The following is a 72,089-nucleotide window of genomic DNA, read 5'->3' on the forward strand; positions in this document are numbered from 1 at the left end:
TTTCATAACTTTTCTCATTTCTTAACCTTCATAGTTTAGCAAAGTACCTGGCCTGTGATAAGTCAAGTGAATAAGCCAGGTGAATAAATATTGTCTCTGCTTCCAAGATACTCTTTGGCAGGCTAATTTTCAAAACTTAGCACTTTTTAAAGGTAGGCTAGGTTGTACTTGTTTATCGAATGGATAGTTATAGTCTTAAGTTGACTCTGTTATCATATCAAAATGGTTTGAAACATTAAGCAAATAATGGTTTTCTGGAAATGCAGCACTGAAATCTTCTCCAGGAGTTTTAGCCCTGAAAAACAAGTGGGAACATTCAAGTTCTGTCCTGGTAAGGTAATGGGACGATGTATTTAAATACAATTCAGGATTGCATCCCCAAGCAGAGTTTCTCCAGCTTCTGAGCTTATGAATCACCTGCCTCCAGTTCTTCTAATTGCTTTGATAAAAGGAGGTTTAGACAAGCTCTCTTTGGGAGGTAACAAAACCAGCATGTGGCAAGAAACTGGCATTAATTTCCACCAGCCCTTGCTAACCACAGAACTCTAAGGGGTTCAGAAATGCTCACAGGCTTGCCAGGAGAGTTGGACAGATGTGGTAATGCAATGGGAAATCTGTGAAGGGTGAAAGTCACATTCTTTTAAAAAGTGGGAAAGGCTTTCAGACTTCCTAAAAGACAGTAGACTTAAAGCATAGATGAATACGAAATGAGTGCCAACCTGCCCAGGATAGGCCATCAGGAGGCATAATATGGGGTCCTTTAGGTTGACACCTATGTAGAATAAAAATGCTGTGGCCTAGAAGACAAAGGATGTGACCTTTCCTAAGGCTCTTCCCATCTCAAGACCTTGGTTTATTTGTTGTAAAGGGAAGAAACTGGAGCATATGATCTCCTCACCCTTTTCATCCTCAAATATTCTAACCGATTTGAGTACTGTCTGAGTGACAATATCCAAATGAGGTATTGGATTGTATTTGTTAGTTTTAGGGATAAAAGCTGAAAATATCAACTTTGTAATATGGGGTTTTTTGTTTTCTGTTTTTAAGAAAAACCTAAGTAATACATTTTGCTTGTATTTTAACAATAGAATTGAGAAGAAACAGTCAAATCCTAGTGAAGGCCCGTAGAATTATTTATGATGCCAGAGCTCCAATTCCAACTATAGCCATTACCTCAGCTTGACCCAGTGGGGTCTGCATCTCTCTGACTTAAGATGTATATTTGACTCACCTTTGTGTGTGTCCCTCACTGTACCTTGGGCAGTGCTTGACATAAGATGTGTGCTTAATAGCTGAATATGGAATTGCACTGGATTTAATTGAAATCTGCTTAGAAACACTCTTTCTTATCAGACAATCCAATGCATTTGAGATTGGCCCAAAATATCTGTAATATATAAGTTGACTCTCAATCATGAGGTGCATTTGATGGAAAAAGATGGGGGAGGGCTCTGTTTTCCCAGAAATATAAGGAGAAACAGGGCATTAAGACTGTTTAGCCAGTAAGTGGTAGAATGACATTTGTTAAAGTTCTGCCAGACTCTAAAACCTGTGGGTTTTCTACTATACGAAGGGAGACACTCTTGAATAGGCATAGATATTCCAGTGTTCTAAGTGTAAATAAAGTTTACAGAAGCAATTTGAAGATGCCCGATGCTTGAGTGACTGTAAATGGGTTCTCCATTAAAATGTAGAAGGGCATTTGGCAATACCAAACTGATCATGGGGAACAGAGCCTAGAGTTCCAAATAATTTTCTTGGCATCCTCCAGGGTGAATAAAAAGGTCCATCCATCTTCCCTACACATGTTCTACTCTTTCTCTGGTCTCCCTTGTGATACAGAAAGGGAGGCCAGATGAACAGCTTTCCCAATAGGTGTTTATCAGTTACGATGTCAATATAATGGACTGTGGACTCTTTTTATTTTCTATGTAGGATAAAGCTCATCAGGTAACAAGGCTATTGGTGGGTGCAGATGAAAGCTGTGTTAGGAAATGATGGCCAGTGCTGGCTGTGATAAGCAAATATACGGCATTGAGTAAATGCAGCCTGAGGACCCTAAAGCAACAAGGTCTGAACATCCTCATTAGCACAGACATTTGACCTAGTCGTCCAAACCTTTTTGGAACAATGGTTTCCAATATGTTTAAAAGTCATGGTGCCCCTTTTCAAACAAAATCTTAATAGATCCCCAACATACAAAACAAATACAAGCAGAGGTCACTGAAACTAGGATGGGGAACCTGTGGCTGCACCCCTTCCTTCATTCTCTCCCTTGGAAACAGTCTCAAGGCATTTCTCTGAAAATCTAGGGCTTCATAGAACACAGTAAAAATTCCTGGCCAAAATACCACAGCTCTCTAATAGTGATTTCTTTGCTTTTTTTTTTTTTTTTTTTTTTTTTTTGAGATGGAGTCTCTCTCTCTCTTCATGTTGGAGTGCAGTGGCATGATCTTGACCCACTGCAACCTCCACCTCCCAGGTTCAAGTGATTCTCCTGCCTCAGTCTCCAGAGTAGCTGGGATCACAGGTGTGCACCACCATGCCTGGCTAATTTTTGTATTTTTAATTAAATTTTTGTATTTTAAATTAAATAGTTAAAAATTATTTAATTTTTAGAGATGGTGTTTCACCATGTTGGCCAGGCTGGTCTTGAACTCCGGACATCAGGTGATCCACCCACCTCAGCCTCCCAAAGTGCTGGGATTACAGGCGTGAGCCACCATGCCTAACCTGTGATTTCTTTTGTTATCAAGATTTAATTTCTTCTTGACCATTATTATAAAATTAGAGATGTGTTCTTTGGTAAACAAATTGACACAAATATGGAAAAACAACACTTTTCAAGAATGGACCAAGCCTTTTCTGCTTACATATTAAAAGGGGAAAATGTGAAATAAAAAAAGTAATTATTGCATTAAAAATATGGAAAATGTTCTTGTGGCCAACAGTTTAAAGGTCTAAGGGAGACAGGATAATGCCAGCTTAGCTGAAGCATCCACTCTGGACAGGAGTCCCTTGGTATCTAACCATCTCTCTGCCCAATATTCAACAGGAGGGCAGTGTAAAATGCAATCTAGTAAAGTGTTGACAGAATTAATCAGGCTCCATTTTCAAGCTTTCTTTTGCTCCCTGGGCTAAGAAATTAGACGGCTCTGGCTAAATCAGATACACTTTGAGGTTTCCCCAGAAACACAGTTTTCCTGGAGAAATAAAGCTAATGAAAGGAGAGGTTAACTATGTTTGATTTCCTGAAAGCCCAGTGCCTAATTTTATGTGAACTGCCTGATTTTTTTTAGACCTTAAGCACATGGCTCAGTGACACTGCAGTGTTCGGAGGGGACAGAGGAAAAACATTTGTGAATAAGTCACAAAGCCAAAGTACTGATGCCTTGTGCATAAATGGCACTCACCTGATTTCAAAGCTCTTTCACAGACTATTTCAGTAAGTAGTGAAAAATATCTACCATTCATTAAATTTTATCTCTCTAATCCTCATCATGATAGGTGAGTTAGAATTTAGTCCTCAATTTTACTGAAGAAGAAATTGAGGCAGAACAAGAATAGGTGACTTGCTCATAAATAGCAGACTTCGATTTTGAATCCAGAGCTCATTGACATCAAATCCCTGAGTCTGACTGCCTCTCTAGGCTGCTTTGCAAATCTCAGTCCTTTCCAGGCGTAATGCAACATTATAAAATTACCTCAAGAGCCATGGGTCTGGACCTAGCCAAAACAAGTTCTCTTCAAACAAGAGACTGCAGAAGCATGTTGATCTTTGGAACCCACACTTGGCAGCTGGTGTGATTTCTTCTCAGGGAAGAAGAAACTAGCAAGTTTAAGATGACGGGGGGTTTGGGCAGGTTGGAGTGGGGCAGTAGTCTGCCCAAGCAGATTTCAATTTTAGGTAATGATTCTGGTAACAATGTTAAGGGCATATTAGACGGGAGAGAAATTAGAATCAGAGAAACCAATAAGGAGGAAGCTGTTGCAATAGTTCAGAAATAATACATGTTGTGATTAAGACAAAGGAAGAGGGGTTCAGGAGAAGAAGGAAGATTCTGGAACTTGGTGAAGGTAGGAGCAGCAAGCGAAGACACAATTTCCTCCAAGGAACTCCAACCTAATTGTAGAGGTAAGTGGGGAAATAGTTCATTGCAGCAAAGGGTAACTTGGACTCTAACGAGGTCGACAAAAGTGCAGAAAAGCACAAAGGAGGGTCCCCTTAGTTGTTCTAGGGCCAGGGAAGAGCAAGTCAAGAAAGGTGTTCTATCCGAGGTGATGACTGAGCAAAGGATTGAAAGAGAATGCAAAGACCTGGCCCTGTGAGAGGAAGTGAGAGACCATGGCTCCGGTAGCATGTGTCCTACCCAGAGCTCTGAAAAGCTGCAATGAGGTATGAGGCAAAGGGGAGGTGAGGATGGGAGGCCAGGTAGGGCCTGGATCTCAGGGTGCTCATCTAAAGAACCTGCTCGATAAAAGGCCATAGGAAGAAACCAAATCTTCTACGATATGTTAAAGGGGTGGAAATCTAAGGTCCAGAAAGGTTGAACAGCTAGTCCAGGATCTCTGCTGTTGACGTTGGCTTCAATATGTGGTCCACAGGCCTGCAATGCGAGCCTGGGCTGGTCAGAAATGCAGAATCTCAGGTTGGCCTCAGAATCACGGATCAGGAACTGGTTTGAACAAGGTCTCCTGGTGGTGATGTGTAGGTGCACTAAGTTTGAGAATCACTGCTCTACAGTACGCACAGTTTCCAGGATGCTAGCCCCTGCCTGCAGCCAAATATCTGGCAGTAGATGGGGCTTCTTGCAAGTCAAAGAGGCACACGGGTGCTGGTCGGGAATACTGAGTCTCATTAGACGCCCTCTGCTGCAGGCTCCACCCACATCAGCCAAATCATAATCAGTGCCCAGGCAGGTGGAGCGGGAGCCCCCAGATTGCTCCACTTGTGGTACAACGCGCGTATGATTAATCACTGTTTCCAGAGGCGCCTCATCAATCATCACTTCAGAGGGCCCAGGACAAAGGGGTCGTGGTAGATGAGCACTGGGCGCTGAGAAGCACCAAGTCTCCCGTCTCTGATAAAATGGGCACGTGGAGTTGGGATGGAGGAGGTCGGGACTAAGGAGCATTAGGCATTCACCCCGGCTGCTCTGATTGGTAATTAAGTGACTCGTCTACTGGCGGACAGTCCTGCATGTTCCCCCAGGCATCTGTTAGTTCTTCGAAAACCACTACTGACAAAATGAGGTTTGCCCTTGGTACACAGATAATGAGACTGAGCTTGACAGGTATGGCGCGATTAGAAAATTTCTACATGAAGCTCATTCTGCTAGCCACTCCACAGTAAACAGACTCATTAGAACTTGCAGGTCCCTGGAGGCAAAGCATGTTTGACATTATTAATTGGCTTTTCTGTATAAGGAGTCAAATAGATGAAAAGGTTTATCAAGCTGAAATAATTAATTTTGCCTGAATTCGCTGACAGTTCATTTCTCCTGTAAAAGACCATTTTAAGGTCCTTTTTTTTTTCGAATTTCAAAGTTCAAAAGACATAATAGTGGCAAAAGTGAAGCTTTTTAGTAAATGATAATTAAAGGGAATTTAATTAACTTAGACCTGGGGAAGGGGAAAAAAAGGAATTGCTATCTGTGTCTATACAGAGGTCTAGATGGTTGAACATATCATGACTTAATAATGCATTAATTTTAATCTAATCAAAGTATAATAAAAGAGGTAATTATATGTTTAAAAATTACCAGGCTCCAATAGTGGGGCTTTTAAACACTTAATACTTACCCAGCTTCTCGTTAGCAAAGTTATAATTGTTGTTCTCAGATCCTGCTTATTTCAAGATGGGGGCTTACAGGCAAGAGGTTAATTGAATAAATCATTGTAAGAACCCATGTTGAAACTATGATGAACTACAAAGTTTGCATTCCCTGGCTGCAAAAGATTTTTCTTTTCTTTTTCTTTATGTCTTTCTGTCTCTAAAAATAGCAAATTATTTCCAGCATTCCTTTATCATGCTCCTGAATGCTCCCACGCCCACTCTTTGTCACACAAAGCCAAAATCCAGTTCACATGAGATTCTGCAAAGTTCTTCCTCATTTTCCAAAATTTGCCACTTTCATCTCCAACAAGGAGTTTTGTAGTTCCACTGTGAGCCTTCCCAATCTAAAACAATTAGCAACAGATAAACAGGATTTCTCTCCTCACTGAGATCGGGCTTGGTGAAAAGAACCATGAAAAGTCGTAAAACAATGGGATTTCGATTTGCATATAGGCCAATTACTCTGGACATTTCATTAATAAAAGACTGAGACTTCTTAGAAATGTTCTAAAAGATATAGCTGTTTTGTAGCAAAGAATTATCTTGCCACATAGGAAACATAATAATTTTGTAGTTCAAAGATGATCCACTATTTCCCAAGTTTCTTTGACCCTGATAAAATACAATCTGGTGGGGCAGGAAAAGGAAGGGTTAGAGTAATCACGGAGAGCGGTTCTTCCATACCCAGTAGTATGTCTTGAACCAGCTCCTCAAGGCCTTTCACCCACATCACAGGCTTGGCTCAGGCAGTGGGAACACCACCCTGCAATTACTGGTCTCCCGAAAACCTAATGATGATGATGGTTCTTTTCGGTTCTTCATAGATACTTTTCTAATCCAGAAATGTGTCTTGATTACACTCAAGTAAACAGCAGGGGTGGTTATTTTGTTATTCCCCATCCTCAGTTGGAGGCAGGGCTTGGTTCCTTGAGACTTGCTTTTTCATCATTCCTTGAAATAGGATCTTAAAAAAGTGAAATGATTCAAGTAAAAATCCACACAGAGACTGAGCATGGTGGCTCATGCCTGTAATCGCAGCATTTTGGGAGGCCGAGGCAGGAGAATCACTTGAGCTCAGGAGTTCAAGACCAGCCAGGGCAATATAGTGAGACTCCTTGTCTACAAAAAAATTTTAAAAATTAGCCTAGCATGGGGGTGCATGCCTGTGGTCCCAACTACTTGGGAGGCTGAGGTGGGAGGATCACTTGAGCCCTAAAGATTAAGGCTGCAGTGAGTTACGATGGTCCACTGCACTCCAGCCTAGGAGGCAGAGTGAGACCCCAACTCAAAATAAATACATAAATAAAATTTTTTAAAAATCAACACATAAAAATTCACACCCTCATTGCATTATTTTGAAAAAAACAAGGTCACTTCTGCCTTTTGCCAAAACATTCTCAGGTCCACACTTCTGAGTGAAGAAGGAGAGGTAGGGCATATACAGTGACCACTCAGTGTACAGCATCTCAATTCCCAGCACAACTAAATGAAGTTATCCCATGTTAAAGATGAAAACACTGAGGCTCAGAGGTGGGGAGAAAGTTATATCAGGCCACTCACTTCAGCAGCAAAGCTGGACTGCCTAAACTTAAAGCCCATGTCATTTCCATCAGAAAAGAATAACCCCAAAAAGTAACACATATCGAATTCCCAAACCATAAATACTTGTAACATTTACCAGAGAGTTAACATTTGGGGTAAGAAATGTCATAACCCAAAAAGCAAATATCTACTTCCTTGCAGCGAGGAATACTCGGAAAGATATATATTTTTTCAATCCTGGGAAACTTGAGACCTTCCGGTCCAGCACTCACAAACTTATTGTTCATCATATTTCCCACTCCTGTTTCTTCATATTAGTTTCTTAATTAACTATATTTAAGGTCCAGGGACCATTATGTTTAAATAAAGGGTAAGATGTGACTGGGGCTAGAAGGGGGAGGAGGTTACTTGTGCCAAGGTTCAGGGCTGGAGCTGTCATCACTCACCAGCATGTTTTCTTCTGAAGTCAATACGTTGTTCCATTTCAAACATGCTTAAAGAAAACACAAATTGATTTCTTTGCAATTCTGAACTACTTATCAAATGGTAACGATCACTGTGTGGTAAATCTCAGACTGAAAATATGCCATGCAATGCTTAGTCATTCTGTTGATGGAACTAATAATTCTCCCCTATTCTCTCATTCTACTCTCTCTCTCTCTATCTGTCTCTCTCTGTCTCTTTTTATGTCTTTCTATAATTCTGCCTGATAAGACTTAGCAACCCAGAAGGGCTCAGTGTTAGTGTGGTCAGTTCTGAAGACTCCAAAGAAAGCACACATCTACCCAGCACCTCCCTTTCATTCATTAACCCACCAGGGGCCAAGACTAATTAGATCAGCCTGCTCATTTTGAGCTGATAATTGATTTAAATAGATTGCTCATTTAAAAGAGAAGAAAACCCTGCTAAACATTTGGTGCTTGACTTTTTTTTCTTCTTTCCCCGCAACTTTCAATTGCTTGTGCAATGTAGCATAAAATGTAGAGGTCTCCCTTTTCTTTTCTCTCTCTTTTTTAAAGGGGCCATAAAATTAATTACAATAAGTAGGCAATGGGCAGGGGCAGGGGGTTAACTGATGGCTCTAATGAGCAGCCCAGCTTTGGGAAAGCTGAGCCACTCATGCTGTTTGTTGGCTGCAAGGGGGCTGTGACTTCCAAGAGGAGCACAGCCTGAAACCCTGAAACAGTCCATCGTACTGATTCTGTCTTCAGAGCAACCGAAGTAGCTTTGCTAAGCTTCAAACAAAAGGAGGCTTCCTTTCCTAATGTGGGGACATTTTGGAATTGTCACCTTCCCATTAAACAAGACAAGAGGCCATTCCTTGGTGCTCGCCTCACCCCATAGTCCCTGTTTTTTATACAGTTTGGGAGGGAGAAAGTTAGGGAAAGACTTGGATCCATTCTGTATTCTAAAGACCTTTCCCTTCTCAAAGGGTCTTTCACGATCCATCCTGCACCATATTGATTTATTTCAAGTGTGGATCAAAAAAGTTTAGACTAGGCTCCTCTTTGGAAACTAAATCGTCCTGCTAGTTTATACTGTTCGCCTGACCGTATCCCTTTGACACAATGAAAAGAGCTTTTGTCTGCAGCCTGGAGGGCAAGAAGTGGAAGCAACACTTGTAATTTGCTCTGGAAAATTTTCTTGCAGTGTTTCCTGTTGCTGAGAGAAGAGATTGCAGGACCTGGTAAAGGAAGCTGAGGAATGTTGCAAAATCTTTGAAGGTAAATACAATTATTGGAAATAGAAAGTTACCCACCAAAACTGCATATGCTGTTTTAGAAGTTCATAGTTTCCAACCCTACAAAATAGCATGATCCCCATGGGAAAAACATGGGCTCTGGAGTTAGGCAAACCTTAACACCCTGATTCAGTCACTTCCTACTTCTGTGTAAGTCATTTGCTTTCTCTATAACTCAATTTCTTTGCCTGTATTATGGAGACACTAATGTCTGTTTGGAGGCATAAGGGAGGCATCGGGGTTAGAGACAATGTAATAGCCTAGCCTTGGCTCTAATAAGTGCTCAGGAAATAGCACCTATAATGCAAAATTTGGTTCCCTAATAGCCAAGAGAGGTCATTCATCCCTGTTTTGTCACCTGTTTGAGGCTGGGCAGTTAGGGAGAAGGTAACAGTGTATTGCATTCAGGGCCAGCTTCAACCTAACCTGTGCAGTAGCACAGAGCTCCACATTCAGACAGAAAGGCCCTGCTGTTGCTGTCTTGAAATACTTAATTTTTGAACAGGGGGTACTGAGAGGTGCTCTACATTTCCACATTTTGATTTTGCACTGGCCCTGCACATTCCGTAGCCCCTCCTGATCACATATTCCCTTCTGCAAATGCCTGGGCCATTCCTGGCATCTTGAAGAGCCACTTATGTGGGGTCATGTCTGAGTTGGTGGCACAATACTTTCACACTTACAAATCACATTCTTTCTGCCTCTTCAACAAATTAGAACCAGAAGTCTAGCCTCTCAGTTCCTGTGGGCCCAGGGCCCGATTGCCATGAAAAGCTATTCAAGAGCACATGCTAGTGGCCAAAGGTCAGAATCGCACCTCTGCAGTTCCATCCACGGGCCCACTGAGAAAATCCATGCCTTTTGAGTAGATGATGGGCCCCTACCCAAGAGATGACAAACAAGCACGAAGCATCCCTCTGTTAATTCAGCGTTCATGTGGCAGATTGTTTGCACCATTAATGACATATGAATTTAGTCGCAGGTAATTTTTTTTCAAAGCAACCAGTTGTGAAATATATTGAGAAAACACTGCCAATTTCCAATCCTAATGACAGACACACTGAAGGTAAATAAGATGAATATTTATGGGATACCTGATTGCCTAAATGAGTTCCCTACAGTATGAATAATTGAATGTGCATATGCTAATTAATTGGGAAAAGCCAGTAGGTAACTCCTTTTTATTTACATTAGCCTCATTTTATTTCATTTCTTACAACTATTACCGTTCCCAGTTATTTTCTATGCTTCAGTTAAATTGAGTGTCATTGACAGAATTTTTAACAGATCTCATGATTCTTCATTTCAATGGATGCATAAGCCAAGGTAGAATATGTAGTGGTTTCTCAGAGCAGAGTTACTCGGTTTTGCCTAACGATAAAAGTGATTGTTCATTCATGCCTACTGATCACCAATCTTTTTACATACATTTACTCTATTTAATAATCGTCACACCAAACCTTTTGAAGTTTGATCTTGCAGAAATTATGCCCATTTTACAGATGACAAAACTGAGACTCACAACAGTTGTGTGAGCTGCTCATGCTCATGTAACTATAAGGATTAGGGCCCAGATTCAAATTTAGCCTACCCAAAAGTCATCTTTCCAGAAACGGAATGCAATCTTTTACCTCGACTAAAGTGTTTTAAAACACTGTCCTTTGCTAGTCATGTCCCAAACACGGTCCACTAGAATTTCAACAAAGTGTCTAATCATTCTCACATAGACACCCAAGTCAAAACCTAGTCAGAACAACCACCTATACTTTTTTGCGTCTATTTTTTAAATCAGTTTTGTCAGAGCAGTTTTAAGTTTACAGAAAAATTACACAGAAAGTAGAGTTTTCATATGCTCCCTCTTCCTCCACACTCAATCTCCCCTATTATTAACATCTTGCATTAGTGTGATACATTGTTTTCTAATTGATGAACCAATATTGATACATTATTATTAACTAAAATCCATAGTTTACATTAGAGTTCACTCTTTGCATTACGTAGTTCCCTGGGTTTTGACAAATGTATAATATGTATCCATTATTATCATATCATACAGAATGGTTTCACCGCTCAGAAAATGCCCTGTGCCAAACCTTTTTATCACTCCATCCGCCTGCCTTTACTATCCAAAACCCTGACAACCACTGATCTTTTTTACTACCTTTTCCAGAATGTTATATAGTTAGAATCATACAGTATACAGCCTTTTTAGGTTGGCTTCTTTCACTTAGCAGTATGCATTTAAATTTCCTCCTTTTTTGTGTGTGTGTGACTCCTGTCTTTTTATTGCTGAATAATATTCCATTATATGGATGTACCAGAGTTTGTTTATCCATTCATCTACTGAAGGGCATCTTGGCTGCTTCCAAGCTTTGCCAATTATGAATAAAGTTACTATAAATATCCATGTTCTGAATTTTTGTGTGAACACAAGTTTTCACTTTGCTTAAATACTAAAAAACATGATTGCTAGATGAAATGGTAAGAATATGTTTAGCTTTGTGAGAAACTACCAGATCTCTTTCAAAGTGGCTGTATCTATTTTGTATTCCATCAGCAACGAATGAGAGTTCCTTGCTCTACCTTTTCACCAGCATTTGGTGGTGCTGGTATTTTAGATTTTCACCATTCTAATAGCTCTACAGTGGTATCTTATTGTTGTTTTAATTGACTGTGTTTCATGTACAACTGAGAGTGAGCAGTGGTCTCCAAAGTAAGACAGGTAAATCCCACAGTGTGGACAAGGCAGCCCACTGAAATACACAAAGAAAAACTAGCAACCACTACTTTTATTTATTCATTACATTATAATTTTAATTTTATTCTTTATGTATATTCTTTTGTTTTGGATGCTTTCTGGGTTTTACCACATATTTCAATGTTAAAAGTTAAATTATTTTTTGCATGCAAGTAGTGTGAATAATTTTTCCCACATGGGAACACTGATTAGAAAAAGATGACATCCCACATGGACTAAGTGTCTTTTTTAATTGAAAAGCTAACCAATTGTCCAGTTACGTTTATCCCAAAAAACCACAAACTGGGTAGTAACTGAGTCTCTAGGCAATATATTTAAAGCTAAGAGGATTAAAAATGAAATTAACAAAAAAGAAAACAAGTCCTCAGGTGTGATGAAGGGAGCCCTACTACATACAGGCTAATCAATACAGTGGTACTCCTTGACTGCAGGAGGCTGGAGGATATCCAAGTAACCCCATTCAGAACATTTACTTCAAGAATACTTTTTTCCAGTTTCCAATTCATGAATAAAGATCATATTTTGTTAATTCTATTCCAGAAAACTTTTTTGCAAGTTGTTTTATTTACAATGCCAACTTTTAAAAAGTCACTAAAGTTAACTGGACAATAAGCTAGGCAGACATTGTTTTACAAAAACAATATACTTAATGTAGGAATTCCTATTCTTAGTGTATATTCTTAATGTACATATTATTATCATAGAAAGGGTGTATATTTTATAAATAAAAATATTTTGTGGAGATTCATACACCCTGCCATTTTTTTGATTAAAGGAAGCATTCAATCAAAAGAAGGCTGACTACCATAGAGAACCCTATGTCTGTCAAGACACCAAAACCAGAGACCCATTTCCTCCAAAAATTAAAGCTTGATTTTCATTCAATACTGAGTTTAAGTTTCAAAATGTCTGAATTATGTTTAAGCTGATGTCTAAGTACACTATTTTGAACTGAATATATCTACTAGTGTGATGAAGTCACTATTCCTGAGAGCAACAGTTATCTGAATTCATCTACATACATGTGGTGTGTTTAGAATATTGTCGGAGTAGTCTTAGCTTTTCAAAACACCTTCACTTGCACCATTTAACTTCACACAATAACACAATGACTACTGCTGTTTTAGATTCAATTTCAAAGCCAATTTTTGGCGATGGCAGTCAGGCCCAATGTCCATCTGACACCCCTATGAAGTTGTCTATTTGTATCTTCGATTTACAGATAAGAAAACTGAAGCTTAGAAATTTCCGATAATTTACCCAATGGTCTTTCAGTTAATAATTGGCAGAACCATGATTCACACAGGTTCAGATGCCAGAGCCTGAGTCTTACCCCTTAGAGTATCCTGCATAAGTACCCTTGTGCTTTACGAGGAGTCCTACGTGGCTTACAGAAAAAAACTGGCCAGGTTAGCAAAAGGAAAACCAAACTGTGGGGAGCAGCATTAATGTACACCTGAGCTTTACAATGCAAATGTATTTATTTTTTCCAAAGCAATTGATCTACATGACAGACACTGGCAAAAATTCCAATTGGCACATATTCTCTACATTTGATGGGAGATGCTAAATAGTCTCTTATACACAGAGAAGACCCTAACCAAAAAGATCATGTCTATAAAAATACCACTTTTCATGTCATGGAGGCAGTGTGAAAGCCTGTTTAAAAAAAAAAAAAAATCAGATAACAAGTTGATACAACTGGTAGGAGAAGAAATGTCATTTTGGAGACTATTAATGGGCCTGATTCTTTAAAATGAAATCTTGGAAAATACTGCCTTCAGTGTGACAACTGGCACTCCAGAACACTTTAACAACAAGATTAAACACCTTGGGATTTTTCCCTCCCCTTTTTCTTACTTTCCACCCACTTTTTCTCTTTCTCTCTACTTCCCTTTTTTTTTTTTCTAAAATAAGAGAGGTTGTTAAGGGTTGTATCAATAAGATAGCCAATTCTAGAAACATTGACCAAGAATAACAGCTCTGAAGAAAGTCAAGGAGAAAGGTACTTTAACGAATTATAAGAGAACCTTTTTCCTGAGATATGTAGTTAATACCTGAGCTGGTCAGAATTTTAGATTTGAACCTACTCTAGAAAATTTGGTGAAGTATGATGATGTATCCGTCAGCTTTCCAGATGACCTCCAGTGGTCCTCATCTTCTAGTATGTTCTCTATTGTGAAGTCATCTTGAAGGCCTGCCAAGTGTCCAATAGAATATAGGGGAAGTGATGGAGGAAGCTTGATTGCCCAGGCTAGATCACAACAAGTATTGCAGTTTCTTCCTTGATCTCTTAGATCTGTTGCTCTGAGAGAAGCCAATTACCACGCTGTCAAGAGACTCAGTAAACTTTATGGAAAGACTCACATGGAGGGCATCTGAGATCTTCCACCAACAATTAGCACTAAATGGTCAGTCATGTGAGTGAGCCATCTTGGAAATGGATTCTGCAGCCTGGTCAAACCTTCAGATGACTGCAGCCCCAGCTGACATCTCACTGTAACCTCATGAGAGATCCCAAGTCAGAACAGCCTAGCCATGCTGTTCCAAATTTCTAGCCCACAGAAACTATGACAGATAATAAATGACTGTTGTTGTTTCAAATTACTAAGTATTAGGGTGATTTATTTTGCAGCATTAGATAATTAAGTAAGCTTGGAAGTTTGGTTGAAAAATACAAAGGATCTAAAGCCAACACTGAGCTCACAGTGTCCAGGTTACTTAGCAAAGGGCTATTTGGTGGGGGATTTAAGATATGTGGAACTCTGACCTTACAGCAAATAAATGAAGTTAAAGTAGTTCCGAAGACTGTAGATGAAACCTTCTATGTTAAAATCACATTGCCAGGCATAGTGGTTCACGCCTATAATCTCAGCATTTTGGGTCAAGGTGGGTGGATCACTTGAGGCCAGGAGTTTGAGACCAACCTGGCCAACATGGTGAAACCCATCTGTACTAAAATACAAAAATTAGCCAGGCATGGTGGCACATGCCCGTAGTCCCAGCTACCTGGGTGGCTGAGGCCTGAGAATCACTTGAAACCAGGAGGCGGAGGTTGCAGTGAGATGAAATTGCACCACTGCACTCCAGTCTGGGTGATAGAGTGAGACCCTGTCAAAAAAAAAAAAAAAAAGTACGTCACCACAAACTGACCACTTGAAATATGTACTAAGAAACAACTAAATTAATATAAAGCAAACTGGAAAATAGGTTGTTTTTTAGATACTCCTTGGAACATGGCAAGTTATCAGGTTAGTGAAAAGAGAAAAAAAAAGGAAGAAAGGTAAGAAACATGGAACATCTCTAGGAGCATTTTAGTTCTAACAATCAAGTATTTCTTCAAGTCTACGTTGTTCAGACAATAATAATAAAGCCATTCTATTGCTCCAAAGAGCAAAATTTTCTGAGATAGTGGGGAGTCGTGGTTCACCGATGGGGTCAGAATGAAATAAATACATCTATTGAGTGTAGGATACAGACTTGTGATGTTACTACTTCCTCTGTGGGAGAGAGATGGGTCCCAAAGATAGTTTACCAGCATGAAGGCACCAGGACCTAAAACAAGGCCTGATGGCTCCTGGGTGTGACCAGAGGGATGCTAGATGAAATCAATTGACCAAATAATAATAGCAGCAACAACAATAACAATAATAATTATACTCATTTAATTATTATTATGTAGATATGCACTGCTCCAATTCCTTTACAAGTTTAAACCCATGTTATCATTGAATTAATTAACTAAACACCTATCAGATTGCCATTTTAGCCTCCTTTCTTTGAGCTCTGAGAAAATATCAATATCTAAGAGACTTCTCTTAGAAGGGGATTCCTCTAATTACCACCATTTGCATGCCTACTCTGTGCTAGGAATTGTGCTTCATGTTTTCCATATGGACCAAATATCACACTGTAATATCCTTCATCTTCCCCAAAATCTATGTCAGAATTATTATCTTCATTTCACAGAACAGCAAACCTTGGCTCAGAAAGGTGAAGTCACTTACCTGGGCCTCTAGCTTATAAAAAACAGATAATTTAATACCCAGACTTGTGTATACCCAAATGTATGCTATTTCCTCCCTAGCGTGTAGAAGTTAATGAAAGAAAGACATGGTATCTAAGGAGTCTCGTTTTAAACAGGGGCTAATTTGTCAGTTACACAGAAGAAAATTGCTTGTAACCTAAATTACTGATTAAAATCAATTAAATACTTGTCTCAGATAAGTAGTGTGGCTATGCTATATAACCGCTTCCTCCCCCTCCCCCACAAAAAAACATCATAATGACTTAAAACAACAACAGCAACAATAATTTTGTTTGCTTATGATTCCACAATTTGGTCAGGGCACAGCAGAAGGCTACTATCTGGTGTTAGCTGGGCTCAGCTGGGTGGCTCTTTGCTCACCCAGGATAGTGAGTGTTATGCATGTGACTGCATTTAGCTGAGGCTCAGCTGGGGTGTCTTGGTGCTCCTGTATACAGTGTGTGTCTCCAGGCAGTCTATCACAATCCAGTGACTTACCCTAAGATTTTTTTCATGATGACTGAATTAGAGGCTAAAAGTGGAAGTTGTAAGACCTTCTAAGACCTTTGCGTAGTAGTCCAAGATAATCATTTGAACAGCACTCTATTTGTCCAAGTAAATTATAAGGCCATCTTAGATCAATGGAAGGGGAAATACACTCTGTCTCTCAATGGAAGAAGGGGTACGCATGCACAAGAGAGAGAATTTCTTGTTGGTCATCTTTGAAAATAGTCTACCATAAGATATCCCCTGGCAGCAACATTTCATATCTCTCCCACTTGCAAAATACATGCACTCCTCAAGTCTCATTTCATTGTGGCAACAGCTCAAAATTCAAATCTCATCATCTGTATCAAGTTTGAAAGTATATGAGACTCCTTGATGCAACATTTTTAATGTAGTTATCTGTAAACTAAAAAGACAAGTTTTTTTCCCCTAAAACACCACATACAGTGGTGTGACATGGATTGGATAACTTCATTAGATGCTCTCATTTAAAAAGCGGTAAAATGTAGTGATGGCAGCAAAATGGTATATAGAAAAGTTCTGAGTCTCTGTTCCCCCATGGAAACTTCAGAAAACAACTAGAAACTAGCTGAACTAATCTTATAGGAGGTCTGGAATAAAGGAAAAGTCTAAAGCAACCAAGCAAATACTCAATACAAAAAAAAAAAAAAAAAAAGCCACATTCAAATTTGTAGGACATTTCATGGCATTTTTATTCACTTCTGCCCCAGCCCCTCTCTGGTATGGTATGGTCTTGGTCACGAGGAGTCTATAGTTGCACCAGAGAGCAGAGCAGACCATCCTTTCCAAGCTCTAACCTTTCTGGGGACTGCCTGAAGAACCAGTCTGTGTCTGGCCTAACTTAGATCTCAGGTGGGAAAAAGCAGCAGCCACTGCTTGTGAAAGCCACAGGATGACTATTAACCCACAGATACCTGAGGCAAGAGATTATGGGTGGAGACAAACAATAGACCATCTAAGGCCCCAAGGAGAATGAAAGGTGAAACTCTTTGGGAAATTAAGATATTCAAAAGCAGCCGTGTTTATAGGGAAATTGAGAAAGCCAGACATAAACCCAGGCAAAACACATTCTCAGAAAAGACCTGAGAAGACTCCAAGGTCTCACCTTAGGCTGATCCCTAGGCTCAGAGCATAATGACTTCTTCTGTCTGCAGAGATTACAAGGAGTGGCTGTTTTTTCAAATGCCTAATTTCCATCAAAAATATCACAAGGTATATACAAAAAATAAATAAATAACTAAAATATGGCATATGTAAAGGAACAAAACTCTCAGAAAGAGAAGGTAGAAAGGGGCAGAGAGATTATTTGAAGAAGTAATGGCCAAAAATTCCTAAATTTGATTAACTGTGTTAATCTATGAATCCAAGAAATTCAACAAGCTGCAAGTAAGATAAATTCAAATTGGCAGAAACAATTTCATTTCAAGCACAACACTGAACTTTAAACCAGTTCAATGTCTTAAATATGCTCAAAGAGCTGATGGAAAATACAGACAAATAACTAAATAAAATTAGTAAAAGAATATGAGAAATAAGAACATCAACAAGAGACACAGATTATTAAAAGAAAAATATCTGGAGCTGAAAAAAGCAATAACTACATTGTAGTAACCACTACAGGAATTCAGCAGATTTAGCAGGCAGAAAAATCGGTGAACATATAGACAGGAAAATTGAAATAATCTAATCTGAGAGGCTAAAAGGAAAAAGAATAGGGAAAAGTGAACAGACCTTAAGAGATATGTGAGGCTGGCCGGGCGTGGTGGCTCACGCCTGTAATCCCAGCACTTTGGGAGGCCGAGGCGGGCGGATCACAAGGTCAGGAGATCGAGACCACGGTGAAACCCCGTCTCTACTAAAAATACAAAAAAATTAGCCGGGCGCGGTTGTGGGCGCCTGTAGTCCCAGCTACTCGGGAGGCTGAGGCAGGAGAATGGCGTGAACCTGGGAGGCGGAGCTTGCAGTGAGCCGAGATCGCACCACTGCACTCCAGCCTGGGCGACAGAGCCAGACTCCGTCTCAAAAAAAAAAAAAAAAAAAAAAAGAGATATGTGAGGCACTATCAAGCAGATCAATATACACATTATAGGAGTCTCGGAAGGATAAGACAGAAAGAAGCAGAGAGATTATTTGAAGACACAATCGTGAAAAACTTTCTAAATTTGCATATGTATTCATCTACAAGTCCAAGAAGCTCAACAAGCTGCAAGCAGGGTAAATTCAAAATAACCTATACTGAGACACCTTATAATAAAACTGCTGGAAAACAAAGAGAGACAAAGAAAGAATCTTAAAAGCAGCAAGAGAGAATCGGTTTGTCAGATACAAGGGATCCTCTAATACTATCAGCCAATTTGTCAACAGAAACCTTGCTGGCCAGAAGGCAGTGGGATGATGTATTTAAAGTGCTGAAAGAAAAAAATTGTTAATCAAAAATTTTACATCTAACAAAACTGTTCCTCAAAAATGATGAAGAAATTAAGACATTTCTAGATACACAAAAGCTGAATGTGTTCATTACCACTCAATCTGTCCTATAAGAAATGCTAAAGGAAGTCCATTTTGAAATAAAAGGATACTAGGCAGTAACTCAAAGTCACATGAAGATATGAGGAAGATCTTTACTTGAGGTAAATACATGGGCAAATATAAAAACCAATATTATTGTAATTTTAGTTCTAACATCACTTTTTATATTCTACAGAATTTAAAAGACAAATGCAAAAAAAGAAAAAGGTAAGTCTCTGTTAGTGGATACACAATATATGAAGTATGTTAGCTGGTTTGCGTTCCCATAAAGGCATATCTAGGCTGGATAATTTATAAAGAAAAGAACTTGGCTAACAGTTCTGCAGGTTGTGCAAGCACGGCACAACATCTGCTCAGCTTTTGGTGAGGCCTCAGGAAGCTTTTACTCATGGTAGAATGTGGAGGGGGAGCAGACATGTCACATGGCAAGAGAGGGGGCGAGAGAGATGCCAGGCTCTTTTAAACAACCAGCTCTTGTATGAACTAATGGAGCAAGAACTCACTTATTACCATGGGGAGGGCACCAAGCCATTCGTGAGGGATCCATCTCCATGACCCAAACACTTTCCACTAGGCCCTACCTCCAGCATTGGGATCAAATTTCAACCTGAGATTTGAAGGGGACAAAAATCCAAACTGTATTATAGAGTTACAATTTGTGATATCAATTATATAATGGAGAGAGGAGCTTCACAGAAGTAGAGGTTTCATATGCAACTGAAGTTAAGTTGGTATCAATTTAAATTAGGTTGTTATAATTTTAGAATGTTATATGTGATCACTGTCATAACTACAAAGATAATATCTATAGGATATATACAAGTGAAAATGAGAAGATAATCAAAATGTGAAACTACAAAAATGAACTAAACACAAAAGAATGCAGTATTGGAGGGAATGGGAGATGAAAAAGCTATAAAACACCAAAACAAATAATAAAAGGACAAAAGTAAATACTTCATTCTCAGTAATTACTCCAAACACAAATGGATTAAACTCTCAAATTAAAATAATATATTGGCAGAATGAATTTTAAAAACATGATCCAACTAGATAACCTCTATAAGAGATTCACTTTAATTCTAAAGACATAAATAGATTGAAAGTGAAAGGATGGAAAAAGATATTCTATGCATACAGTAACAAAAAGAGAGCTGGGGTGGCTATACTAATATTAGATAATTAAACTTCAAGTCAAAAAATGTTAAATAGACAAAAAGCATGTTATATATTGAGAAAAAGGTCAACACACCACAAAATAACAATTATAAACATATATGCAGCAAGCATCAGAGCTTCAAAATATATGAAGCAGACATTGGCAGAAATGAAAGGAGAAAAAGATGGTTCTATGATAATAGTTGGAGTCTTCAATATTACACTTTCTATAATGGATAGAATAACCGAAGATCAATAAGAAAATGGAGGATGCAATAACACTATCAGTCAATTGGATCTATCAGATATGTATGGAACACTCCACTCAACAACAGCAGAATATACATTTCCTCAAGTGTACATTGAATGTTTTCCAGGATAGACAGTATATTATACCACAAAGCAAGTCTTACTAAAGTTTAAAAGGTTTTAACAATACAAAGTACTTATGATCACATTAGAATAAAACTAGAAATGAATGAGGGGAAAATTTACAAATATGTGGACATTAAGCAACACACTCTTTTTTTTTTTTTTTTTTTGAGATGGAGTCTCATTTTATCGCCCAGGATGGAGTGCAGTGGCACAATCTCAGCTCACTGCAACCTCCGCCTACAGGGTTCAAGCAATTCTGCCGCAACCGCCTGAGTACCTGGCGTTACAGGCGCGTGCCACCACGTCCAGCTACTTTTTGTATTTTTAGTAGAGATGGGGTTTCACCATGTTGGTCAGGCTAGTCTCAAAATCCTGACCTCGTGATCTGCCCACCTCGGCCTCCCAAAGTGCTAGGATTACAGGCGTGAGCCACTGTGCCTGGCCAAGCAACACACTCTTAAACGGCCAGTGGATACAAGAAGAAATAGCAAGAAAAATTAGAAAATATCTAAGATAAATGAAAACAAAACCCAAACATAAGAGAACTTACGGAATGCAGCAAAAGCCATGCTAAAGGGAAAATTTATAGCTCTAAATACATTAAAATGAAGAAAGATCTGAAATCAACGACTCAAATTTACACATTAAGGGAAGAGAAAATGAAGAGTGAGCAAAACGGAAAACTAGCAGATGAAGGAAATAATAAAGATTAGAGCAAAGGTTAAAAAAACAAAGAATAGAAGAAGAATAAAGAACATCAGCAAACAAACTATAGTTTCTTTGAAAAGATCACCAAAATTGACAAAATCTTAGCTAGGTTGACCAAAATAAAAAGGAGAGGCCGGGCGCGGTGGCTCAAGCCTGTAATCCCAGCACTTCGAGAGGCTGAGGCGGGTGGATCACCTGAGGTCAGGAGATCGAGACCAGCCCAACCAATATGGTGAAACCCTGTCTCTACTAAAAATACCAAAAATTAGCGGGGTGTGGTGGTGCGCACCTGTAGTCCCAGCTACTCAGGAGGCTGAGATAGGAGAATTACTTAAACCCAGGAGGTGGAGGTTGCAACGAGCTGAGATCATGCCACTGCACTCCAGCCTGTGTGACAGAGCAAGACTCCATTTCAAAAAAAAAAAAAAATGAAAAGGAGAGAACACTTTCTAACTTATTTTATGAGGCCAGCCTTACCCTGATACCCAAAGTCAAACAAAGAATTGAGTTCAGCAGCATAGTAAAAGTGTTATATACCGTGACTAAGTGGGATTTATTCCTTGATTGTAAGCATGGTTCAACATATAAAAACCAATGAATATAATACACCACATTAGCAGAATAAAGAAAAAAAATACGTGATCTTCTCAATTGATGCAAAAAAAGTATTTGACAAGATTCAACACCCTCTCAGAATAAAAACACTGCACAAACTAGGAGAAAACTACCTTAACCTAACAAAGGCTGTATATGAAAAGTACATAGCAAATATATGCAATGGTGAAAGGCTGAAAGCTTTTCCCAGAAGATTAGGAACACAATAAGGATGCCCACACTCACCACTTTTATTCAATATCATATTGGAAATTATAGTCAGAGCAAGAAGGCAAGAGAAATAAATAAAAGACACCCAAATTAGAAAGGAAAAATTAAAATTATCTCTTTTTGCAGATGACATGATCTTATATGTAGGAAACTCAAACAGTCCACACAAAATTTCTCAGAATGAATAAATTCATCAAAGTTGCAGGATATAAAATTAATACACAAAATCAATTGTGTACACTAATATAAAACAATGCAAAAGAGGAAATTTGGAAACCAATTCCATTTACAGTAGCATCAAAAAGAATAAAATACTTAGGTATGAACTTAACTAAGGAGATGAAATACCTGTACACTGAATACTGAAAAAAGAATGTCTGAAAGAAATAAAAGAAGACCTAACTAAATGGAAAAGTATCCTATGTTTTACAGTGCAATCTTGAAAAAGAACAAAGTTGGCTCCAACTCACACTTCCTCATTTCAAAACTTAATACAAAGTTACAATAATCAAAACAATGTGGTACTGGCAGAAAGACAGACATATAAACTAATAAGATAGAAAAGAAAGACAAGATATAAATTCTTCCATATATACTCAAATGATTTTTGACAAGGGTGCCATTACCATCCAATGGGGAAAGACAGGTTTTTTGTGGGTTTTTTTGGTTATTTTTTCAAGAAATTATGTTGAGAAAACTGAATATCCACATGAATAACAATAAAGTTGTAGCCTTACTTTATACCACATATAAAAATTAACTCAAAATGGATCAAAGATGGAAATGTAAGAGTCAAAACTATAAAACACTTAGAAGAAAATGTAGGGGAAAAAATTCTTAGCTTTGCATTTGACAATAACTTTTTGGACATGATACCAAAAGCATAGGTAATAAAAGAAAAAAGAGATAAATTTGACACATAAAAATACACTATCCACAGAGTGAAAGAGAACCCACAGAGCCAGAAAAACACATTTTTAAATTATATATCTAATAAAAGATTAATATTCAAACTATATAAAGAACTATTACAATTCAACAACAACAAAAACAACAACCCAGCCAATTAAAAATGGGCAAAGGACTTCAATAAACAGTTTTCCAAAGAAGATCTACAAATAACCATTAAGCATATAAGAAGATCTTCAGCATCACTCATCATTAGGGAAACGCCAACCAAAAGCACAATGAGATACTACTTCATTAGGATGGCTATTATTAAAACAAAAACAGACATAGAAAACAAGTGTTGGTGAGAAAGTAGAGAAATTGAAATCTTTGTGCGTTGCTGGTGGGAATGTAAAATTTTGCAGCTGCTGTGGAAAATAGTACGGCAGTTTCTCAACAAACTTAACTTGAAATTAACATATGATTCACCAATTCCACTTCTAGATATATAACCAAAATAATTGTAAAACAAGAACTCAAACAAATATGTGTACACCAATGGTTATAAAATCATTATTCAACATCCAGAAGTGGAAATAACCAAAATGCCCAATAATAGACCAAAGAATAAACAAAACACAATATGTACATACAATGGAATAATATCCAACATTAAAAAGGAATAAATTCTGTTACATGTAGCAAGACGAATGGACCTTCACAACATCACACTAAGACACAAAAGGACAAATATAGTATGATTCCAGTTATATGAGGTACCTAGAACAGTCAAGTTCATAGAGACAGAAAGTAGAATCATGGTTATGAGGGGTTGGGGGAAAGGGTACATGGAGAGTTATCATTAAGTGGGTGCAGAGTTTCAACTTTGGGGTAAGAAAGCTCTGGAGATGAATAGTGATGATGGTTGCACAACAATGTGAACATACTTAATGCCACTGAACTGTACAGTTAAAAATTGCTAAATGGTAAATTTTATATGTATTTTACCACAATTATATACATGAAGGGCACATAGCAGTTTCTGCCTACTAATTTTGAAATTCACTGGGAATATGTCAGTTCCCCAACTCAAAGCAGGGTATATCCTTTGATTAGTACCAGTTCTGTTCCCTGTGATCAGTTCCCTAATTACTCTGGGCTTAGCTGGCTCCTTACAAGAAATGGCCCAGGCCGGGCGCGGTGGCTGAAGCCTGTAATCCCAGCACTTTGGGAGGCCGAGATGGGCGGATCACGAGGACAGGAGATCGAGACCATCCTGGCTAACCCGGTGAAACCCGGTCTCTACTAAAAAATACAAAAAACTAGCCGGGCGAGGTGGCGGGCGCCTGTAGTCCCAGCTACTCCGGAGGCTGAGGCAGGAGAATGGCGTAAACCCGGGAGGCGGAGCTTGCAGTGAGCTGAGATCCGGCCACTGCACTCCAGCCTGGGCGACAGAGCGAGACTCCATCTCAAAAAAAAAGAAAAAGAAAAAAAAAAGAAATGGCCCATATTTAATAGCTCTTTTAGCCTGCTTCTTTTTATTATAAATTTCTCTGTCCCCTTGAGCCTATGCTGGTGATATTTTTACTAATACGATCCTCTTAGAGACTCTGTGGATTCTCTATGAATCTGATTGAGTTTATCCCATGCCTCAAAGCCACTTCCAAATTCATTATGACACTTATGTTTCTACTGAGAGAATTTACCTTAAGATTCTTAAAAGCTTTTTTTGTTTAGATGAACGGTCCACCAAGTACCACTTTAAATCTTTCTGAGGTCTAAACAATGAGTCTTTCAGCCACACTCATTTCATTTTAACCCTGAGGCTACTTTTACTGACATTACTGTAGATGTTATTTTCCATGAGATTATTTATTCTTAGGATTTTTTTTTTTCTGCCATCTGGAAAAACTGGGCTGAATTCTCTATATTTCTTCTGAATTCTGCTTAAAAACTAAACGGTTCATTTTAAGCTCAATTTTCTCTTGCAACACTTCATTATATGCTTCTAAAAGAAGCTTGATAATATTTTTAGCAGTTTGCTTGGAAGTATTCTTAGCCAGATCCACAAGTTTACTGGGTAATTTTTCTTTTTCCCAGTTACCCCAGATGGCAGTCTTGCTAATTATTCTGACACTACATAACACTGTCCACTCTTTTTTCCAGTGCTCAATAGCAGTCCCCGCACTAAATGTTCACCATTTTTTCTAGCATTTATAAACTGCTTTTTTTTTGCTCTTTTTCCACCATCTCCTTGCTGCCTTCGTAGCCCCCTCCTGACATTCAGTCCCAAAGCCAATACCACAGGTTTGAGATTTTTGTGATGACAACACATCCTTTTAGGACAAATCCCTGTTTTAATTATGTATTGTTGCACAAAGTACCTTTAAAATTTAGTTTCTTGAAACAATAATGTTTTAGCATTGCTCATAATTCTGTGGGTTGGCTAGGCTCACCTGGGTGGTTCTGCTCTACCTGGTGTGAGCTGAGGTTACCCTTACAGCTGCATTCAACTTGGCTCAACAACAAATTAGGCCTCTCTCTCATGTCTGGCATTTGATGCTGGCAATCACCTGGGTGCCTCATTCCTCTCCTATGTGGCCTCTCTTTTCCAGTAGTCTAAATTAGCATTTTTATAACATGGTATCTGCATTCCAAAAGAGAAAAAGAAAGAAGCTTCCAGATTTGTTTTTGTTTTTTTTGTTTGTTTGTTTCTTTTTATTTTGAGATGGAGTCTCGCTCTGTGGCCCAGTCTGGAGTGCAATGGGGCGATCTCGGCTCACTGCAACCTCCACCTCCCAGGTTCAAGTGATTCTCCTGTCTCAGCCTCCTGAGGAGCTGGGATTACAGGCATGTGCCACCATGCCTGGCTAATTTTTTGTATTTTTAGTAGAGGTGTGGTTTCACCATGTTTGTCAGGCTGGTCTTGAACTCCTGACCTTGTGATCTGCCCACCTCAGCCTCCCAAAGTGCTGGGATTACAGGTGTGAGCCACCGTGCCTGGCTGCTTCTAGGTCTTTAAGAACTAGAACTGAAATCAGCATTTCTTCCACATTCTATCTGTCAAAGCTAGTCCCAAAGCCAGTCAAGTTTCAGTGAAAGGATAAACCACAACCTAATAAAAACAATCATGTCTATTACATCAAATATAGGATATAACTTTATTTATATACAATGATGACACAATTTTTATCACTTATTGTTGTTTATTTTATAAGCTTATTGGAAGAGATCTTTTAGACATAACTAGCCAGATTTGTTATCAACTATCACTATTTTACAAACAGAAAAAAGTGTAATAAATTATTCAAGGCATTTTCAAAGTTTCTTCATAGTCACAGTCTGATTTCAGAGTCAACATTTATGTTTATCTCACAATATCATCCTCTGTACCATCAAGTGCATTGATGAGGCAGCATTTTTTTTTTTAGACGGAGTTTTGCTCCTGTTGCCCAGGCTGGAGTGTAATGGCGTGATCTTGGCTCACTGCAACCTCTGCCTCCCAGGTTCAAGAGATTCTCCTGCTTCAGCCTCCCAAGTAGCTGGTATTACAGGCACCCAACACCACACCCGGCTAATTTTTGTATTTTCAGTAGAGACCGGTTTCACCACATTGGCCAGGTTGGTCTTGAACTCCTGACCTCAGATGATCCACCTGCCTTGGCCTCCCAAAGTGCTGGGATTACAGACATGAGCCACCACACCCGGCAGCATTTCTTAAAAGAGAATTCCACTATTTTATCTGGAATTTTTCTTCATGCTGCTAACACACGTTCTTCAAGTTTTCATGCTGATATTTTCTTGGTTGAATGAGAGGCAGCTTGAACCAGTCGCATCATTCCTTTGTTGCATTAAATTCCCTTTGGAGAGACGTGGCAATCCCTCTTACCTTGGGTTGCACTGCTTGGCCTATTTTTGACAATCTTTTTGCAAATATCTCAGAGGCAGAATTTTCCACAATTTCATGTTTGGGGATCCCTTCCTTTCTGAGGACCGAGTAGTTGGTCTTTATTTCGCAAGAAAGTGTGGAATTATGGCAATTTCACAGTTATGAATATTTGCTCTACAGATAACAATTTTGTGCCACTACTTTGTTTCTGTGCCTTCTGCCTTTACTGTAACTTTTTGCATCAATGTCAAGTCAGAGTGTAATTTTTAAAAATATATTCAAAATGACAATTAAACTCAACGAATATATGAGTAGTAATAACGAAGTTCATGCCTGCGCAGTCAATGGCAACTATGCCTTGAATGTTGCCTGGCTCTCAGTGTTAAATACCATAGATTGTAATTTGAATCTCAATTTTAGAGATGTTAAAATGTAAAAATATATATGTAATATTCACTGAGTTTCTTCTGGGTATCCAGTGGTGAGCTAGGGGCTGTCTGATGGATATATTTTAAAGATCTAAAGTAGTGCTTGTTCTCAGGGGATGTAACAAGAAAAGTTCCCCAAATGAAATAGACAACCATGATAAATGGCACAGAATACATTTTAAAGTAAATGACACAATTAGTAACACCTTAGAAATGACAGGCAATGTCAGAACTGAAAGGGATGTGAATGGCAGAGTCCATTCATAATGACTTTATATTGTGTTGACTCTTTATATCTTTTCCTGATTTTCTATTTTTTGCACTTTTCTTATTCATATATAAAAACTTTCATATATTCAAGATACTGATACTTTGTGGGTTATAAGTCCTTGAAATACCTTGTTCTTGTTGGTAGCATGTTTTAAAAATTTGTTTAGAAGTCTTTGACCATATAGCAGTTTGAATCTACATGGTAATAAAAATGTATCCATGCTTCCCTCTATGATGTATAGTTTTTATTTTTGAAATACTTTACTGCTGGATATTTTTTCATATCTTCTAATTTTTAAATTGTGGCTTTTCATATTTATCTTTTTGATATACCTGGGATTTATTTTTGTGTATGGTGTGAGATAGGAATTTAATTTTTTCTTATGAAATGATCTCAGGATAGTTTACCAAAAAGTCTACCCTTCCTCACAACATCCCTGATTTGTAGGTGCCTTCGGTTAGAGTACTTAAAACTCTGACTTCTTGGAAAATAGAATTCTCCCTTGAGAACATAAAATAGTAATCAAATTATATTATGCAAGGGCTGAAATAGAAGAGAGATATACTTTGATATGTACTTTCTTTACCTTTTGATGTTAGAGATAAATTCTGATTAAAGCTATGGGCCTCTCTCTAAAAGGGAAAAAAAAAAGGCACAAATACATTAAAAATGTCGCATGGCATTTCAAGCTTTCCCAGATCACTTGAAGCCTATACATAAACCCCTCCTCAATTTAGAGTGGGGAAAGTGGGAGGATGGTGGCATATTACCCCAAAACTCAGATACTGTATGACAGAGCCTGAAGGAAAATCCAGGAATCCTATGTCTCTTCCCTGTATCATTCCACATGTATATGTACAGTAGATCGTTAATGCAGAATGGAGAAATATCACAAATTTGTGATCATGCACTGAAAAGAATCAAATAATTGATGCCAAAATATCCAAAATAGCAGCATGAGTTTCATTTTTGATCTGAATCTAACGATTAATTGTAGATAAAAGATGGAATTCTGTAGTTGTAAAGAAAAGGTTGAATTTGAGAGAAGGAATTTAATTTGTTAAGTTCTGTTCCCCACTTAGCCAGAAGGCCTCTTACAGCAGATTATTTCTCAGTTGATTTATGGCTTTGGCACCCTATAAATAATCATTGGAAGACCTAATTTGTTTGTTATATGCAAATTACCTAGGTGAGCTTATTAAAGATAACGTAGGACTGGTATCAAATGTAATTCAAGACAAGAAGGATTAAGGTGTTTTGTGATTGATTGAGCAGGAAGTTGAAAGTCAGCAACAAGATAGATTGATGTGTTCAGCAGGACATTTTGAATCAAGAGTTATAACACATAATATAGAAAACTCAGTTAATAAACTAACCAAGAAAAGAATGATTTCACTTTGGAGGGACAAAATAATAGGAACTTGGTCAAGGAAATTAGAGAAATTTGGGATTAACGGTAATTTTCCTTTCAAAATAGTAAAAGTTAAAGGCTAAGGAAATGAACCCAGTTAGTCAGTGATTAAAGTTCAATGATTATGACAAACTTGCTGGTGGTTTTGGTGATAGTGATGCAGATATTTCTTTAGCCTTATCACTCTGGGGAAAAAACTCAAAACTCTCAGTTCTTGACTGAGCCCAAGTTGTCAAACCTGTGAAGCTCTAGCTCCCATCCAAGCTGGTTTGCTGTGAGACTGTATTCTAAGAAAGCTCTTGGCCTCCATGACCCTGAAGCAGTTCCTAATTGCTCCAGTGAACCTGAGTAACTGAAAACAATGATGCTACATCTCCAGGGAGGTAGTTTTGTGGAGCTGACAACCTGGCTTCTCTGAACTAGTCATGAGGCTTGCTCTTGGGCAAGCAGCCTCTGCATATTTTATAAAACTGGTAGGCTTACATGACTTTTCCTCTCATGGAAATAAACTACATTACACCATCTTTGTGGTTTGTTGTCCTGTTTAATTTGTTTGTTATTCCTAGCATTCTACGCAACCAGGAAGTGAATTTCAGTCCCACTTTCTTCTCCTCCCTCTATCTTCTTTCCCCTCCAACTGTACGCCTTTCACTTTTCTCCTGCCTTTTCAGAAATTCTTTCCTCTACCTACTTTTCCCACCATCACTTTAAAGTCTTCTTGCTCCACAGACTCACTGAAAAATTCTGCTCCATTGTTTTACCTTGAGGCCTTCATTACACATTGGTGGTCATAGCAATACTACTAATGGCAGTAGTAAAAGTGGCCATGGTGATGTAGTAATAATAGCCGTAGTAGTTGTTATTTTTGTAGAGGCGCAGCAGAAATAACATCATGCTCTTATGTCAAGTTTTTAGCAAACCTTCCCATTGCTATCTCTTCCATCCTCCCAAAAATTAGTCTCACAAATCTTTGGAATTTTGGCCATCAATTAACAAAGTACCATTTATTGAGAACTAAGTCACAGAAATGTAAACTATGGCTGCCAACCTTAAAGATCTTGCAGAGCTAATTGAAAAGTCACTTGACTATAAGCCAAATAAGTGAACAGACTTTAGTGCTGTAAAATTTTAGAGAAAATAGAGACATTGCCCTGGGGTGGTCAGGGGAGGCTTCTAGAAGGTGACAGAGCTTGGCTAGGCATTGGAAATGGGAGTGGGCATTCCTGATAAGAGGGACGCAGAGAAAGGGCATGAATGTGGGGAAAGGGGCCAGAGAAAATGAAGCAGAAAAATAAAATGAAGATCCAGTCCCATCATCAGAGGAAATTATAAAAGGTATGATATGAAAGTGAATTCTTTTATAATGAAGCCAGTATCTTACACAAAGAAAAAACTATATATGTATACACATATGTCACTTTAGTCAACAACTCACTTGTGCAGGAAATGCTATTTGAGACTCAGAATAATTTTTCAACTCAGGGACTCAAGTGTTTCTATATTTCTGGAAAAATTACACAACTCACTGCAATCACTTTGTTTTATCTTCCTAGAATTCCGATTGTATCTTTTAACTTCTCTTTTCTACTTTGCATCATTTTAGTTCTTTGTGCTGTTCCTTAAGTAATTTGTTGGATCTGGCTTCAAATTCACACAGAGAGAGAGAGAGAAAGAGAGTGTGTGTGTGTAAAAATATATATGTATACATACATATAGAGTCTATTCTTCATCCATTGAGACTTTTTAAATTTAAATTATTTTTTATTTCTAGAATTTCTATCTAGTTTTTTGTTCAACTATGCCTGTTTTTTTTTTCATGAAATCCCATTATGAATGCTACTAATTTAATCCTTTCTTTATCTTTTTCAATATTTTAAACATATTAATTTCAAAGGCCCTTTCTTCTTTCTCTATTGCCTATTAGTTTGGGTTATGTTCTTTTTTTTTTTTTTTTTTTCTCATTCACCAAATGTACAAGAAGTCATACACTGGCTTTCCCTGTGGGCATTGTAATTCTCACCCATCAGTTCATCTTCAACAGGAATTATCTTCTAGGAGAACCCAGGCTCATGCTGACAGATTACAGGATTATTTCAATTTTGGTTTTCTCAGATAACTAAAGATTTACCACTTGGCCAGTTTTTATGTTTGTTTCTCAGTTCAGGGGCTTTTGAAACATTCAGTTAAGCTGAAAATTAGATCCCCATATTCCTATGAATGTATGCATGAGACTTGAAGTTTTTAAGAGTGACTGTGGCTAAACAGAGCCCAGAATTGGGGAATAAATTTCAGGCAATGTTCACAAGGCCAATGGGTAGAATTATTCTAACGAGATTGCCTTTTCCATCTTTCCTTCTTCATTCTATCCCTGCATGGTTCTTATTTTCAGTCATCATATTGGTGTGCCTTAAAACGACCACCACTATGAATCACCTTTCATGAATCTGTGGGTTGACTGGGCTTAGCTGGGTGGTTTTTCTGTTCTAACTAGTATCAGTTAGGGCTGCAGTCATCTGGAGACTTGATGGGTTAGTACTTCTGTAAGGACTCACTCATCTGATGCTTTGGGTGGTATCATCTGGAAGTCTGGGCTCAGCTATGTGATTCTTTGGTTTGATGTGGTATTGGCAAGGGCTGCAGTTATCTGGAGGATTGACTGGGTTGGAACATTCTAGAAGGTTCACTTATTTGGCTGAAAGTCAGTGCTGTCTATCAGCTGAGAGTATAGTTGAATCTGTGGATCGGAGTGTCTCAGTTTTTCTCTGTGTGATCTCACCCTGTGGTTTGGACTTCTCACAACATGGCAGTTGGGTTCCAAGAAGAGGTGCTATCAGTGGCAAAGGTGGAAACTGCAGACCCCTTAAAGCCCAGATCCAGAAGATGCACTGTAGAACTGTTATCACATTCTTTTGGTCCAAACAGGCCAGAAGACTAGCCCAGATTTAAAGATAAGGGAAACAAATTCTACCTCTCTATGGCAAAAGTGGAAAAGAATTTGTAGTCATCTTTAAGATACCTCAGTCAACATAATAAAGACTCTCAAAATAGTTTCTTAAAGAAGATAGGTTTGTTTTTCACTCTTAAATGATAAGTCCAAGGATGTGTTATCCAGATCTTGATTGCAGCTTTATAATGTAATTAGCAACTCAGACACCTTTTTAATGTCATTAGCAACCCAGCCACAGGGTGGCTGCAAAAACTCCAGCCATTACAACCAAGTTTCAGGCAGAAACACATGGATAGAACAGACAAGCAAAAGGGATCTACCAACTAAGTCAGTCCTTGGAAGAACTTTTCTTGAAGCTTCCCATGGCTACTGTTTACATCTCATTGGCCTCTCCTTCTACAAGAGAACCAACGATAGTAACACCAAAAAGAAAGCATACCATCACGTCGGAGATGTTTTTAAATGTTTCCTTGTTTAACAGGTGGTGGATATGAGCTCAATGAATCACTCAATGAGCAGTGAATCCCAAACAAATCTATTTCATTCCCTTTCCTTTCCATCCCCACCATCTTGTTTGCACTTGGCAAGGACTCTCACTGTGGCACTGTGAGAGTGTTTTTGTGGTAGACTAATTTCGGTATTCTATTGAGACAGATGCATACAGCATCATGAGAATAAGGGACATGCTTTAGCCTGCAGGCTGCTGACACAATGGTTGCAGGGTACTATTTAGAGAAGAATTTTAGTGCTCCTTATTAATAAAGGTCCATTTGTAAGCCTAATTACACCCTTGCCAAATAATAGAGTCGACTTTTGCGGCACTTCCTCTTCTGTTTAAACTGGAGATGTTCTTTATCAGCAGGTTTCAGTTGTCAGCCAAGTTTGTGCTCAGGGCCCCTGCTGCACACTTTTATAGAGTCCCTTCTTTTTAGATCTGTTCTCCTGTCTCACCTCCTTGTCCTAGGTTCAGTGACTACAGAGAATTAAGAATCCCTCTGAATAGAGAAACTCTTTCCCATATAGGTAGTGCTCACTAATAACAGCTTTATCTTCCAGCCCTCTTGTAGGAATGTGCTCTTTAGAAGAGGACTGGTCAAAGCCATGCTTCACATCCCTGAAGGTCATTCTTCCCTGGTAATATTGGAGGCACAACACCTAGCCTGTGATGCAGAGGGCATCTTAGGGGCCCTTCTCACAGTCTATATGTTCACAAAGTCCCCTCTACCTATATGCAAGGCCAGCCCCAGGCCCGTAGGACACAGTGACTGTGTGGCATATTTAAAGAGGGGACTCCACACCTGCTCACTCTGCATTTTCTCTGTAGCAGGAGTCAGCAAACTACAGCCTAGGGGCCACCCTGTTTTTGTAAATGAAGTTTTAACAGAATGTGGTAGTGCTCACTTGTTTATATATTGTCTATGACTTCTTTCATGCTTTACAGTGGCAGAGTTGTATTGTTTCAATGGGGACCAAGTAGCCCACAAAGTCTATTTGCTATTGACTATGTAAAAAATTTGCTGTTTACGGATTGCTGCTCTATGGTGTCCAAGACAGAATTGATTCTCTCTGAGGCTGTGGTTCTTAGCAGAGGGTAGGGCAATGACTGGAGACATATGGCAATGACTGGAACATTTTCGGTTGCCATGATTGTGGGGAGGAGGGTTCTGCTACTGGCATCTAGTAGGTAGCGGTCAGGGATGCTGTTAAATATCCTATAATGCATAAGCCAGATGCTAACAACAAAAAATTACCCAGTCCAAAATGCCAAAGTTGAGAAACCTTGCTACATGGAAATGGATGTCCTATAAGACTATTATTGTTTTTCATTCATTTATTCTACAAAAACATATTGAATGTGTATTATGTACCAGTCATAGTTATGAGATGGGCAGATTGTACGCAGATAGATAGATGATAGATAGATAGGTAGGTAGGTAGGTAGGTAGATAGATAGATAGATAGATAGATAGATAGATAGATAGATACCAGATAGATATATAGAGTCATTTAACACACACAACAGATTACAAACTTAGTACTATTATTATTTCTATTTTACAGGTGAAAAATCTGAAGCTCAAGGAGGTTAATTCACCTAAAATCATCGAATCAGTAGTAAAATGGGATTTTTACCTACTGCTTGCCAAGTACTCTTTACTTTAAAAAACAAGGGTTTTAATGGAGGAAAAAGTTGCATTCTGAAGCTAGACAGATCTGCATTCAAATGCCAGTTTTCCACTTACATGCATGTGAAATGGAGACAGTAAAACCTACTCTGAAGGAGGCAAGCTTGAATGAGACAGTGTGCTGAAAGCACTCTGTGACAGAGCTTGTAATAGTGGGTGCAACAAAAATGCTAGTTTCTATTATTTTATTTTCGGTCCTTAATACAAATGTCCTCAGACATCTGGAAACCAACTCATCCAGCCACATTCTAGAATTATGAGTGCCAAAATAGTACAGAAAACATATGCCATTTTCTCTACCAAAACATGAACTGATTTTCTCCGTTATTTCAGCCTCACAGAGAAGGTGGCAGCTTCCACAAATGGCAGGACCCGTTCTTTAATACAGGCTCTGGAGAGAGAGCGTTTCCCATTCTGTCCAGCTCAGTTTCTCCCTGCAGAGCTGCTGGAGCTGGGATGACCCCCGGGAGTGACAGTCTGTCAGCTAGCAACGCAGGGCCTAATCGCCACGCCTGCACAGCCCTGCTGCAAACACTCCTGTGGAGCACTTGCAACTGTCAGGAAGGTTTCTCCTGACGGGAGAACACAATTTCCCGTTTTCAGAGTTAAGGAATAAACACATAAGGCAGCTGGAGATGGGGAGCCAACTGCACTCAGAGTGGACTTCACAGCCCATCAACAAACAGGACCCTCTCTGTCTTTAACCAGCGGGCTTTGTCTTTTTTATTTCTCCTTTTGCCCAAAGGCTTGACACTTTACAAAGTTAAGTCTATTGCATTGGCCATGTCATTTCTAGACAAATAAAATAGTTTTAGCTCTGAGGTAATTAGAGAATTATAGTATCACAACCTGGGCCTCAAGGAAGAACTCACCAGGTTCTTCTCCATTCAGCTCAGCATTGCACCCAAGTCTTCTCTCTCCTCCTCCGGTCCCTTCTTTCCTCAGCCACTCCATAATTGTCCAGTCTTCTTGTACCCTCCCTCCTGGTACACTTCCTGAAATTCAGTTTGGCATCAGCATCATTGGCAGACAGAAATAAAGATGAAAATGTTAGTCTCTAACCTTGGGAGATCCAGGTCCAAAGGGAGAGTCCAGGCTGTGGAGAGACCATACAGTACTCTTTCTCTGTGCACACAGATGTTAAAAGATAACTAATCATATTGCCTCCAGTTCTGTTGTTTTCTGACTACAGCTGAGAGCAAAGGTATAAAGCTCCCCACCTTGTAAAGAGAGAAGCCACACTACCTGTGAAGAACTTGCTGAAGGGCGGTCCCCCAAAATGTCCATCAAGTCCTGCCTCACAATTCATCCCTAGGGAAGGTACAGCATTGATGAGGGAAAACTGGACAGAAGGATTTCTTAGTGAAATCAGAGTGATTCCCACACATTCTATACACAACTATGCGTAAGGCATAGTTTTTTATCCACATCCCAATGGGCAGAGACACTGGCATCGGTAGAATTTACTCCCTACATAAACTGAAGCGCCTTCTAGACATGGAAACATACCTGAGCCAAGCCAGAACCTCAAGGGTGGATGTTGGCATTGCAAATAAGGCTATCTTATTTTGGCATTTCAAAAGGGGCAAGATCTGCTCCCATCCCAAGAGCCCCAATGTAAAGCCTGCTATGGACCAGCCACCCATATACCAAAGCTTCCAAGTAGCCATCTCATTTGGAAGTGAACAAAGCATCTCAGAGAAACAGACCTGCATGACAGCAGAGGAAATGCATACCAACCATTCATACAACACGCCTTGTGCTTAATTCACAAATCCAAAAGACAACGAAGGATAAGGAGATGTGTAAGGAAATCAGCAGTTCAGAAGAAAATGTCTGTTTTGTGTTGCTCTGAAGGAACACCTGAGGCTGATTAGTTTATAAAGGAAAAGAGTTCACAATTTTGATGGCTGGAAAGTTCAAGATTGGGCATCTGCATCTGATGAGGGTCTCAGGCTGCTTCCACTCATGGTGGAAAGCAAAGGGAAGCCAGCTGTGGAAAGATCACATGGCAAGAGAGGAAGGCAAAAAGAGAGCAGGGGAGTTTCCAGGCTATTTTTAATAACTAACTCTCCTGGGATCTAATAGAGTGAGTACTCACTCAGCCCTGAGGAAGGCCATCAATCCATTCAAGAGGGATCTGCTTCCATGACACAAATACCTTCCATTAGGTCCCACCTCCCACACTGGAGTTCAAATTTCAACATGAGGTTTGGAGGAAGCAATCATCCAAGCTATAACAGAGAAGAGCCAGACAATACTTGACTTCAGAGGAAAGGGAGATTTTAAGATCAATAATGAAAATACGCTCAGAGAAATTTAAGACAATATATATAAAAAACAAGAATAAGTTACCACCAAAACAAGAATAATAAGTTGATTTTAAAAATAAGTATTAGGGCCAGGTGTGGTGGCTCATGCATATAATCCCAGCACCTTGGAAGGCCAAGGTGGAGGATCACTTGAAGCCAGGTTAGAGATCTGCCTGGGCAACATAGCAAGACTCTATCCCTATTTTTAAAAAGGTATGCATTAGAAATTAAAAATATAATAGTCTAAATTAAAACAAATCCAATGTGTTAAAAAGAACTTATTAGGGAAATCTTCTAAAATGTTCAGCAAAATAACAAAGAATTAGAAATACGAGATTTTTTTTAAAAGGAAGTAAGAAATATAGAGGATAAACCAGCAGATCAATAACTAGCTAATAGAAGGTCCAGGTAAAAAGGAAAAGCAAACATGAAGAGGAGAAAATAGTCAATGAAAAATGGAAGAAATTTTTCCAGAGCTTGGCAGATTGACAGGGCTTAACCACAACCTAGCAGGATATGTAAAACTTTTTTAAAGGCCTTAATTGAATGCTCGTGAATTTAAGAACACCAATGATAAAAATAATATCTTAGAAACTGTCAGAGAAAAACGAAAAGCAGGTCACCTACCAAAGAAAATTTCAGATCCAATTGGCAGCAGTCTTCTCAGCAACAACACTGGATGCTGGAAGGCAATGGTGCAATGCCTTCGAAGTTCTGAAGGAAAATGATACAGAAACTTGAATTTTATACTTAGAAAAGCTACAGAGAGTGAAAATAAATATTCTCATTATATACAAACAAGGCCATAATATATATATGCAAGGTCATAAAGTTTACCTAACACACTATGAAAAAAATTATTAAAGGATGTAGTACTTCTGTAAATAAAAATGGAATCTAGAAATAAGAAGTCGACCAGGCATGGCGGCTCACACCTATAATCCTAGTACTTTGGGAAGCTGAGGCAGGAGGATCACCTGAGGTCAGGAGTTCGAGACCAGTCAGGCCAACATGGCAAAACCTTGTTTCTACTAAAAAAAAAAAAAAAAAAAAAAAAAACAAAATTTAGCCAGGCATGGTGGCACATGCTCATAATCCCAGCTATTTGGGAGACTGAGGCAGGAGAATCCCTTGAACCAAGGAGGCAGAGGTTGCAGGGAGACGAGATTGTGCCACTGCCCTCCAGTCTTGGTGACAGAGGGAGACTCTGTCTCAAAAAAAAAAAAAAAGAAAGAAGAAAATAAGAAGTCATGGACTCTTAAGAAACAAGGAGACTACTACAGAATGCAATAAAGAAAAATACCAACTTGACATAAATTAGAACCAGCAGCTGCAGTGTTCCGAAGAAAGTTTCTTCAAAGCAAATACATCTTATTCAACAACTACTATGATCTAAGGAAAAGTTGAAAGATCTAAGTACTTTGCTAAAAATGGTACAACTTCTTTTCTCAAAAAGAAAACTAAGAAATGGAATTATAAGTCCCCTTAACAAGAAAGTCGTGAATCAAAAGCAAAGCACACTAAAATATGCAGCAATTTAAGTAATTTATGGCATATTAAAAAACCAAAATCCCATTGGCATTGGCACTTGGCACATTCTCTTACAAGCAGCACAAGTTTAATAACATAAAATTATATGTATTTTCTCCATAGGCTTAATCACACTATTTAGTTCTGTTGTAAATAATATTTATATATTGTAATGATATAACTTGTATTTATTAATTTCTAGTATTTTGAATAAGCCTATGGACAACACACTTATATAATTACATTACTTAATATCAGTGTCAAAACTTGGATAATATAAAAATAAAAATAATTATAAAGCTGATGCCAAATTTACGAATCAGAGAAGTGAGAAAAAAAAATGTCAAGTAATATAGAGGTTTAAATTTATTTCTAAATAATGATGAATTAAGAGATGATCTCTAAAACAGATAGAACCAAAAGTAGAGGTTTCGGCATATTATTTAAAGTTATAAAAATCATCCATAAATCCCAAAATAATAATTTAGCCAGTAAGTTCAAGGGAGACATAGATAGAAAGGTAAAATTAGTATGCGTGGGTGAGTTAAATGGAAATTTCCCAAACAAGGGTGTCTATAAGAGCTATTATTTAGAATTAGGTGGTAACCAAAGGAAAACTAAAAAACTTGTAAGAAATGAGAGTGGGGATAAGAGGACTTTTTTGTTGTTTTTTGTTTTTGTTTTTTGAGATGGAGTCTTGCTCTATTGCCCATGCTGGAGTGCAGTGGTGTGATCTCGGTTCACTGCAACCTCCTCCTTTCACGTTCAAGCGATTCTCCTACCTCAGCCTCCCAAGTAGCTGGGACTTCAGGCACCTACCACCACGCCCAGCTTATTTTTGTATTTTTAGTAGAGATGGGGTTTCACCATATTGGCCAGGCTGATCCCGAACCCCTGACCACAGGTGATCTGCCCGCCTCGGCCTCCCAAAGTGCTGAGATTACAGGCATGAGCCACTGTGCCTGACCCAAGAGGACTGTTATTTTTTAAACCATTGTACCCTGTAGTATTTCAATTACTCTTTTTCCTAGATGTATTATTTTTATAATTTATAAAATAGGGAGTGACAACAAAACAGGTATACTTCCTAAGAAACAAATTTGGAGACATTATGGATTAGTGCAAGAGTCAGGTTGCCTAGCATAGCTTTTACCCACATATTTAACATTCAATACATATTTAACTGAAATTGTATTAATTTGGTAACAAAATAAAATTAAAATTCTGCTGAGCCAAGACTAGGATCTCAAGTAGGTACAATGGCATAGCAAGAAACACCACCATAATTTGCAAAGTTATATAAAGGCTTTGTTCTCATTCTATAAGTAGGTTATAAAACATTGGCAGATAAGAAATTATGAACTCCAGTGTTAGATTCAGATGACATAACTTAAGTACACAGTGTGCATCAGACTAAACGTTATTCTTTGTTGCTGTCAGTAGCAAGCACCTTAGTCCCACCAACCTTTAATTGTTCTCTTTCACTGATCAGCTAACATCCAGATTTATAATAGACATTTCATGTCTTCTACCATCTGACAGTACTCAACCCCTCTAAACTCATCCCCTATTACTCACATTTCCAGCTAAAGGTAAAACTAAACCAAAACAGCTGCCTCCAGAAACTTGGGCAATAAAAAGACATAAATGGGACTTTTTTTTTTTTTTTTTTGGTATTCTCTAGTGCCCAAATTGTGGTTTTTAAATACCACGTCCCATTAAGAGGAACCAGAGCTGCTTGGAGAAATGGTCAATTTCAGGTTTAGGGTCAATTATGTAATATGGAGGCAAGCACATCTTATCATACACATTTCTTTTCTCTTCTATGTAAAATCTTGCTTCCTGATAATATTGGCATAATTTATTTGCTTTACCTCATATGAAAATTAAATAGTTTTCAAAATTACAATACCAGTGTTGCTTCTAATATAAAAATACTAAAGAGTCAATTCTACTTGTTCTTAGAATATGCAAGGTCAGTTAGAGAATTGTGTTCAATGGTCACTTGAAGTTAATTCTTCTCTTTAATTTTATAAACAATTTGATTAATTCGTTCCAATTTATTTTTGGCTTTAAAGTTTGCCTTTCTTTCAGTACAATAAGACATTTACAAAGTTCAAATGTCAAAACTATATGTAGGAGTGACATCAGCAAAGTGGAATAGGAGATTCCAGACCTTTCTCCACACCCTCCCCTCAACAGAGACATCAACCAGCAACAATCTACGGACAAAAACATCTTAGTGAAAATGCCAAAATGTGGAAATAAGTCTGAGTCACCTGTGTGTTCCATGGAACTAAATACTTATGAAAGAGTATTAAGAAACAGTCTTGCTTGGACTGTATTGCCTTTCCTGGTCCCACAAATCAGCACAGTACCACACGGAGAGGATTCTCCAATCCCTCAGTCTCTACAGTTGGAAAAGAGAATCAGGAAGGTGAACATCCAGTTTTCCCAACATTCCAAGATGCTTCCCAGAAAGCCCACTCCACCTCTTAAGGAATGTAAGTGAAACTGCATGACTAGACCAAGTGGGATCTGGTGAAAACAAAGCAAGGAGGTGAAATCTGCAGAGATCAGCACTCAGGTTTTGGTGAAAGCTCAGTGTACCTGTCAGTAATGGCACTCAATTAGAGATACCAGCTAAGAGCAAAGCTAACCCTCAAAGCCAAGCTGGTTGCTCCCAGAAGAAGTGGGAAGTGCTGCCTGGCTTGAACCCCTAAACAGGTAACCTCCAGGCCCAGCAATAGACCCTAACCCTGGGCCCCACCCAGGGAGTGAGATGACCACCATAGCAAATTTCAACAAGAAGGAGGCACTAGTTCTGCCACATGCTGAGAGTTTAATCAGCACTTCTCTCAGCCTCAAAGTCCACTCCCAGACCCTGCCCAGAAAGGGAGGCAATTCTCATCTGTGCGCTTCTGCTGAGCATAGCAGTTGGTCCATTCAGCCTGATTCATTTAAGCGCGCAGTCCCTTCTGAAACTCTGTCCAATTGCTGGATTCAAATAGCAATAGCTTCTGACCAGGGAATACACCCTGTGGCCCAGCCAGATTAGAGGAGATTATAGTGTCCACACAGCAGCTGAGCCTGATAGTAAAACTCAGCCAGAGGTCTTTTTGGATAGCAGAGCCTAAACAGCTGCTCCACCCAAATTCAGAGCAAAGGCCACAGCCCTGCCATCTGAACAACCTGAAAGTAAGCTCTGCCTGCCCAGGGTCATTGCCAGCTGGCCCATCTAGAATCACAGGCTAGATTAACTGGTGAAGGCCTATCTCTGCCAAAGAATTCCTGCAGAAGTTGGAAAACATGGTTGTCTCCACAAATATGTAAGCACCAACACAAGGACAGAGGGATTGCAAAGACTCAAGAAATCATGACACTTCCCAAAGAAACTAACAAATCTTCAGTAACAAACCCTAAAGAAAGAGAGATCTGCGAAAGTCCAGGAAAAAAATTCAGAATAATTATCTTAAAAGTTCAGTAGACTTCAAAAATATATGAATTTTAAAAGCAAATAAAAGTTGGAAAACAATACACAAACAATGCAAGAAGTTTGATAAAGAAATGGGAAGAATTTTTTTAAAAACCAAACAAATCTGAGAGATAAAGAATACAATGACTAAACTGAAAAATGCAATAGAAGGCACAAAGAGTTGGCCTAATCAAGCTGAAGAAAGAATCAGTGAACTCAAAGACAAAACATTTGAAATTACCCAATCAGAGAAGCAAAAGGAAAAAAAAATTTAAAAATGAAGAGAGCCCATGGGAATTATGGAACACCATCAAGAGATATAACCTATGCATAATGGCCATTCCAGAAAAAGAAGATAAAAAGAGGCAGAAAGCATATTTAGAGAAATAATGGATGAAAACTTTTTTAATCTGAGTAAAAAATCAAGGTCTATGTACAAGAAGTTCAGAGATTGCCAATTAAATTCAATCCAAAGAAGGACATTATATAATAATTACAAAGGTCAACTAATCAAGAGGATATAACAATTATAAATATATATTTACCCCATATTGGAGCACATAAATATATAAAGCAAACATTAAAAGATCTAAAGGGAAAGATAAATTATAATGTAGGGGTATTTAATACACCACTTTCAATACCAGACATATTCTCCAGAAGGAAAACTAATAAGGAAACATTGGACTTGAACAACACTTTAGACCAAATGGGCCTAACAGACATATACACAGCATTCCATCTAACAACAGAATGCCCATTCTTCTGAAGTGTACATGAAACATTTTCTAAGATACATCATATGTTAGGTCACAAGACAAATCTGAGCAAATTTAAGAAGATATGGAAATCATATCATGTATGTTTTTTCTGACCACATAGTATAAAACTAGAAGTGAATAACAAGAAGAATTTCAGAAAATTAACAAATACATGGAAGTTAAGCAACATGTTCCTGAATAATCAATAGGTCAGTGAAGAAATTAAAGAGAAATTTAAAAATATCTTAAGACAAATGCAAATGAAAACAGCATATTAAAATTTATGGGATACAGCAAATGCAGTTATAAGAGGAACATTTATAGCAATAAATGTCTACATCAAAAAAGAAAAAAAGTGCAAATAAACAACTTAACATTATACCTCATGAAAAAAAAATACAAAAAGGGGAACAAACTAAGCCCAATATTAACAGAAAGAAAGCATAAAGATCAGACTAGAAATAAGTGAAATACAGACTAGCGAAACAATACAAAAGATCAAAGATATTAGGAGTCAGTTTTTTGAAAAGGTAAGCAAAATCAAAACTTTAGCTAGACTAAGAAAAAAGAGAAAAAGCTCAAATAAATAAAATCAGAAATGAAAGTGAAGACATTACACTTCACACCACAAAAATACAAAGAATCATAAGACTATTACGAACAATTGTATGCCCCAACATTGTATAACCTAGAAGAAATGGATAAATTCCTAGTCACATATGACCTACCAAGGCTAAATCATACAAATATGGAAAATCTAAACAGACTAACAATGAGTGATGAGTTTGAAAAAGTCTCCCATGAAAAAAGAAAAGCCCAGGACAACATGACTTTTTGGCTGAATTTTACTAAACATTTAAAAAACTAATACTAGTTGTCTACAAACTTTTCCAAAACTTAAAAAGGAAGAATACTTCCAAACTCTTTCTATAAGGCCAACATTACCCTGATACCAAAACGAGACAAGGACATCACAAGGAAAAACAAAATATAATCCAATATTCTTGAATATAGATGCAAAAATCCTCAACAAAATATTAGCAAAATAATTCAACAACACATTAAAAGGATCACTTACCATGATCAAGTGGGATTTATTCCTGGGATGCAAGAATGGTTCTACATTCACACAGCCAAAAATGTGATATACCACATTAATAGAATCAAGGAAAAAATCATATGATCATCTCATTAGATTTAGAAAAATCATTTGACAAAATTCAGTATCTTTTCATGATTTAAAAAAACTCAACAAATTAGATATAGAAGGAATGTATTTCAACACAATAAAGGCCATATATAAAAACCCTCAGCTAACATTATACTGAGTGATGAAATATTGAAACCTTTTCCTCTAAGATCCAGCACAAGACAAAGATGTCTGTTCTCATCATTTCTATTCAACATAGTATTAGAAGTTCTTGCCAGAGCAATAAGGAAGGAGAAAGAAATAAAAGACATCCAGATAGGAAAGAAAGAAGTGAAACTGTCACTATTTGTGGATGACATGATCTTGTATATAACAGACCTTAAAGACTACACCAAAACAACCTATTAGAACAGATAAATATATTCAGTAAAGTTGTAGTATACAAAATCAACATGGAAAAATCAATAGCATCTCTTCACTAACAACAAACTTTCCAAAATAGAAATCTAGAGGGCGATCCCATTTACAATAGCTACAAAAAAATGAAATAATAATGAATAAGTTTAACCCAGGAGGCAAAAGACCTGCACACCCTAAATTATGAAACATTCATGAAAGAAATTGAAGAAGATACAAATAGATGGAAAAATAGCTGATGTTCATGAATTGGAAGAATTAATATTGCTAGAGTCCATACTACCCAAAATGATCCTCAGATTCAGTGCAATCCCTATTAAAATCCTAATGTTATTTTTTTAGATATAGGAAAAATAATCCTAAAATTCATATGGAACTACAAAAATCCCCAAATAATCAAGGCAATCCTGAGCAAAAAGAATGAAGCTGAGGGCATCATACTACATGATTTCAAGCTATACTACAAAGCACTAGTAGTTAAAGCAGTACGGTGCTGGCATAAAAACAGACACATCAACTAGTGCCATGTACTAGGAAGCACAGAAATGAACCCATGCATCTATGGGTTCAATTGATTTTCCACAAAGGTACCAAAAATATACAATGGGAAAACAGTCTCTTCAATAAATGGAGTTGGGAAAACTAAATATTCATATGCCAAAAAATGAAATCGACCTTTGTTTCATACCATATACAAAACTAAACTCAAAATAAAGACTTAAACATAAAACCCGAAGCTGTATTTCTACTATAAGAAAACATGTATGAGAAAACCATATAACACTGGTCTGAACAATTACTTTTTTTTAGGTTTGACCCCTAAAGCACAGGAAACAAAAGCAAAACTAGAAAAATGATACTACATCAAAATAAAAAGCTTCTGCGCAACAAAGAAAACAATTAATAAAGAGACTAACTACAGATTGGGAGAAAATATCTGCAAGCCTTACATCTGATAAGTGATTAATATCCAAAGTACTTAACTCAAACAACTCTACAGAAGGAAAACAAATAATCTGATTAAAAGCAAGACTTGAGCAGACATTTCTCAAAAGAAGACATACAAATGGCTAACAGACACATTAAAAAATGCTCAGCATCACTAATCATTAGAGAAATGCAAATAAAAACCACAATGAGATGCCACCTCATACCTGTTAGAATGGCTATTATCAAAAAAAAAAAAAAAAGATAAGAATTTTTGAGGATGCAAAGGAAAGGGAAGACTTTTGTTGGTGGGAAAGTAAATTAGTGTAGCCATTATGGGAAACTGCATGGATTCCTCAAAAACCTAAAAATAGAACTGCCATATGATCGAGCAATCCAAATTCTGGGTATTTGGGTTGAAAATATTTGAAGGAGTATTTAAAATTGGTATGCTAAAGAGACATCTAGGCCAAGTATGGTGGCTCACATCTATAATCCCCGCACTTTGGGAGGCTGAGCTGGGTGGATCACCTGAGGTCAAAAGTTTGAGACCAGCCTGGCCAACATGGTGAAATCCCATCTCTACTAAAAATACAAAAATTAGCTGGGCATGGTGCCAGGTGCCTGTAATCCCAGCTACTCAGGAGGCTGAGGCAGGAGAATCACTTGCACCCAGAGGTGGAGGTTGCAGTGAGCTGAGATCACACCATTGCATTCCAGCCTGGGTGACAACAGTAAAACTTCATCTCAAAAAAAAAAAAAAAAAAAAACAGAGAGAGAGAGAGACATCTGCACACCCAAGTTCATGCATCACTGTTCATGAGAGCCAATTTATGGAATCAACTTATGTGTCCAACAATGAATGAATGGATAAAGAAAATGTGGTATGTATGCACAGTGGAATACTATTCACTCTTTAAAAAGGAAGAAATTGTGACATTTGCAATAACATGAATGGAACTGGAGAACATTATGCAAAGTAAAATAAGCCAAAAGCAGAAAGATAAATGTCACATGTTCTCATTTGTATACGGAATCTAATAAAACTGAACTTATAGAAGCAGAGAAAAGAATGGTAGCTACAGAGGCTGAGAGATAGGGTAGTGGGGAGATGATAATCAGAGGGCACAAAGCTTCAGTTAGATAGGAGTAATAACTTTGAAATGTTTTTGAGATCTATTGCACAGCATTGTGAATATAGCTAATAATTGAGTACTGTATATTTCAATATCACTAAGGGAATACATCTTGAATGTTCTCATCACAAAAAGTCAAATACTTGAAGTAATGACTAATTACCTTAATTTAAAAATTTCATGTCATATGAAAAAAACCGTAACATCACTTTGTATACCATAGATATACACAACTATAATTTGTCAATATAAAATATTTTAAAAGATACAATAATGCTTATCTCTCTCCTCACCACTCCTCTTCTCTATCTTGCCCCAAAGATAATCGTTTTTTCTTAGGAGGGGCTACATCCCAGTTTATCTTTTCAATGTTTCTTATTCAATAGCTGATATACTACTATTCTGCACATTGCTTTACCCACTTAAGAATATACCATGGAAATCAATTCATATTAATTCATAGAGATCTTGAGATATTATCTTTCAGAGTCTTTCATTTAAAATTACTTTTATTAAAAAGAATGCTAGTATAAAGGTACATAACAAAATTGGCCTTTTTTAGTTATATCTTGAGGGTACATGAGGTTTTGCCTTGGAGCCCTTTTTTACAAGCCACAGATGAGAACCTTCCCTCTGGCCCAGCTACTCTATTCATTATAGGCCAAGTATATTCCATCTCCTCTACCCATATTCACACTCTTCCACATACTTGAAACAGGGTTCCATTCTTCTTCATTTGAGGCAAGACATTTGAAGTAGTCATTTCACATGCTACCTCCTCATAAAGATTCCTTGCTCCAAGAGAACTGTGTCTTTGCATCCCCAGTGCCTAACATGACAACCAGCACATATAAAATGTTTGATAAATGTTGAGAATGACTAGAGGGTAACATAGAAAGACGATGGGTTTAGGGTCACATAAGTTTTCAGTTCAAATTCTAGCTTACCCATATTCTAACTGCATTAGTTATCCATTATTGTGTAACAAATTACCCCAAAACATAGCAGATTAAAATGGCACACATTTATTATCTCAGTTTCGTATACGTCTCAGGAAACTGCCATGACTTAGCTGGATGCGTCTGTCCCAGGGTCTCTTACAGGCTTCCATCAAAATGTTGACTGGGGCTGTGATCTCAGTTGAAGGCTCACCTGGGGAACCCACTTGCAAGTTTATTTCTGTGGTTGTTGGATGGATTCAGTTCATTGCAGGGTGTTGGACAGAGGCCTTCATCTCTCATGAGCTGTTAGCTGGTGGTCTCCTTTGGTTCCTTGACACATAGGCTACTCTATAGGGCATCTCACAACATGGCAGCTGGCTTCACCAGAGTGAGAAAATCAGAAGGCAAGAGGAAGTACCAGAAAGAGAGAGAATGAGGAGAGAAATCAATCTTTTATAACCTAATTGTGAAAATGATATCCCATTGCTTATACCATGTTATATTCCTTGGAAGCAAGCCACTAGTCCAGCCCATACGGGAGCAGATGGTCTGAACACCTGGAGAGGAGATCATTGAGAGGCATGTCAGAAGCTCCCTACCATGGTAACTTTATAACTTTAGGCAAATTGCTCTAACTCTTTTTCATTGTCTGCAATATGGAAATAATAATGGTAACATTGCAGTATTATTGCAAAAAATAATAATAATAATGTATGTAAATCACTTGGCATTACAGATGCCAAATATTGTACAATAGTTTCAACTTACAGTGGGTTATCAAATGTAACCATGTCATAGGTTGAGAAGCATGCTGAATGTGACTCATTTTTGCACCATCATAAAGTTAAAAAATTGTAAGTTGAACTCTCATAGGTTGGAGACGAGTTAGAGTTCAATATAGGGTAATCATTACAACAATATTGACAATGCTGTCTAACCAGGAACAACTCTTTTTCCCCCTCGCCGCAGTCTTTTTTTTTTTTTTTTTTTTTTTGAGACGAAGTCTCACGCTGTTGCCCAGGCTGGAGTGCAGTGGCACGATCTCGGCTCACTGCAAGCTCCGCCTCCCGGGTTCCCGCCATTCTCCTGCCTCAGCCTCCTGAGTAGCTGGGACTACAGGCGCCCGCCACCGCGCCCGGCTAATTTTTTTTGTATTTTTAGTAGAGACGGGGTTTCACTGTGGTCTCGATCTCCTGACCTTGTGATCCGCCCGCCTCGGCCTCCCAAAGTGCTGGGATTACAGGCTTGAGCCACCGCGCCCGGCCTCGCCGCAGTCTTTACTCTTTCTGCTTATGCTCTTTTGAACCTAAATCTCTTTACTTCTTTCCCTCTCCAATATTTTATTAGCAACATGCCTCAAGTGACCAATTTATTAGGTCAGTTACTAAGATAAAATGGATAAGATGTGTTTATGCAGCTTGGATTCACCTGTTCAGTGGTATAATATAATTTAATTCTTCTCATGACTTCCCATTTGAGTTCATTATCTTTGGAGAAAGACAAACCAAATTCATCAACATCCTCAGAAACACTGATTTACAAAGTAGAACAGTCCTCATTTTTCTTGTAAACATAGAGGGAAAGTTAATCTATTATCAACCTGCTAAAGAGCTCATGGTTTTGCAAAAATATACTGTATATTTCAAGATTTTGAAATATTCCAAGAGACTTTTGCAAGTGTATTTTTTCCTTTCTTTTTATTTCTATAGCAATAAATTTTCCTGCCAAGTTTTAATATTTTACCTTTGTTAAAGTAAGGAGAAACACAAGAAACACTTTTTTTTTTTTTTTTTTTTTTTTTTTTTTTTTTAGACGGAGCCTTGCTCTGTCGCCCAGGCTAGAGTGCAGTGGCGTAATCTCAGCTCACTGCAAACTCTGCCTCCTGGGTGTGCGCCATTCTCCTGCCTCAGCCTCCCTAGTAGCTGGGACTACAGGTACCCACCACCACACCCGTCTAATTTTTTTTTTTTTTTTTGTATTTTTAGTAGAGACGGGGTTTCACCATGTTAGTCAGGATGGTCTCGATCTCCTGACCTCATGATCTGCCTGCCTCGACTTCCCAAAGTGCTGGGATTACAGGTGTGAGTTACCACACCCGGCCCAAGAAACACACTTTTAATGGAAGAAATTCTCCAACCAAAGTTATAGGAAACTATTCTCTCCTGCCTAAATTCTTTACAATGTGTTCTGAAACATTTCGGTTATGAAAAATGTACAATACTATCACCATTCCAACTATTTTTCCTGCTCTCCCATGAATCAGAGTGATGACTCAAGGAGTTAGATGGACAGGTATCGTCCTCATTCTACCATGGATGTGTGTGGCCTTGGCTCACTCACAAGACCTTTCTAAGCCCCGGTTTCTCATCCAGATAATGGGTCTCATCATTCTGTCCTCATGACCTATCACCTGATCTCCCTAGCAGGACAAGCGGAGCCTGGGAAATGCTCCAGACTCACGTGGCAGGGGCCCCTAGAAACCTAGGAGGAAAAAGAAGGTACCCTGTCTCATTTAACTACAGTCAGGGAGACTGATTTTGAAAAAAATCAACTTAAAAGACAAAGTATCAAGTTAGAGACTAGCAGACAGTCAGATTTAAATTTCTAATCCTTGGGGATATTGGGAAAGAGCAGAAGCCCAGATGTGAAACCCACATGAAATATAATGAGGAACAAAACAAAGGAAAAAGTAAAGATAAGTTAGTTTTAGGACATTAGAGTGGCTGGGAGCTGAAGGGCTGGGCAACTTCAGTGATTCTCTCTGGTTTCTTTATCTCCATGGGAGCCTGCTGGAAATACTTACAGAGAAATCCTTGGAACAGACACCTACCACCTGTGGCTATTGGAAAGATATATATCATTTAGATACCACTGGGCGGAAAAAAAAATGCCTTGGAAGGAAACATCTTGACTAACAGCAAGGTGCAAAATTATTTCATTTTGTTGCATTTTTGGAAACAATTGACTTCAAGCTTCTAAAACTTTGTGCTTTAAAGTCTCCATCACAGCTGTTGGAAAAATTCTTCATGTTCTCTACTATGACACTGGGATTTTTGCAGCCATGAATGGACACAAAAAGATGTCAATCATACCAGTAATGAAAAGTTCATTTCTCACTCCCTATTGTGAAGGCAATGCCTTTGTGATGGCCATTGTGTGAGACAGTGTTCAAGTTCATTTACCTTCACGTACAGAATATCTCTTTTATATTAAAAGTTTAGACTGTAGTCACCCCAGATCACACCTAATGCTTTAGAATTGTATTACCATTATCCTCTATTAAATCTGTGACAACATTATAATATCTATGTCAGAAATAATGAAGAGACGAATGTGGAGTAAGAGATCTCAGTGTCACTTCCTTCTGCATTCAACATCGAATACTGATGGCATAAAAACCAGTCTCTGTCAGCCAGCAAGAAGGGGGCTTTTGACAATGGAGAATCCATCGAGAGATGTGAAGGGAATTTTCCCAGTCATGTAGACAGCTGCTGAAGTAATAAATGAATAAAAGCTAAAGTCCTTCCTTTTTCTCTCCTTCTAGAAAAATCTGTATTTATTTCCTTCACTTCACAGAACATACTCTCCTCAGGGGGGATAGTATATGCTGAGAAGGGCTTATTTGAAGTGGTTCTTCCACAGCTGGATGAATGGATGGATGCAATAAAGACACTTAAGGAGAAGAAAGTCAGCACTAAGCATACTGGTCCCAGATTGTGAGACAGCATCCCCTCAAATTCAAGGGGCTAGAATGTGTCTCCCCTACCGCTCTGCTTCCCTTCCCCATCTGGGGGGATTAAACAGGGAAACAGAGTGACAGAAGCAACCCATTCATCAACAGATGTGTCATGAACAGCAGATCATCTTTCCTTACTTCATTAAACACTCCATATTTTACATATTTGATGACATTTCATCTTTGTTACAAAATAGGAAGGGCAAGTATTGTCATTCGCATTGTAGAGATGAAAAAAGAATTCTCAGAATAACTTGTGTATATTAATAAAGCTAATAAAGAGTAGCCCAGAGACAGGAACTCATGCTTTGAAGTTTGAGCTTCAGCCCATAGTCAGTCAGGGCCAGTGATGGATTTAAAGTAGGAGTATAGGATTGGAGTGGCATTTCAGTCACTCAGTCTGGCTTTGGAGTGCAGAGCAGGTCTCAGTGAGAAAAGGTGGGAGGCACAATGGCTAGTTCGGAGGCTGCCGTAGTAATCCAGGCAAAGACAGTGGCTAACACAAGAGAAGCAACTGAGAATAGATTGAGGAAGTTCTTAGTGACGAGTTGGAAGTTGCAAATGAGAGGGTGAGGAAGAGGGAGATCTCAAGGATGTCTTGGATCTGTTGTTTAAACATCTAGATGTATGACAGTGTCATTTTCTGAGGTAAGAAACATGGGAGGAAGAGTACTGTGTGTAGTTTGAGGAAGCAGGTGGAAATCGGTCAGAAGTTGGGAGCTCAGAGGAGGCATCATGCTTAAGTTGAGATTTGAAGACATCAGAATATTTTAGGAGCAGAAGTCCTGGGTGCCCAAGATAGGAGAACTTCCAGAGAGTGACAGAGGTGGAAATCAGATTTCAGGAAGTGAGAAGAAAATGTGATGAGGTTACCCAATGTAGACCACATTTTTAAAAAACTGTGACTATGGCCAGGCGTGGTGGCTCACGCCTGTAATCTCAGCACTTTGGGAGGCCAAGGCAGGCAGATCACGAGGTCAGGAGATCGAGACCATCCTGGCTAACACAGTGAAACCCCGTCTCAACTAAAAATACAAAAACTTACCTGGGCATGGTGGTGCGCGCCGGTAGTCCCAGCTACTCGGGAGGCTGAGACAGGAGAATCGCTTGAACCCGGGAGGCAGAGGTTGCAGTGAGCCAAGATCGCGCCACTACACTCCAGCCTGGGTGACAGAGCGAGACTCCATCTCAAAAAAAAAAAACAAAAACAAAAACTATGACTATGAAGAACTAGTAAAGGGCTGCAGCTGGAGGGAGAATGGAATATAAGGAGGATTGCTTTATTTTTTTAAATGAAAGAGTGTGTTTCAGTGCTAATGGTAAAGAACAGAATGATAAGGGAAGATGAAAGACAGAGGAAATTCACTTAGTGAGCAAAGAGCTATTGAAAAGCTGCTGTGCACTGGAGATCCAACAGTAACCAGACATGACAAGGTTCTCACTTCATGAAAATTGCATTCTAATACAGAGACCAAAAATAAACAATGATAGCTTCTATTAAGTATAAATGCAGTATTAAGCTATGGTACTTAAAACACAATAGCACTGGCACAAGAACTGACAAATGGAGGCATAGAACAAAATAGTCTAGAATTTATAAATGTAGGAAATTTTCAATGTGATAAAGTAACATTTTAAACCAGTAGAAAAGGAATAAATACATTTAATAAATGGTGCTAAGACAAGTAGATAATTTTAGGGAAAAAAAATGAAAAATGGTCATTGGGGGCAGGGGAAAATTATCCTTAAAAAGGAAGACAGACACTTCTTGCATTTTGATTGCAGAAGAGGAGAGCGAGTAGGAGAAGAGTATGGATGCAAGAACATTTGTGCAGTGTGAAAGCAGGAAAATGGAAATATTTCACCCACTGGCTTCCCTTTTTTCCTTATGAAATAAAAGGCATATACTATGCCAAAAGTAAAGTGGCATTTGGAAAGTTAGAAATCTGGAGGAGATGGGGGAAAAATAAAAGAGAATATAATAAATGAAGTTCAAGGCCCAGCCAGGAACTGGTTATTTGGGGTAATTGAACTAGAGTATGAAAGTGGGACCTAGCTGAAGAGTTTGCGGGACAGATGGTAGGTAGAGTTCAAGAGGTCAAAATTACTCCACAGCTCTGCAGACTACACACCAAATAGGACCATAGCACTCATATTTAAAGGCCAAGCAAGAAGAAGTATATTCCCTAGAGCTCTGGGCAGCAGGAAATTTATCTAGGGAAGAACAGATATGCCACAGTAGAACATGATCAGAGCAACTGGGTGGATACACAATAGGAAGCTGGGCTGGAGCTAGGAGGAAGGGAGGGACACCATTCCTGGACACCATTCTCAAACACACCATTCTCAAACACACCTGGATGGCCTATTTCTGGCCAAAGGCCACATCCAATATGGAGTCCCACTCTGGCACCACTGTATCAGTACAACATAATTGAGAACCAGGACAGGTTCCCTCACCAAATCTTGCCATCAATGTCTTCCTTGTTATTTATCAGTTTGATTCTATAGTCCAGAATCTGGACTCTACTGAACATAATCTCTCCACTTCCCTCACTTTCAACGGTAGACCCCACAAACAAAAGTGGGTATTGGTGGGTGTCAGAGAATCAAGGAAGGGAAGCAGGAGCTGAACGAGGGAAGCTATAGAATTGAGTCAGGGATGAGATTGGGCCTAGAGCTGGTGGTCACTACAACCCAAGGATTTGGGATCAAGAGCCAATTTTCTCAATGTAAATAAGAAATTTATAGGAAAAAAAAAAAAAAAGGACCTGAAGAATTCGGCAAACAAAATTCCAGGTTGTCTAGTAAGAAGAAGTAGAAAAATTAATAAAGCTGATTTGTTGTAAACATGACAAAGAATCTAGAAAAGAACCGGGAGAACCTGTGGCGGAATGAAGATAGACACTGGGTCATTGATTGTCAGAGCCAGCAGTTGCAAACGTATTGTCTTCTCTGCCCAGAGCAGGAATGGTGGGCACCAGCCACAGTTGGGCCAAGCAAAGAGTAGCTTCTGGCATTGACTTTGACTAAGGAAAACTATGACAATTGCAGACATACCAGCAAGACGATTAATTACAAAGCATGTGGAGAACAGCTAGATGCATCCTTCACAAACATGATAGGATTGCTAGAAAACTGAGACTTGCTAAAGATGAAGGGAAATCACCTTTGTGATCTAGAGTGGGAAAGATTTCTAGGCAACAGCAATCTTTCAAAAACATCAGTATAGCCATCTAGAAGCTAATTATCATAATGTATTAATCCTAACAAACAAATATGTTGTGTGGGAAGTAGGGGACAGGGTGACTGCATTTGAGAGTATCAATAATCTGGTCACTTCTCACCTTTTCAACTTGCAGGTAAGCATTATTCCCTATTCCCATGCTTTCTTAATATGCATCTTTGTCCAAACTGATCAGCATCTTCTAGAGTTTCATCCCATAAGTAATGAGGACAATCATGTCTCATAAAGTCCTTGCCTCTCCACTCTTGTGCTTTACAATGCTTGTCTGAGTTCCAACACCTGAAGCCTCTCACTTCGTCTCACCAAGTCTGGTGTTCCTCTGGTAGCCTGTGCTTGTTTTCACGTTTGTGTTGGGCTTCTCCACTCCTCTGAGATCTGCCATGCACACACCATGCTTGTTTTTCCCCCAGTTACCAGATCACTCCATGCTCAGCAGACCGTGGCATGCTATACCTCTATACGTCCCCACTTAGCCAGGACAAGAACTCGGAAAACATTCAGCTCCCTTCCCAATGCCTTTACTTCCTTTCTGTGCTCTATCTGAATTGCTCCCAATCAAATGAGTCACTTTCTCATAGACTTGATTCCATAAGGGCCATTTGATGTAACAGCAGAACATGGGGCCTCGCCTCCCCTAACTCACCCTCCTTATAGACACACTGGCCAGCTGGCCAGCCTGCTTTCCCTCTGACAGAGAGAGGGAAAAAGAGAAACCAGGCAGAAATGAAAAAGAGAAGTGCCTCACATTTAGAAGTTAATCTGGTGTTCACAACTAAACTGTGTGATTGTCCTAGACATAAACAATTTACAGAATGCCGCCCTCAGACAAGGGCACTCAGAGACCAAGATAAAATGAGACAAAGTAAGACACACCTCATAATTGTGTCTAAGAACTAATAAGATACCCAATTTTAAAATTATCCCCATTTTCTGACAGCATCAAACCATTTCCTTAGACTCTCCTTCAAATCACTTAACTAAAGTCCAAGCCCTATAACAAGATTTTGAATACCCTGTTACTGAGAAGCCCCTCAGTTTCCCAGTGTAGGGGTTCTCTCCAGCACCATAAATAATGCCTCCAACTTGCTTAACTACAGGTTTGTTCCTGGGGGCCTTTGGCTGAAGGTTATTGTCAATAACCAGCATGAAATGGTCCTTCCTATACGCCTGACACTGTGCTAGGCCATGTGGATACAGGAGCAAATAATGACATGACCTCATTAAATCCTGACAGCAACTCTGTGAGACGGATTTTATAATATTCACTATACAGAGGAGGAAACCAGGCCCAACACTGTACAAGCAAGAAGTAGTAGAGTCAAGATTAATTGGCCTATCTCTAGGCCCCCAAAGGTCCTATCTAAGATGGAGCAGCATCACTGAATTATTTTCTATCACTTGGAAACGATGCTATAACAGAAGCAGATCTCACCTGCTGAATCCAGGAGCAGCAAAGAGTAAAACCAAACCAGGCTGGCCAGTAAAACAAAAACCACAAGAACAATAGACTGGGTATGGTCTGATAGCAGAGCCAGGGAAAGTCACTGAAGGCCAAGACACACAGTTCTTAAGCCAAATGGTCTAGAAGACAATAAGGACTTGAGAGTGAAACTCTACTACTTTCAGGCAACTTTCAGGTTTTATATCTCAGTTAATAAAAACAAAAAACAAAAGAAGTAAATGGATTGACTCAAGATCAGCCAAACTGAAAAAGCAAGGATAGAATCATGGCTATGGAGTATTTAGAGCAGTGAGCAGAGCTGAGGAATCAATGCTCTTAGGGTAAGGAGAGCAGATGACATGACAAGAAATAGAGTAAATAAAAATAAATAGCAAGGAAAAAAACACTATCATGATCATCAAGTTATTGAACCAGTGCTCACTCCAAACCATGGGCACAATTTCAGCCTGATGGAATGTTGTTGGGAGTCACCTCACACTGGCAGAGGATCATCTGTGAGTACCTCGCTGCTGGTTCTGCCTCTGGGGTCGAGGATACTGCAGTCTGAATTCATTTTCTCTCGGAAAAACAAATTTGTCCGCTCCTAGGAGCAGAGACAGAGCTTGAGAGACGGCCTAGAAAGCTTATTGCATGTCACGTTGCTCTTAAAAATCACATTTTTATGAGCATAAATGAATCAGAAACATATGGGTGAAATTTCTTGGCCTGATGTGAGCAGCCTCATACCCCAAGCGGTGCCCTCGGAGAGGATGCTTGGAATGTAAGTGTTGGTGCCAGAATCCCTGGTGGGAAGGTCAGGGGAGCAGACCTCTCCCGCCCGCGTACCCAACCCCTGCAGCACAGCCTGTGCACAGACCTCACCAGACAGGCAAGATTTTCCTGTGCCAGACTACTTTCCACTTCATCTCTGTGCTCGTTCTTTTTCAATAACAAAGGCTGAGTGTATGTGTGTGGATGCATGCGTGTGCACACACATGCACATATGCACATGCACAGGCATATTTTTACTCTTCCAATGAATATTGTGAACTAAGAGGCCAGGGTAAAATAGCACCAACGGCTATAAAATAGCAATGGATTTCTGCTTTAAATGATACAATCTTTCTATAAGGAAACTGACTTCTTAAATATCAAGATAAATACGAGCACTAGATACCTGGACAACTGCAGAAAAATTCAACCATGGAGTTGGTTGTGGCATCACATTCATGGATATAAACAGCATTGATTGAACTCCTGTTTAAAACCCTGAGAAAAGGTACCAATTCTTCCAAATTTTTGAATCTAGCCTTGTGTTTGGCACCTACATTTTTTAGGCCAGAGTAAGGAAAAATAACGAGGACTATGTTGTATTTCTCACATATGGGTTAGGAAATCAAAGTCAGGATATTTGGGATAAAAATGCACACAGATGCCTCTTGTCAACACAATGTCTGAAAACTCACAGGGATGCAATGTGGGTGAGTGGAGTGTGGGCTTCAATGTCAGCTACACAAGGAATGAGTCCTAGTCTGGCCGTTTGCTAGCTATTTGACATTGGGCAAGTTGCTCAACTTCTCTGAGCAGTTTTCTTATGGATAAAATAATGAACATGAAAGCCAATATACATAATGTACCCTGCACACAAGAGTCCAATCAATGACAGCTATCATAGAATGAAAAGCTTCTCACACACATTTTAAAACTAGACCTTCAGAATAGATTTTAGGCCTCATTATTAACTTATTTATTGAGTTCCTATGTAGGTGTAGTCCATCCTAGACACTAGCTCATTGTCCCTCAACCCATTCTCTGTCCCTCAACCCACATACCCTACTTAGCAACCTAACTAGGCAATTCAAAGTAGTGAAGTCCAACAGTCCTGGACACATTCAGAATTCTCCCTTTGTTTCACTCTTTGCATTAGTCCACATTAGGCCAACTCCTCATAGCAGCTTGCTTGCTATCTGCATTTTGCTCTTAACAGCCTGTGAACATACCAGTGCAAGCATGCCCTCCCCACTGGGTTCAAGGGCCATATCTCTGCCATCATTTCCCAAGGAGTAGCAAGTTGAAATATTTTCCCAGTTTCTTGACACTTCATGTTTGGGCAACAGATTGCACCACACTCAGGTTAACCTTGCCCAAGTTCCCCTGGTCTGATATTTGTTTCCTTACCAAATAAAATCGACCTTATTTGTTCTGCCATGGCTTCGTCTCCACTTCCCTCAGTCTCCTCCTAAGATTCTTTCAACCCTAGCCAGATAACTTTACTCATCTTTCTCCACCACACCCAGTTCATACCTACCTCAGTGCCTTTCCTTGGGCTGTATCCTCCACCTCTACCCTCTTGTGAATGTTTTCCTAAGTTCCAGTCCACCTTCAAAGCCTCAAACCCCTCCCAGTCTCATCTTGTCTCCTTCTAATACAAGGAGGATTCCCAGCCTCCTCGAACACACAATGGTCCTCCCTTCCTCTGACACCTCTAGCCCATCCACTATCGATGCTGGTGTGTAATAGGATATCCAGTGCCTGGTGTAGCCAGGGACCTTTCCTAAGTATTGTCTAGCTCCCCACTCTGAGTGTAAGCTCCTTGAAGACAGGAACTGTGTCTTCTTATACTGGCTCCACAACGGGCAACCAATCTTTGATTATTGTGAAGATAGACTCAAGCACGCCTGTAATCCCAGCACTTTGGGAGGCCAAAGCGGGTGGATCACCTGAGGTCAGGAGTTTGAGACCAGCCTGGCCAACAGGTTGCAACCCTGTCTCTACTAAAAATACAAAAATTAGCCAGGCATGGTGGCAGGCACCTGTAATCTCAGCTACTCGGGAGACTGAGGTAGGGAGAATCGCTTAAACCCAGGAGGCAGAAGTTGTAGTGAGCCGAGATCACTCCACTGCACTCCAGCCTGGGTGACAGAGAGAGACTCTGTCTCAAAAAAAAAAAAAAAGACTGAAGCAGTAGGAGGTTGACATGAAATAGAACTTTTTTGATTTAAACAAAAACCATTTACTTACTGCTGTAATGTTTAGTCTGTTCTTTCATTCTTTGTCTTTTATTCTCTATAAACTACTTGGTCCTTGAAATCCCTGCTGGGGAAGGAAAACCTGTAACTCCTGCAGCTCTGATTGAAGCAGAACACTTGAACGGACACAACGTGCCCATCAGAAAATGCTGCTTCTCTTCATCAACTTCCCCTGCCATGCCATGATCCCAGGTCAGGCTGTAAAACCATGGAGGCTGAGGAGGTCACTGGAGGGCTGAGGGATTAGGATGGGTCAGGGAAGCCTCCTGGAGGAGATTGTGGAGTCTTGAAATGGAGACTGGGGAGTGCTCCTGCACACAGCCTGAAGGAAAACCTGCTGTGACGTACCTGTGTGTAAACCACGTCATGGTTACGAGGCTGGCCCATCATCTGCTTGGAATGGACAAAAGCAACTTAAACTGAAAAACAAATACAAAATGATTCTATTTGGAAAATCATTTCTAAAATGTGACCTAAAATGCCTTTTAACCTCTCTATGGCTCAGTTTACCTGCAGAGATTATAATTATACCTACCTCATAGGATAGTTGTAAAGTTTACCTAAAATAAACAAAATGTGCTGTATCCATACAGTGAAATATTATTCAGTCACAAAGAGAAATGAGGTGCTGATACATGCTATAATGTGGATAAGCCTTGAAAACATTATGCTAAGTGGAAGAAGTCAGACACCAAAGGACACATATTGTATGATTCTCTATACATGAAATGTCCTGAATAAACACATCCTAGAGACAGAAACCATATTAGGGGTTATCAGGGACTGGGGAGAGAGAATAATGGAAAGTGACTGGTAGGTATGTGGTTTTGTGGGGGGCGATGAAAAATGTTCTGGAATGAACTAGTGGTAATGGTTGCACAACATTGTGAATATATGAAAAATACATTGAATTATTGTACACTTATAAAGGGTAAATGTTATGGTATGTGAATTAACCTTAATTTTTTTAAGTGTAAGCAAATAATATAGACAATTGGCTTGGCACAAAGCCTGGCAGATATAAACGCTCAGCAAATACTGTTAAGATTAGTGGAAAGGGCAAGATAACAGAAAACATTTAGATGTGGTCTTAAACCCTGGCGATTCCACTCTCTAGCTGTGCTGAGTGACTTTGAGCGAGTTATTTGAACTCTTAGATGCGGCTTCTGCAAAGGTTAATTGGGAGTGATAATCCATTCTTGTTGTAAGTATTAGGTAATATGTAAAGCTCCTTTGCACAGTGCATGGCATGGGGTAGATGCTCAGTAAACCATATTCCTCTTCCTCTTTATTTCTTATTAAATCTCATTCCTGTAGAAATCCTAAGAACACAGTTCTAGCTGGCCAGAAGTTGGGGTTCCATACCTGGAACTAATGAGAACCCACCAAGGATACTTATTGGAATCATGCAAAGTGTTTTCCCAAAGAGCCCCAGGGCAGAATAACCAGAAGAGCAAGTGAGGACTGCGGTTGGGAGGGAAAGCCAGAGGTCACAGCAGGGAACACAAATCCACACTCTAGGCCTTGGCTAGGCTGCGGAATAAGTCAAGGGGTCAGGACCAAACAAAGCAAACAAGATCTGGGAGCTGAGACAAACCATTCAGAATAAAAGCCAGGAAAAAGGCAACGGTATTAGGGTCCAAGGCAAAACCAGGCCTGTTTATTTAAAAGACATTAAACTAGGTTGAACCTAAGACCTGATATCTGTTATTCTCAACTAGTCAGTAAATCATTCTCCCTGTCTTAAAGCCTATGAAAAGAAGAAGGAGTCAGAAGAGAGAGGGGGAAGGGCAGAGTGGGTCCTAGGGAACTGGGCATGATTAATCATCACCACCTCTCCCTGGACAGTGCAGCTCAGTGTGCAGCAGTTGGGGGTGGGAAACCCTTTCTTGAAAATTCTTCGTCTTCTTATCCCACAGTCCAACAATCCTGCCAAAACGTAGCCACAGGATAAATTTAAGGACAAAACGCAGTGATTTGTTAGATGCAAAATCTCTAAGATGGGAGGCTTTTGCTCAAGAGTTGAAATTGTTGCATTGATAAATGTTGATGCTCTCTGCTACTGCTGGTTTTCTCAGGAGTTTGGGGAAAGAGGGAGATTTTGATCCCATGAAGAAATTTCTCCTAGTTGTCTCTTAAGCTGTTCTGTAATCAACATTAACACTGCCAAAATACTTAAACCCTTTTTCCTTGTTGTCACCCATCTGTGTATGAATTCATTGCAAAGGCCAGATACAGGACAATAAAGTGTCTGCAGATAAAACAACGGAAGATTATTTTTATTATAATCCATAAAGAAGGTACTTAGTCAGCAAAATAAATGACACCAAACACCTTCACTGCAAATGGTGGGGCTGATTCAGTTTTTTCTTCCTTCATTATTCAACAGAGATCCATTTCCTTAAAGACCATCATATTCTGAGGCAGAGGCATGCACATGTGTTTTTGCTTAGGGCCTGTGTCTGCAGTGATGTCCAGACTGTTTCTTGGGGACCTGGCCAGCACAACTTAGTAGATATTCTGTGTTTCAATAATTTCTGCTTTCAGAAGAGCATACTGTACCTCCAGGCAGAGTCTGAGGTTTGGAGTCCGCCGGGAATGCGACTATAACAAGGAGTCCTGAAAGCCTTTGGCTGCTAGGACCATGCAAGTTCTTTCTGGCAGCACTGCACTTACTGATTTGCACATTCACCCACTCCCTGACACACACACCCACTTACTTCTACAAATTAAATGCACATATGTGCAAATTGATGTGCATCTCACACACCCACATACACACATACATACCCTTATGCACACAGTTGAAAATATACCACATGCCCACATATACGTTGCTCATGTATATGGGAACAAGCATAAAAACTCACGGATGTACACATGCATGTACGCACACACACATTCCTTATGCACATGAACGCGTTGGTCCTCATACCCATGGCAGGAATTCTGTGACAACTTTGTGGTGTCCAAATGATAGTACTATTTATAGTCTTCCAGACAATTGTGCCCTGCTATAAAAGCGACTTTTTTAGGAGACACAAAGAAAACAATAACAGCAATTGTCTCACCAATTGTAAGGCACAGTCTATAAATCACTGTGCCTTACTCCCCAACAAAAGAAAGAAGCAAAGCATTGTTCAGGACAGAACTGAAATGTGACCAGGTATTAAGATTGGAAAGACCTTCGAGCGGAAAAAATCAAGGCACCAATATTAATACAAGCCAGTAAATAAATAAAGTCTGATTTGGCCACCAGCAATTTCTTAAACTTCTGGTTTAAGGTGGATGAGGATCTGAGAGTGACGTTCTGGTTTGTCAACCCACACACATCTTTGTGGCTTTCAAATAGAGACAGCCATCCTGAGTTCCTTCCAGCTTGGGGATACTATTTTTGCTAATGGCATTTTTAAGGGTCCAAACAGGCCATTTGCTTACATAAGAAATGCAACAGAAAGAGGCAACATCTTTTTTGTTGTCATTTTCCAGTTTGGCAAAACCACATCTTGGAAGTAAAGCAGAAATTTTGGAGGCAGTTTACCTAAGACCTCAAACCAAATTTACGGACAGCTGGATAAATTCTTTAATGGGTTATATTTGTTCCTAAATAATTGGCATCAGGAAGTATAATTTTCTTAAATTCATCCCTAACAAGGATTGACTCTTCCATCTTCTCTCTATCCTATGTGGGACCTCCCGCTTCTCCCTGCCCATCTCAAACCCTAATAAACAAATCCCTCTCTTACGCCATCAGCCTCAGAGAAAGGTGAAGGAGTTTTTCTTGAGTTCACAGCTGCTCTCTCAGGGCCACAGTAGTGTGCTGGGAGATCTGGAAACCTGGTGGACAGAGAAACCAAAGTGGGAGGAGATTAGGGTTGGGTTGGAATGTGGGGGTGGGGGGAATTTGAGCAAGAACTTTGAGTCTGAGAATTCAGAGCCCAGGGTGCTGCCTGGCATTCCAAAATGGGGAAAGAGATCTCAGTTGCTTTCATATGGAAATTGACCTGGAAGCAGACTTTGTCCCCACTTGGAACCGAAGCCAAGACCAAGTTCAGTGAACCTAACACACCGTTCAATCAACCATTGAAACCCAGGAGAAGAGAAGGCAGGAAAGGGAGGGCAGAGGGTCAAAGAGGCTCGCCTTTCATTTGGACTTGGTTCCGGAGGTGACAGTAAGGAGGAATTAAACACTGGAAACAACTTGAAGGCAAAATCCCTTCTATCAGGAAGGTGCATTCTGCCTGGCTTTAAATGAAAGAAAAGAAGGGGAGAGAAGAAGGAAAATGAAAAAGAAAACAAGAAAGCAAGCAAGTAAGAAAAAAGAGAGAAAGAAAGATGTAGACAATGACAATCACTCAAAGCAATGATTCTGCAACTGACAAAATAAATGCAAATACATACACTGGGTGTAACTTAAAGAAGGAAAGAACCGACCTATAGTTGGCAAACATTCCCCCCTCCCCACCCTCTTAGATAAAGGCTTTCAGAGACCTGAAGATTCTTAAAGCAGATACTAACTGGACTTCTGAAAGTTTACTTTTGGACTCACTTTAACTTTGTTTTGTTTTTATTGCACCTTGAAAAGAAAGTTGAAGAAGTACCTACTCTTTGCAAAAAGAAGCTACTATAGTTTCTGCCTAGATATTTTTTGGGGGACTAGTTTCCCGTCTTTTGTCCTTGATTTATTATTGCCTTTATTTGTTCTCCCCATTTGGTTCATTTTATTCTTACTTTAAAAGAACAGCTCCAAAGACCCTTCTATTTTCATGGAAATTGCTCAGTACTAACAATTTCAGATAGCTTCCAAAAGAATAATCATCACACTGGCCGTTTTACCCAAGAAGCTTTGCAGCATTTCACATAACAATTTACTAATTAATGACAAATTAAATGGAATTTGGTAAGAAGAATCAGAGGTTAGAGTGCTGGTGTATATTGTCTGTAAAAAGGTATGCAAATATCTTCAGCCCATTTGTGGTTCATCAGTGGGAAATAATTGCTATTCTACTGGACAATTTCACATGCGGGAGGGCTGCCGCATAGAAGCAGAATTTGGAAATTATACATCATTTTAACTTTTTAACAGTTTTTCAGATTAGATACTGTTCCTTCATTTTAAAGGCACAATGAACTTAATCTTTTTTGTTTTAGTAGATGTAAAATCATGGAAATTTGACTATACTTTGCTGCTTATATTAATTACATATTTGCAAGCAAGAAGCAGTCTTTGGAAATTAGTGACTAAAGTTTCCATCTCTCACAGGCGAAAAAAAGGCACTGACTCCAATCTCCTGAAGCAAGCAATGGAAAACTATAGCCCACAGGCCAAATCCGGCCCTCTACCTGTTTTTGTAAATAAAGTTTTATTGGAGCACAGCCACATTCCTCTTTCTGCGTAATGTCTATGGCTACTTTTAAACTGCTATAGCAGAGTTGCAAGAAAAGTCTTGTGGCCCACAAAGCCTCAAATATTTACAATCTGTTCCTTTACAAAAAGTTTGCCAACCTCTGTCCTAGAGGGTAAAGCTAGGGAGAGAACATTTATCATAAAGAAGAAATAAAAGGTTTTAACCTATAAAATATCAAAATTAATTTAATGTGTCCTGTCACTACTTAAAGCCCACAAATGGTCACCATCACTCCACCTGTCACAGAAATTTGCCAAATGTTCTTTTCTTGCTCAGTGCACATGTAAAGGAAGTGCATTCTCTCTCTGTGGCCCAGTTCTTCTGCAGCCCAATGAATGGGCCGGTCACCTCAGGGAAACACTGGTCATCCCTAATAAGAAAAGGCCTTGCAAAGAGTGAAATGTGTCTGCCACCTGTGGAAGTTCCAGGACAACACAGAAGGGTTCCCACATCAAATAGGTGATTGCTTTGGACACATGTCAATTAATTTATTTTTACCGCTTTTAACTTTGAGAGTGAGACAAAATATCTTACCTGTCTTTATTACTCATCTTTAATTTATCTTCTTTTCAAAACATTAACACTCAAAAGGTATTTGGGGTCACAAAAATGTCTTATTATATTTAGAACATTCTCCCCTTGGATACAGGATACTACACCCACACATTCATTCAGCTTCTGAATATTCTATTTGTGTTGAGGGCGCAGGGACACAACCTAATGCAAAACATTTCTTGCATGACAACAACTTGGTATTACCAACAGCACCTGTCAGATCACAGCCAAACATCAGCTTAAAGTGACAAAATTGATAGTCACCTTCATGGAACATCATTACTTCTCCCGGTCAGTAGGTTGATAAGTATCTGAATTGGCTAGCTGCTCCAGCAAAATCTCAGTCTCTCAGCACGATGTCTGCCTCTTTCTCCTGCGGCTTCTAGTCTCTAAAATACATCTGTGTGAGCTGGGTGTGGCGGCTCACACCTGTAATCCCAGCACTTTGGGAGGTTGAAGCTGGTGGATGACTTGAGGCCAGGAGTTCAAGACCAGCCGAGCCAGCATGACAAAAACCTCGTCTCTACTAAAAATATGAAAATTAGCAGGGTATGGTGGTGATGGCACATGCCTGAAATTCCAGCTACCCGGCAGGCTGAGGCATGAGAATCGCTTGAACCCAGGAGGTGGAGGTTGCAGTGAGCCAAAATCATGCCACTGCACTCCAGCCTGGGCAACAAAGTAAGACTCAGTCTCAAAAACAGACCAAAACAAAACAAAATCTGTGTGCATTGTAGAACTGATGTTTCAGAAAAAGCACAGAACTGGGAGTTTGTAGCTTGACAGACTATGTGTTCCAGACATGTGACCTAACCATTCCAAGTTAGAAGAGGAAATTGGTCTAGCTCAGGATGGCCAAACTCAGTATCCATGCCATCTCTCAATCAGCCATTCAACAATAGCATTAAGCACTTCTTCTACTTCAGCACTATACCAGGTACTAGGTAAATAGCTGAGAAGAAATAGACAGGGTCCTGCCCTCAGGAAGCTTGCTGTTAAATGACTGTGTTGTGAGAAAAGGGTGAGAAAACAAATACACACATACATATAATGGCAAATTATGAGGCATGCAACCAAGAGACATTAATAGAAGTGGTTTGCATCAGGCAGGGAAGGCCTCTACAAAGAAGTGACATTAAAATGGAAACTTAATGGATGGGATGGGCACAGTGGATCATGCCTGTAATCTCAGCACTTTGGGAGGCTGAGGCAGGAGGATCACTTGGGGCCAGGAGCTTGAGATCAGTATGGGCAACATAGCGAGATCCTGACTCTACAGAAAAAATTAGCCCAGTGTAGTGGTGTGTGCCTGTAGTCCCGCCTACTCAGAAGGTTGAGGTGGGAAGATCACTTGAATGGAGGAGTTCGAGTTTACAGTGAATTATGATCTCACCACTACACACCAGCCTGGTCAACAGAGAGAGATCTTGTCTTGGAACCAGTTAGAAAAACAGTGGTGGAGTGGGGAAACTATTCCAAAGAGAGTGTGCAGCATGGGAAAAGGTGCTGAGACTGGAAAGAGCTTTGCCCATTTGAATAATTGAAGTAAGACTTGCACCCAGGGCAGACATCACTAATTGATCACAGCCCTCTTTTCTGTTGAAAATGGACAAAGCCTCAGTATTCTCAACATAGCGCTCCAGGCAGCCACAACTAATCCACTGGAGTGGGTAAACACTGAAACCTATTTGTCATCCCTGAAACACCTGGTTACAGAAGGCTCTCCCAGGCCTGGAGTTTCTAATTCTATGATTCTCATTTTATTCACTATTTGAATATTAACTCTTGGTTTGAACATTCTTCATGTGCCTGTTTTCTTCAAATATTATTGACTTCCTGGAGATGATGAGCCTTCTCTCTCATCCCATTCCATTCAATTTCCACAGGCAAAGCCCCTTTCCATACATATATTTCAAAGGCTCTTCAAATTCCCTTTCCCTAGTGGAATCTCACCCATGTGTATCAGTTATCTATTACTGTGTAACAAACCATACCAAAAGCTAGTGGCTTTAACAACAGGTTACCTGTTCCAAAGATTCTGTGGTTGGCTGGTCAGTTTTCACTCAACAGATTTCAGGTGGGGCTGAGTTCAGCCAGGGCAATAGGGAGAGCAGAAATGGCTGGGCCTCTCTCTACTTGGTCTTCATCCCAGCTTCTTCCTAGCATGGCAGTATCAGAGTAGAGTTATAAGAGGGTAAAGAGGAGGCTGCAAGGCTCTTTAAGGCATAGTCTCAGAACTTTGATGATATGGCTCCTTCCCATTCAATTGGGCAAAGCAAGTTCACGTCAGGCCAATTCACATCAGATCCCCTCCTTTTTCTGGGGAAAGGCAGCAAAGATATATTGTAAGGGGTACGCATCCAAGAAAGGGAGGATTTTGTGGACATATTTTTTTATATAGCCCAATAAGAATCTGTTTCAAAATTGCAGAAGTAGACCAAACAGCCCAGCTGCCTCACTCCTAGCCCATTCTTCTCTATCATTAAACCATTAAACACCCCATGACCTTAAGGCACTATTTGCAAGTTGGTGATTAGGAGGCCAAACAAAATTGTGAAAACTCCTCAGAGCACAGCTGACTAGAGTGTGATGCAGCCAACAGACAAACAAGTTTTCAAACTGAAATAGGTCTGTTTACTTCTCTGGTAACACCAAGTCACTGACGTTCATGTTCCTGATAAGTTCAACTCCCCCAAAATGAGACCTCTGAACCATCCAGTGCTTTTCCTTCATGACTTAACTACTTATCACTTTCTACCTTATAGAGGTTGTGTTGAATTCAAGGCAGATGGACAGATTTGAATCCCAAATGCATCTCATACTACTAGCTGGACAACCCAGAGAAAATTCCTTTGCCTTGGTTTTCTCATCTGTTCAATGAGCAAATAGGAAACTTGCAAGGTGGTTGTGAGAAGTAACGGAAATAGATGCAAAGTCACTAGTAAAATTGCTGGCATACGTTAGATACTCAATAAATATCAGCTATTGCTTGTTATTAATGGTGTTTGGTCAGGAAAACCTTCATGTAAGAGACAAGCTTGGACTGAGTTTTGAAGAATAAATAGAATTTGGGTGCTGGGGAGCAATAAGATGGAGAAAGTAGCAGACAAAGAAATGCACACCATCGGTAATTTAGGTGTAAATAAGTGGACTAACATGGTTGAAGTGGTCTTGTCTTTACATTCAGCCTTCAGCCTTCAGTCTTCCTTCACTGGTTTAGGAAATGAAGTCGGGAAGGAGACTAAGGCCAGATATGCAAGAATTGTGAATGTATGGATAAAAATCTGGGCTTTTTCTAGCACAATTGAGGGCCATGGAAGGAGAGAGGGACAAAACGAAAAACAAGCCATCAGGGCATGATCAGAAAAATTAGTTCTGTCATCATGGCAGGGTGGGTAGACTGGAGATAGACCAAAGGGATAAAAAACTATTGGTAAGTGAGATGGCATGTGAAGGTCAAGTGTGTTTGATCATGTTTTCAAAACTAATGCTTCTCATCTCTTCAACTGAGGATTTGGGCAGTTTGAAATTATGTCCACAAACTCTTTGACACTGCTTCTATGGGAAAACAGTCTATTCCATCCCCTTGAATGTGGGTTCACCTCAGTGACCTCTAATGAACAGAATGTGGCAAAGGTGGCATCGTGGACTTCAAAGTCTAGATCATAAAAAGCAATACAGCTTCTGCCTGGTTCTCTTACTCTTAGGATGCTTGCCCTTGGAACCCAGCGTCTAGGCCATAAGGAAGCCAGCCAGGTAGCCCCCTGGTGGAAGGGCCACATATTCCAGCCCCAGCTCCAGCTGAGGTCCTAGCTGACAGCCAGTATCAGCCTCCGGACATGTAAATGAGAGAGCCTCCAGATGACCTCACCTTCAGTCTTTGATCCCCACAAGCTGATGCTAAGTGGAGCAGAGATGAGCTGTCCCCGCGGTGCCCTGCCCAAATTGCTGATTTGCAAGCAAAGTAAATGTTGTTATTTTAAGTCACTAAGTTTTGGGGTGTTTTGTTACACAGCAATAGTTAACTGGAGCCAGCTGTTCTGGGTACTGACTGGGTGTCACACATACACTTGTTATTCTCATGCTTGTTCACAAGGTCAATTGCCCAGAAATCGTAATTTTTAGGTGGAACATTCCTTATCACGTCACCCTTTCCATTTTCTTCATAGCATTTCTCACAATTTGCAATTATAGTCTGTATTTGCTTGTTAGCTTGTTTTCTTTGCCTCTTTCTCTAGAATAGAAGCTCCCTAGGTATCCTCATCTTGTCTGTCTTACTCACTGCTATATCCAATTACGTATTCTGTACCTGGCACATGGTGAGCACACCATAAATATTTGTGGAATAATGAATGAGTAGATAAACACGATGAAACGCGGATATATTCAATTCCATTACACAGCAACCACTTACAGAAGGCATGTGCCAAAGTTTTAAGAAAAGAAAAATGTAAGTAGTTTAGGATTTTTTTTTTTTTTTTTTGAGACAGAGTCTTGCTATGTTGCCTAGGCAGGTCTCAAACTCCTAGACCTTGGAATCCAACCATCTTTCCACCTCCGCCTCCCAAAGTGCTGGGATTACAGGCATGAACCACTGAGCCTGGCCCATTTTGGATTTTAATGAAGAAAATGATTTGCATTCGCTTTTTTGTTTTTTTATGGATTGGTACCGAGCAGCCATTGAGCCCTTGTTACTACACCATCTCAGCTGGGCTCACAGAAAAGGAGTGTTTTTTGGATGCTTCCTCTGAGAACCATTACACACATCATCTCATCAAACCCTCAATAGCTCCATGTGGCAGGTATCCTGTTTCCAATTAAGGGACGAGGGCACTGAGGCTTAGAATGATTCAGTATCTCTCTCAAGAAACACAGCTTTGAAGTGAAGAAACCAGGGTACAAACTCAGGTGTGACTCCATGCTGGCATCACATGGGGCTAACAAAATTCAGGTGGACCAAGCAAAACCTGAATGAGTCTTTGTGACCGTATCCCATGGATGCGCACCAGCTGTTCACAGGCAATTCTTCAGCTTCTGCAGGGATGAGGGGGTAAAAATAAGATACCATTCCTTCCTGTCTTCGTCTGTGTGGGGTGCTGCACCAGAGCACTTTAAAACTGGGTAGCTTATAAATGACAGAATTGATTTCTCACAATTCTGGTGGCTGGGAAGTCCAAGATCCAAGTACTGGTGGATTTCATATCTGGAGAATGGTGGCTTTCTGGTGCTTCTCACTGTGTCTTCACATGGCAGATGGGATCAGGGAAGCTCTGTAGGGTCTCTTTTGTAAAAAACACCCATTCACGAGGGCTCCATTCACATGACCTCAACACCTCCCAAAGGCCCCATCTCCAAACACCATCACCTTGGGGATTAGGTTTCAACATATGAATTTTAGGGGGGACACAAATATTCAGACATAACACAGCCTTCATTCTTTTTATTTATTTATTTATTTATTTTTTGAGATGGAGTCTCACTCTGTTGCCAGGCTGGAGTGCAGTGGCCCGATCTCGGGTCACTGCAACCTCTGCCTCCAGGGTTCAAGTGATTCTCCTGCCTCAGCCTCCCGAGGAGCTGGGACTACAGGCGCCCACCACCACACCCAGCTAATTTTTGTACTTTTAGTAGAGACGGGGTTTCACCATGTTGTCCAGGATGGCCCCGATCTCTTGACCTCGTGATCCACCCGCCTCGGCCTCCCAAAGTGCTGGGATTACAGGCGTGAGCCACCGCGCCCGGCCAGCTTTTATTCTTTCAGTCATTCAACAAACCCTCACTGAACACACACTATGTATCTCTATCGCAGAGGCCAGAGCTTATCCTAGGCACTGCCTGTCTGAAAATCAGATGCAGTTCCCTCCAGTCCAGAAAGGGAGGGAAATAAAAACAGGCAGGAGGAGTTAGGAGGCGACGTCGCAAACGCAGACCAGCCAGACATATACAGAGGACTGACAAATTCACAGAAGATGGTCTGTGGCTCTGTCCCAGGGCTCCGTGATAATTTCGTCCTTAATCCTAGCTTCACCTGCATAGACTCCCCCTTTCTCCTGTAAGGGGTGCACATCCAAGAAAGAGAGAACTTTGTGGACATATTTTTTAATATGTCCAGGGAAGAGTCAATAGGAGTGAGAACAACCCTCCCAAAAGAGGCCACGCGGGCAAGAGCCAGTTTCTGCAGCCCTCCCCAGGTGCCCCCACAGTCCTCCCAAGCTGCATCCTCCTCCTTCCCAGGCCTCCTGGGAGGGGCCAGTCCATCCCGGGAGCACAATGACTCCTCCCAGAAGTGGGAAACACAGAGGGCCGCGGAAGCCCACCAGTAAGACGGTCAAAAGCAATTTTAAATGGGTCCCGTGACAGGGTAAAATATTTGTGTTGTAATAATTGTCTCAATAAAAGGTATTGTAATATTTAAAATGTAGTATTGATCCCTCCATGAGGACCATAAATCCTTGCAGGATTTGAGAGCCTGACGGCAGAGTCTGGGCTCGCCGGGTGAGGGTGGGGGAAATGCTGTGCCCTCAAGAGCACAAAGTCACCCACAAGAGCCGGGCGAGCTCGGCGGCCCGGGTGTCCCTCCAACATCAAAGGAGGGATGCTGGGGTTCCAGGGCCGACACAGGAGAACCTGAGAGAAACTGTTTAAACAAAGGAATCAAAATATGAAACTAAATCACCTGCTAGTGTTTTATTAGGCCTTGTTCTGAATCAATACAAGCCCCAGGGCCTATGATTCCTCATGCTGAAAGGGAATACTTTTTCATCCTAAAACGAAATCAAGCTGCTTAAGTAAAACAGATGTTACCGTTGAGTGCCAGCACCCCGGCCCCTCCTCCCTCGCCCCTTCTTCCTGCGCTGGAAAGAAGGGAGCCCGCGCTGCCCCGAAACCCACATCGGCTGGGGAAAGCCGGAGCCTTGGAATGTCTCCCTCCTTCGCCCACAAAAGTTTTCTTTTCTGTTTGTCGGGGAGGGAGCCCGGGAGGAGGCCTGTGGGGGGGGGAGCCCAGTCTGCTCGCAGAGGATTTGAAGGCGCAGCGGCGACGTGAAAGGCGGAGAAGATTTTCATTTCCTGTGTTACGGGGTGCAAATAATATCAGTATGAAAAACCTGGCGGGGAGATCGGAGATAGCAGTTTTTACATTGATAAGTATTTGTTCATTTCCTGACAACAAAAAAATATAAATCTCTTCAGAAATTAAGCGGCGCGGCTTGTCGGGCACGTTCGTGGCGCGCGGGCCGCCCCCGCCGGCGTAATCGCGGCATCAGCCATCAGCGCCATCGCGGGCGGCGGCCGCGCGGCGCCCACTTTTTGTGTCACTTATTTTCTCGGCGGGCCCGATTTGCATTTTAATGGAAGTAGTTTATAGACTTCTCCGCTGCCTTCGGAGTGCCACAAGTGGCATCATTAAGTGAGCTAAGCCGGATTAATGCTGATAGTAAAGTCAGATAATACAATAACAGAGGCCTCCATTCCATTTGCATTAGGTGAGGAGCGCGGGGCTGCCTGGTGGCTGGCGATAATTTGTAAGCGCGATATGTTGTACTTGAGAGGATAAGATTAAATTTAGTGGGTTTAACTGTCATCCCAGTAAGTCAATTACTTCATCTTTTCAGCCTTTGAATTTCTTTTATAAATAAAATAAATGGAATATTGAGCTGCTCCGCGGCCATTTCGAGCTCCCATGAAGAAGAATTACACAGGCCGAGCCAAAAAAATAAAAGGCTTCGGATTCAGCTCCATAAACAAAATATAAACTCCATTCAGGTGCCAGCATGGCAGCAGCCCCGAAATATTGTCCATCTCTCATATCACAAGCATGACAGATTCCATTGTGACTTTAGTTTGTCCATAATAGGAAATATTTATATTGTGCCTGGGTGTTTTCTATTCATTTCCCTCTTACTATGGGAGGCAAACAGGCCAACGCAGGGCCATGTGCTTCCCCCTCTCCCTCCCTCCCTCGCTTGCCTCTCCTTG

At 39.8% G+C, this 72,089-nt stretch overlaps 1 long non-coding RNA gene across 1 annotated transcript; it reads right to left on the reverse strand.

The window, feature by feature from the left end:
- Nucleotides 1-13,326: 13,326 nt before the first annotated feature.
- LOC114671505 (uncharacterized) lies at nt 13,327-37,066 on the reverse strand. The gene is made up of 3 exons (XR_013402319.1): nt 36,987-37,066; nt 34,920-35,042; nt 13,327-14,988 (listed from the first exon to the last, which is right to left on the reverse strand). It is a non-coding gene; the product is annotated as an uncharacterized LOC114671505 (long non-coding RNA).
- Between the last annotated feature and the right edge of the window lie 35,023 nt (nt 37,067-72,089).

This window comes from Macaca mulatta, chromosome 12 (assembly GCF_049350105.2).
Source record: "Macaca mulatta isolate MMU2019108-1 chromosome 12, T2T-MMU8v2.0, whole genome shotgun sequence".
NCBI classification, from domain to species: Eukaryota; Metazoa; Chordata; class Mammalia; order Primates; family Cercopithecidae; genus Macaca; species Macaca mulatta.